The 69,085-nt window shown below is 38.1% G+C and overlaps 10 protein-coding genes across 11 annotated transcripts; 5 read left to right on the forward strand and 5 right to left on the reverse strand.

Annotated features, from left to right (window-relative positions):
- Positions 1 to 8,405: 8,405 nt before the first annotated feature.
- Positions 8,406 to 10,032, forward strand: LOC133710431 (protein VERNALIZATION 3-like). The gene is made up of 4 exons (XM_062136500.1): positions 8,406 to 8,933; positions 9,071 to 9,132; positions 9,466 to 9,506; positions 9,593 to 10,032. The coding sequence occupies exons 1-4, from the start codon at positions 8,715 to 8,717 to the stop codon at positions 9,814 to 9,816; spliced, it is 546 nt and encodes a 181-aa protein (XP_061992484.1). The 5' UTR covers positions 8,406 to 8,714; the 3' UTR covers positions 9,817 to 10,032.
- Positions 10,033 to 13,926: 3,894 nt separating this feature from the next.
- Positions 13,927 to 15,892, reverse strand: LOC133710142 (uncharacterized). The gene is made up of 6 exons (XM_062136150.1): positions 15,665 to 15,892; positions 15,489 to 15,518; positions 15,261 to 15,362; positions 14,797 to 14,904; positions 14,565 to 14,619; positions 13,927 to 14,189 (listed from the first exon to the last, which is right to left on the reverse strand). The coding sequence occupies exons 1-6, from the start codon at positions 15,754 to 15,756 to the stop codon at positions 14,121 to 14,123; spliced, it is 456 nt and encodes a 151-aa protein (XP_061992134.1). The 5' UTR covers positions 15,757 to 15,892; the 3' UTR covers positions 13,927 to 14,120.
- Positions 15,893 to 16,230: 338 nt separating this feature from the next.
- Positions 16,231 to 17,218, reverse strand: LOC133711090 (uncharacterized). Its single transcript, XM_062137261.1, has one exon. The coding sequence runs from the start codon at positions 17,216 to 17,218 to the stop codon at positions 16,580 to 16,582; it is 639 nt and encodes a 212-aa protein (XP_061993245.1). The 3' UTR covers positions 16,231 to 16,579.
- A 3,120-nt stretch (positions 17,219 to 20,338) lies between these two features.
- On the forward strand, positions 20,339 to 21,587 carry LOC133709753 (uncharacterized). Its single transcript, XM_062135602.1, has one exon. The coding sequence runs from the start codon at positions 20,391 to 20,393 to the stop codon at positions 21,426 to 21,428; it is 1,038 nt and encodes a 345-aa protein (XP_061991586.1). The 5' UTR covers positions 20,339 to 20,390; the 3' UTR covers positions 21,429 to 21,587.
- A 1,471-nt stretch (positions 21,588 to 23,058) lies between these two features.
- On the forward strand, positions 23,059 to 24,087 carry LOC133711091 (uncharacterized). The gene has a single exon (XM_062137262.1). The coding sequence runs from the start codon at positions 23,059 to 23,061 to the stop codon at positions 24,085 to 24,087; it is 1,029 nt and encodes a 342-aa protein (XP_061993246.1).
- A 926-nt stretch (positions 24,088 to 25,013) lies between these two features.
- LOC133708229 (probable protein S-acyltransferase 22) lies at positions 25,014 to 29,781 on the reverse strand. Its single transcript, XM_062133688.1, has 9 exons — positions 29,167 to 29,781; positions 28,952 to 29,065; positions 27,797 to 28,201; positions 27,408 to 27,476; positions 27,253 to 27,324; positions 27,012 to 27,140; positions 26,806 to 26,886; positions 26,515 to 26,703; positions 25,014 to 26,059 (listed from the first exon to the last, which is right to left on the reverse strand). Exons 1-9 carry the CDS (start codon positions 29,206 to 29,208, stop codon positions 25,277 to 25,279), a joined length of 1,884 nt encoding a protein of 627 aa, XP_061989672.1. The 5' UTR covers positions 29,209 to 29,781; the 3' UTR covers positions 25,014 to 25,276.
- Positions 29,782 to 40,927: 11,146 nt separating this feature from the next.
- On the forward strand, positions 40,928 to 44,227 carry LOC133708938 (uncharacterized). The gene is made up of 8 exons (XM_062134529.1): positions 40,928 to 41,250; positions 41,805 to 42,244; positions 42,336 to 42,422; positions 42,525 to 42,791; positions 42,881 to 43,182; positions 43,289 to 43,417; positions 43,518 to 43,835; positions 43,920 to 44,227. Exons 2-8 carry the CDS (start codon positions 41,962 to 41,964, stop codon positions 44,028 to 44,030), a joined length of 1,497 nt encoding a protein of 498 aa, XP_061990513.1. The 5' UTR covers positions 40,928 to 41,250; positions 41,805 to 41,961; the 3' UTR covers positions 44,031 to 44,227.
- Positions 44,228 to 44,512: 285 nt separating this feature from the next.
- On the reverse strand, positions 44,513 to 47,434 carry LOC133708936 (probable WRKY transcription factor 3). 2 transcript variants are annotated; one of them, XM_062134528.1, is made up of 5 exons: positions 46,881 to 47,434; positions 45,755 to 46,240; positions 45,564 to 45,673; positions 45,296 to 45,454; positions 44,513 to 45,067 (listed from the first exon to the last, which is right to left on the reverse strand). In XM_062134528.1, the coding sequence occupies exons 1-5, from the start codon at positions 47,301 to 47,303 to the stop codon at positions 44,785 to 44,787; spliced, it is 1,461 nt and encodes a 486-aa protein (XP_061990512.1). In that variant the 5' UTR covers positions 47,304 to 47,434; the 3' UTR covers positions 44,513 to 44,784. The 2 variants fall into 2 exon arrangements, with proteins under 2 accessions (XP_061990512.1, XP_061990511.1); XM_062134527.1 differs by having other exon boundaries at positions 45,564 to 46,240; positions 46,881 to 47,432.
- An 8,893-nt stretch (positions 47,435 to 56,327) lies between these two features.
- Positions 56,328 to 59,408, forward strand: LOC133709922 (isopentenyl phosphate kinase). Its single transcript, XM_062135880.1, has 12 exons — positions 56,328 to 56,667; positions 57,003 to 57,233; positions 57,358 to 57,455; positions 57,566 to 57,608; positions 57,711 to 57,772; positions 57,901 to 57,957; positions 58,072 to 58,107; positions 58,192 to 58,269; positions 58,397 to 58,463; positions 58,559 to 58,621; positions 58,844 to 58,947; positions 59,035 to 59,408. Exons 1-12 carry the CDS (start codon positions 56,586 to 56,588, stop codon positions 59,131 to 59,133), a joined length of 1,020 nt encoding a protein of 339 aa, XP_061991864.1. The 5' UTR covers positions 56,328 to 56,585; the 3' UTR covers positions 59,134 to 59,408.
- Positions 59,409 to 61,716: 2,308 nt separating this feature from the next.
- On the reverse strand, positions 61,717 to 62,295 carry LOC133711093 (uncharacterized). Its single transcript, XM_062137263.1, has one exon. The coding sequence runs from the start codon at positions 62,293 to 62,295 to the stop codon at positions 61,717 to 61,719; it is 579 nt and encodes a 192-aa protein (XP_061993247.1).
- Positions 62,296 to 69,085: the final 6,790 nt, after the last annotated feature.

Below are 69,085 nucleotides of genomic sequence, written 5' to 3' on the forward strand. Positions count from 1 at the left end.
TATCTGAGGGAGACTGCAATTCTTCTTTTTTCCATGCCATGTGTAGGCCACGTCGAAATCGCTCTTCTTTTACTGTACTCAAGAATGGTGATCAGGTATTGAATGACCTTTACTCTATTCAGACACACATTTTGGACTATTGTATGGATCTCTTTGCTAAGCATGCAGATTATCAGGATAATGGTTTGGTGTCTTCTGTGATTCCATCATTGGTTACAGAGGAAGAAAATTATGCTCTTACTTCAGTTCCTTTATCTGAGGAGATCTGGGCTGTGGTTAAATCTATGGATCTTGATAGCGCCCCAGGACCTGATGACTTTAGTGGTCAATTCTTTGTATCATGTTAGGAGATTGTTGGTGCGGATGTGATAAATGCGGTGCAACATTTCTTCACTACTGGTCAGTTATCGACATCCTACAACTTAGGGCTTATTATTTTAATTCCAAAAGTTGATTATGCGGACTCAATTAAACAATTTCGACCTATTGCTTTCACCAATTTTGTTTTCAAAATTATTCCAAAGATCCTTGTAGTTCGCTTGTCTTCAATTGCCTCCCGCATAATCTCTCCTCAACAACATGCTTTTGTTGCTGGAAGGAATATTTTAGATTGTATTTTGACGACTTCTGAGTGCTTTAATCTATTGGACTCGAAATGTTATGGAGGTAACGTGGCAATTAAGGCTGATATTACTAAAGCTTTCAATACACTGTCTTGGGATTTTCTATTGCATGTCCTACATGCCTTTGGTTTTCAACCAACCTTTGTTCAGTGGGTGCATGCTTTATTGTTGTCTGCAAAGCTTTCTCTCTTAATTAATGGAAGACCTGTGGATTATTTTTCTTGTGGAAGAGGTGTGCGTCAAGGAGACCCTCTTTCTCCCCTTTTTTGCTTGGCAGAAGAGGTCCTCAGTCGAGGTATTTCAAGGCCTATTTATTCAGGTGGGTTACAGCGTATTAGTTCTCCTCGAGGTACTCTAGCTCCGTCTCATGTATTATTTGCCGATGATGTAATTGTTTTTTGCCGAGGTGATCAGAGAAATTTAGCAAAAATTATGAAGTTTTTTTTCGGAGTATGGTGATGCTTGTGGGCAAATAATCAACAAAGAGAAGTCACAAGTCTTTATTGGTAACTATATGCAGCGACGCCGTCACTCTATTTCCAGCTTCTTGGGTATTCCTTTGGGCACTGCTCCTTTCATATACTTGGGTGCCCCTATTTTTCATGGCAAGCCTCGCGTATCATATTTTTAGCCGATTGTGGATAAAATAAGGCTACGATTGTCAAGTTGGATGGGTTCTTTTTTGTCAATGGCCGGGAGACTCCAACTCATTAAATCTGTCATTTACAGCATGTTTGTTTACACTTTTCAAGTGTATGAATGGCCTGTGTCTTTACTTAGACGAGTTGAGGTTTGATGTCGTAATTTTCTATGGTCGGGTTCTATTGATCGGCGTGGGATTCCTCTAGTTGCATGGCAGTCGTGCTGCACTCCGGTTGATGAGGGTGGTTTAGGGCTTAAGCAGCTTGTGCTTTTGAATAGTTCCTTATTATTAAAGCGCTGCTGGGAGGTTTTTTCTTCTCAATCTGAAGGTTGTTCATTCATTCGGAACCGGTTTGTTCGGCGTCGTTCTTATGCTTCTTCTTCTATCTGGCCTGGTGTTCGTCATTTTTGGGTTGTTGTTCAAGATAATGCTCGATGGTTAATTGGTTCAGGAGATAAGATTTCTTTTTGGAGAGATAACTTCTTGGGTAGACCCATTTGTGATTTCTTCGGTGTTCGTGTTGTATTACAAGACAATCTTCCAGATATGGTTTCGAGTTTTATTAGTAATGGTTCATGGCATTTGCGTCAGCTTCTACACTTCTGTTTTCCAGCCTTGTGTGATTGGATTAGTCAAGTTCCAATTGCCACAGATCCTTCAGCAGAAGACAAACTCATTTGGACCGCTTCTTCTTCTAGTGAGTTAACTGCAAAGCATGCTTACATATTTTTGCTGCAGCCTTCTCTTTCAGTAGCATGGGGCAAATCATTATGGTCTAAATTTATCTTGCCTCGAATGTCTTTGCTAGCTTGGAAGGTTCTAAGAGGTAAAGTAATTTCTGATGATTTTTTACAACGAAGGGGAGTAGCTTTGGTCTCTCGTTGTGATCTTTGTGGTATCAATTCTGAATCTCTTGATCACATTTTTCTTAATTGCACTTTTACGGCTGCAATATGGAGTCATTTTACTTCTCTCTTTGAGTTGGGTGGAATTCCTCCTTCAATTTTAGAGGGTTTACAAGTAGGTATGGCTGTAGGAAGAAGTTCCCAGCTCAAAGACTTATGGTTGATTTGTTTCACTTCAATATTGTGGTTTGTATAGAATGCTAGAAACAAAATGAGACATGATCGAGGGCAAGGTGTTTTCAGTTGCTACTATTTGTAGACTTATATCTGTCATATTCAAGCAGCTAGTCGTTTGGCAACAGGTACCATGCACAATTCCATCCAAGATCTTCGCATTTTGAAAGCCTTTGGGACCCAATGCGGATTGCGTCGTGCCCCTAGAGTGATAGAGGTGAATTGGCATCCCCCATTGATTGGTTGGGTTAAGATTAATTCTGATGGAGCTTGGAAACATGATGAGGGGGTTGGAGGTTATGGAGCTGTGTTTAGGGATCATATGAGACGTTTTCTTGGAGCTTTTGCTTCTAATCTTGAGATTCCTAGTTCCATTGCGGCAGAGGTGATGGCTGTGATTAAGGCAATTGAGCTGGCCTGGGTTCGTGATTGGAAGCACATATGGTTAAAAGTTGACTCTTCTCTTATTCTGGATTTTATTAAGACTCCTTTGTTGGTCCCCTGGCAATTTCGTATTAGCTCGCTCAATTGCTTGTACAAGATTTCTTAAATGACTTTTTGTGTATCACATATTTTTCGTGAATGTAATAAAGTAGCTGATGCTTTGGCGAATTATGGTACGACTTCTCCTAATATGGTGTGGTGGGATGCTCCACCATCTTTTATTTTATCGCATTGTCAGAGAAACACCAATTGGGTATTCCCCAATTTCGGTTACGATAGCTTGTTTCTTTTTCGTTGCTTTTGTAGGGAGGTTTGGTTTGGTACCCCTCCTAAGTTCCTTTTTTTGTTTTTACCTTTTTAATAAATTCAAGTAAGGGGACGACCCCTTATTTGCTTCAGCTTAAAAAAAAACAAAAAAAGAGTATGAGATTTCCAGCCTGCAAATTTTTCTGAACCTTAACAATAAGATCATTAAAGTTAAGAGAATCTTTCCAGCAAACAATGTTTTGCACTCCCAAATATTTACGAATATAAGATTTATGCTGAATACCAAGGCAACAAGTAATATCTCTTTTAATAGATGTAGGAATATTATTAGAGAAGTAAATTGTAGACTTATGGTAATTTACTTGCTGACCAGAAGCTTCAGAGTTTTCAAGATATTCTTTGTTGCAGAATGTGTAGCTTTTGCAAAAATAAGATAATCATCAGCAAACATTAGGTTGGATATCTTGAAACCATGAGTAGATGTTAAAAGACCAACATGTGATTTAGATTTAGTAGAAAGATCATTAAGTTTTATGATTAAAGGTTCCATAGCTAGTATAAACAAATAGGGGGGGGGGGGGGGATCTCCATGTCTAAGAGCATCTTTAGTAATGCAAGCCATTTTTAAGTTAAATTTTAGCCAAAGTAGCTAAAAAGTCATTTTAACTAGCCACTTTAGAAATACGTCTGTATCAGTGCTCTCTATTTTAGCTAATTTTGAATTTATATTACTTTTTAAATGAAGATTAAATAGTTTAAATGTATTTATAATTTATATAAAATAACTCAAAATGAATGTTTTAAATTATAGAGAGTCTCATGTCGTTCTCTATATTTAGGAGCGAAATAGCTAAAAGTTATAATAGAGAGCCACTTAGGAGTCTGGTGCAGCTGTTAAAATAGATAAAAAAACTAAACATACTCTCTAAAATAGCTAAGGAGCTAAAATAGAGAGTCTGCTAAAGATGCTCTAATACCTCTATTTGGTTTAAATGAACCTTGGGGGCAACCATTAAGCAGTATGGAAAAAGACACAGTTTATGAAAGTTATTTGTTACCAGCTCCTATAAGCAGCAATTTAATAGTGAAAATTTTAAAATAAATTACTTTATTTAATTTTATTGAACACCTTTTATTACTTCACTTATAAGTTAAGCAGTTTTTTACACAACATAAGTTAAGCCAAATTAGGCATTAGTTTCTTTCAAGTTTCAAGCACGGAGTTTTCTTTCTAGAAATTAAAATATGTCTTGAGTTTGTTTAGACAACTTATTGGTGATCACTCAATAGAAGTGGTTAATTGGAGACAATATCAATGTTTGATTAATTTGTACTATTAACGTATTGGTATGGTATTAGAATTAGGTGTTAGTTCAAGTACGTCATGTGATCATTTGTCATGGCCAAATTATTTACCAATCGTGTTACTTTAACTGAATCAGTTTTTTTTTTTTTGGGGGATATTCATTATACACCCAATTTTCATAAGAAATGGTAGGAAATACCCACCCATATTTTCTTTTCAATATACACCCAAAATATGCCAACTATCATTTTTTTCAATATTACCCAAGTTGCCACTAATAAGTCAAAATCATCTAGCAAGTGTTATGGAGCCTGATTGACGTCATTGTTGGTATTGCATTAACTTTAGGTTTTTATTAGTCCTTAATTTTAGGTGTTTACTTACAAAGTTGCGTATGATTTCAAACGACCTATTCATGAGGTAAATTTCACCATTTTCTTATGGGTTAGAGACTCTCTTTCACATAGGTACAAATATTATATTCGTAATTCAAATTACCTATTCATCATATTTATTTAGTATAATATCTTTGCTAATCTCTTGGTTTTGTGTAAAGCTTTAATTGAGTGGATTCTTAGCAATATGTCATACCTATGATTTAGACGTCTGTTTTGATAATTTTAAATTACTTGTGTGACTCTATATCATAGGTTGTTTCTTTCTATAACCTATAGTATTGACAATTAATATACATATAGTATTGATAAGTAATATACCTTGATGTTATAAAGAAACTTCTTAATGTTGTAAAGAGTCCATTTTCAATTGTAAAAACAATTAATGATAATAATGAATTTGCTAAATTATAGTGCAAAAACTCATCAACATTCAAAATTATTCAATCTGGCCAAAATTAAGGGATAATTATTTATTGAGCAAACACTACAGTTACACATAACTATTATGTGGTCCTGGATCACCACATAGAATACCAATATCTATGCGGAGGAAAATGTAGGGGCGAAAAAAAATCTTAAAGTAATGAAGTAATCAATCTACAAGTATATCAATCTACAACAAGTATATTTTATATGGACTAATTACATTAACTCGGACCACCACATATACAGTGGTGCGTAAATATATAATAAGTTTATAGATGTAAATTGGGTGTAGATTGAAAAGAAAATATATGTGGGTTTTTTCTAATACATTACTAGAGAATTGGGTTTATATCTTTTTTTTTTTTTTAGAAGTTTTATCATATCAGTTCTTCATGGCAGTCAGTATTAGGCCAACTGATGATAGCGTCCCATATCAACGTACATAAGAGCATCTGCAACCATTTAGTCATAAGCCGAAGCCATATGCAAAATTTGACTCCCCTAGTGTCATCACTATTCATTCAATTTTTCCATCTCCAACCATGTTTAGTCAAAAGCCAAAGTCATTTTAGAGAATTAATTAACCATGTTGGTATTTATAGAATTTGTTAAAGTTACTGTTCCAACAGGAAAAAAATATTTTTATGATTTTTTAGAAAATTTTCTTTTATTTTTTCAATTTTTTTTGGGTTTAAAACACATTTACTTTATTATTAACCGTTGATTTTAATCCATACAATTTTTTGAACCGTCAGATTAGATATTCAGTATATATATATTAACTTTTTTATGTTTAGAAAGATTTAATCTGGGCCTTTCATTTTAAATAGAATTAATGAAGTTAAATATGGGCCGTTCGATTTCTTACGATTGGAAGACTTCCGCCCGTTCTGCACAGCCGGGCCCCATGTGCCGGCTGCATCTCCAGCGCGTGTCTCGCGCGTCAGCCACTGCTGGGCCGTTATTTTGTCGTCATCAGCGAGTCCCTTCTGTCTTCTCCCTCAGGCGCGTCATCTTCTTCAGCTGCAATTGCAGCACATGCAGCCGGGGCCCACCATTTCTCTTCCCTCCCAGAAATGGCTTTCGTTATACAAAGTTGAGTCATTTTGACTCAGCTTTTGGCTCAATCGTCAAAATGGCTCCACATGCTCAATGGTTGGAGATGCTCCCCACAAAAGGCAAAGCCAAAATGGCTTATGACTCCACCCGTTGGAGATGCCCTAACACAAATGTGTCTTGGAATACCAAGTGATCAGTGTTTATATTTCTTATCAAATAAGTTGAGACCCGTGAAGGATCTAAGAAGCTATATCTTGTTCAAGTGATTTGTCCAAAAAACAAAGAGATATGTAGCCGGTAGTTTGTAGGTAAGTAACAAGTAGTAGTAAAAGTGAGGCATGCTATAAATAATTTTCAATGTAGCAGTTTTTAGCTCCAGAACTTCAGTACTCCGGAGCATAGTAGTAGTCAGGGGCAGATTCACATAGAGCCCAGATTAGGCACTTGTCTAGACTGAGTTTTTGAGTTTACACTGATTTGGTATAGGCAAGATATGTGAAAATGGCAGAAAATGGCAGAAATTGGGCAAAAACATGGCAAAATCAGGGCAAAATCTTCATAATTGCCTTCAAAATCTATAGCTTCCCTCTAATTTTCCTCTCTTCCCCTCCTGCCATTGTCTTGCCTTACTTGAAAAAAATTTCTGGCTCCGCCCCTGTAATAGTAGTAGTAGAAGTAGAAGGCGAAGAAGGGAAATATGAACTTACTATATAAATCTCATCGAATATTTCTGTCGGAGATGATGTAAATATGGATCGAGGAAGATTGATTCACCCGAAGTCCCAAAGTTGCATTGCAGTAGCAGAAGCAGCAACTGCATGTCTGTCACAGAAACAAGACGTTTTTACTTGTTTTGCTGCAATTGACACAGAGAGAAAACAAAGAAAAAACAAAAACAGAGAGTAGTAGTACTGTACTGCTCCCATAGTCCCATCAATCCATCCATCTATTCCCAGATTCCCCCACAACAAAGTCCATGTGAATTATTTCACTGTATTGTCAAGTAAGGGGGTCTCTCTAGTGACTGAAGGCCCAGGTGGGAATCATCAACTCAAAGACCAGACTTGAGTTGATGTGTCTGAGAGATTCTCTCATCTTGTACCATATACATACATACATATATATATTTATATATATGGTCCTTCTTCTATACCAGTGGCTAGGTCTCAAACTCTCGAAAAAGAAATATTGGCCGGGGATCATTGCTTTGCCCAGTTTCACCAGTTTCCTTTTAGTGATCCACTGGGCTTTGCCCACCTTGAGGTTAGACAGGCCAGAGCCCACTCATTGACTCTTGAGGCGTCTTTGAAAGCCCACGTACTATCTGTACTGCAAAGTTGGTAACATGCCAAGGGTATAAAGACCTCATATTCTTCACAATAATTTTTTTATTTTTATTTTTTTTAATCGAGATCACACGGTTCCTCAAAGGTTTCTTAGGTCCAGAGACTAATCCATGCCGGGGGATCATGTCAGAACGCTTCATCTCCTCTGGCCACAAGAATAGATTGAGATTTAACTCCAATCAGCGTCGGCGGGATTCAAACCCGAGTGTGGGGGTTCCATACCTGGAGGCTCTTACCAACTCGACCACCTGTGATGGTTTCACAATAACTTAAATTGTGAACAAGAAGAACACGTAACTAAGCATGACATCAAAGTAGGTAATTGATTGTATAAATAGATTCTATACGATCAATTGATTGTATAAATAGATTCTAGACAATCACTTATTGGTTTCTTCACCCCGATAATGATGGACAGCGAATAGTTGAAAACTCTAGAGTTAGAAATGCCCCAACCGATAAGGATGGATACCGATTAAACCAACCACGTAATATCCAATGTGTTCTTGAAAACAACTTATGAATCTGGAAAGACCCTAAATACAAATCCCACTCCTCAGAACAGGGACTTGTAGGTTCCCACCATTACTGACCGAAGCCTTTCCATATGGGGAAGGTTCTCTGGTGGCCAATCACCAATGGGGCTTTTATCTAAGTATCTGATCCTCGTCACAAACATTCAAAGGTGTGATGATAGTATGTTTCTGTCGTTGATTGACCAGCAAGCATATATCTATCTGTCAATGCGTACATATAGTCAAATACGTGGAGCCAAAGATGGTACATCGTTCACATGCATCACTTAATAATTTGGATCCTCGAAAAGTTCATGTACAATCTTCATTTCGTTTCTAGACTCGTGTTTATCTTTGAACAAAGATGAACCACAAAATGATCGATCAGCAGCATATAGAAGACACTGACACCAAGTACAATGGTCATCAGGTACCCAAAACAATTCGAGTGGGCGTCAATATTAGAAGGTATAGATATTGGTCCACCACCACTGGAAGCTAGCGTTACTTTTACAGTAATTAGCTATCCAGCTACTAGCTGAGCAATATATAACCATCATGCATGTATCAGCTCTTGGCTAGCTAGGTGGCCTGTGTAAAATTAGTTAATGCTTAAAACTATGCCTAGGGCTAGAGATCGGGAGCCACTTGTTGTCGGGAGAGTGATCGGAGATGTTCTAGACCCGTTTACGAAGTCTGTGTCTTTGAGGATGACTTACAGTAATAACAGGGAGGTTACCAGTGGTTGTGAGCTTAAACCTTCTCATGTTGTTAACCGACCTCGCGTTGAGATGGGGGGAGATGATCTTAGGACTTTCTACACTCTGGTAATTAATTACCTGTAATTTTGGTTACATATATCCATCTATATATTGCATGCATGTGTATATATCATGCTCTTTGTCTTCTTTGTTTAGAAATGCACGTGTAATCTACATGCACTTCCATTTATACTTGATTGCAGGTCATGGTAGATCCTGATGCACCCAGTCCAAGTGATCCCAACCTCAAGGAATATTTGCATTGGTACTATTGCTGAGGTTTCTTTCATTCTTTTTATTAATCAAACGAATAGGGGAGAGAGAAGAGATGAGCTATAAGCCCTCATACGTACTATTGGTCTATTGCTAAGCTTTTTGAGGTTTCAAATTCGATCTTCATGTGTTCTTCAAGCCAAGATGGCAAGAACTCTAGGGGAAGATCTAGAACAAGAAGGATATATGTAAAGGAGAAGAATATCCGTTCATTTTGATTGACTGGTTTTCTATTTAATTTCAGGATTAGATGTGTCTAGGCTAGGTAGATGATGATGAATAGTAGTACTTTTTCCAAGTATTCATCCTTTACATGTTTTTCCAGGTTGGTGACTGATATTCCAGCAACAACTGCAGCAAGCTTTGGTGAGTACTTTACAATTCTCCACTTTGTTGAATCGGGCTACTTCTAGTTCCAGCAAGCTAATATATAAACGCACTAACCCTTGCAGGCCGAGAGCTTGTGAGCTATGAAACTCCACGGCCAGCGATGGGGATCCATCGCTTTGTTTCAGTTTTGTTTCGCCAATTGGGTAGGCAAACAGTATATGCTCCAGAATGGCGCCAAAATTTTAACACCAGACAGTTTGCTGAGAACTATAATCTTGGATCACCGGTGGCCGCTGTCTATTATAACTGCCAAAGGGAGAGCGGCTCTGGTGGAAGGAGAGTATAGCGTTGTCTATATAACCAGCACTCGTACTCATATAGTGTCATAATGATAATAAGTTTCCCCATCTAGCTTGTGAGTTGTGGGTCTTTCTCAGATACTTGCCCGCCCTTTACAAACCGGGTTTGGTGTCAACTAAATTTATTGTGATGAATCGTCTATCTGTTTTAGATGCATGGATCACTAAAACATATCTGATTAATTTTCTTGGGTGGTTCCCAATTTGGTATTTGGATCTCTTTTATTTGTTAAATCTCTAATTTACTTTTTTAAATACTTAAAAAGCAAAGTACATCTCTTTAATTTTATCAAAACATCCATGAACAATTAAATATGTATCTTCAAAATATATATATATATATATATACAGCCCTTCTTTGCTGCAGACATCCGTTCCTAAGTTAATGAACGGATTTCCAGTTTTGACCCACTTTTCGATCACATTTTCACATCTTAACCGTTCAGTTTTTAGGTATATATGAGTAGATCACTTCTACAAATTTTCAGCCAAATTGATGATCGTTAAGGCATCCAAAACTGCAATTTACCATTATAAACACGAACGGTTCCGGTTCGACAGATTCGGTTCGTTCGTGTAAATTGCAGTTTTTGATACCTTAACGATCATCAATTTGGCTGAAAATTTTTAGAGATGATCTATACATTAGGACCTAAAAACTGAACGGTTAAGATGTGAAAATATGATCAAAAAGTGGGTCAAATATGGAAATCCGTACCTTTTGCTTAGGTACGGATATCCGCACCTGAGCAAAGTTATATATATATTAGCTTTATCAAAAAAAAAAAAAAAAAGCTTTATCAATTAAATAGAGTCTTGTTTGGTGTAACCAACTCGATCGTTAGAGCATATTGAATAGCTTCACGATTTCACTCATTTATTGTTTCATACATGTAATAGCTATACAATAGATTGATTAGCCATTATATTTTAAGTTTTTAACCCAAATACCGACTTCGTCTTTCTTTAATTATAGTCATATGGATCATATATAAATTTTCAGCTTTTAATTTTTGCATGAACAATCAATCCTTTGATTGGAAGCATTGACATTGAAAGGTTGAAAGATCTTGGATCATCCCTGTGGTAGGGGTGATTCACATTGTTTTTTTTTTCTTTTCTTTTTTTGTTGGAATAAACTATATTTTATTCATAGAGGAATTAAACCTCAGTAGATGGTACATAATTTAGCCAAGGTGGCTATTACACACCCAATCGTCAAAATCAGGAGACATGAGTGCATATTTAGCTACCAAATGTGCCGCTTGATTGCATCCACAGGGTGAGAAAACACACTTAATTACAGCAAAATAAGAAAATAGAGATTTAACTACAGTCAAAAGAGCTCTATCTGCAGCCCCAACTTTCATCTGTAGAATTGAGGAAGTTTACTACCTATTTGGCATCCAATACGTGAGAGTAACCTCCATTCTTTGCTAAATAGAGACCCAAAGATGCAACATATAGCTTTGTTGCCCTTGGAGAGAAATTTCCGGTTAAACCTTTGACAACAACCAGTAATACATAACCATCCCGATAACAAATCACAACCCCTAAACCCTTACGTACACTTAGTCTCCAAATTTATAGCACCATCAACATTGATTTTCACAAATGGGAAAACAAGCTTCACCCATTTAGGACATGTAGAGTGAGATGGATATAAATATCTTTGTTGTCCAACATGTTAGCACTAGCTAAGTCCTCCATCAACCTATAAGCCTTCTGTAAGACCAATAGAGCAGTAACCAATTTGTTACAATTACTATAATCATTCCGAGAGCACTCCAACTGATGTACACATAAAGAAGCATTAATGAGAATAAAACGCTGGTGGCCCTAGGCAAAAAAGTCATTGAAAGAACCTCTTTTCCAAGAAGAGCCCACCAAAGAAAAGAAATTATCTCATAACCACACATTTTTCGCTGATTTGCAATACCATAAAGTATGCAATTCTGATTCAAAGTATTGATTGCAGCAGCCACACACAGGAAAATAGATAACATGTATGTATAGAAAACAAATTACCGGCACAAGAAAGAATATCGCCATAAGAAATTTTTTTACATTATTCGGAATAGCCAGCTTCCATAAATTCTTCCAAATATTGTCCACCACAGATCCTACATCACCTACCATATGTGTTTTTGAATAGCCTGTGCAGCTCAGTAACCACTCTTAACAAAGTATTTGCCTGAAGGATGGAAGTGCCAAATTTGCTTATGTTCCACATTTCTAGTTGGTCATTATTAGATAGAATAAGTGCCACCTCAAAATTAGAAAAACATGCACTTGGATAGAAGTGCAATATTCCAAGTTTTATCCGAAGAAATTAAAGAAGAGACACAATTATCAGATGAGGACATGGGTAATGAACATATATATTAAGGATAAAAACCTGGTTGGCAGCCAATAGTTTGAGTAAATCTTTACAGAACATCCATTACAATCCTCCAACGTTATCCTGATGCTAGCAACTCCCTCCCCCATAATAATGATCTCCAAATGAAAGATGCGGACCGCCATTCTCCAGTAGTGAAAAAATTCCCAGTAGGAAAGTATCGAGCCTTATAAACTTGAGCAACCAAAGAGTTTGGAAATAAGCAAAAGACGCCAGAACTGTTTAGCCAGTAATGCTTGATTAAAGTGTTCAGAATTCTGAAAATCCAAGCTTCCAACTTTCTTATTTTTAAAAAGCACCAACCATTTTTTTCCAATCCACACTACGCTGCTCATATTTTTTACTCCACTAAAATTGAGCACAATGAGGAGCCAACTCATGACACAAACCGATAGGCATCCGAAACACACTCATATGATAATTTAGAATAGCCTGAACAACAGCTTTCAACAATACCATTTTCCCCGCCTTCGATAAAAGTTTTTATTTCCAACCATTAAGGCGAGCAAGCACCCGTTCCTTTACCGAACTGAAAGAAATCTTTTTATTCCGTCCCACCAGAGTGGGAAACCCAAATATTTTTCATGACATGGCATCACCAGCACTCCAATCGGTGTAGCAATTTGTGTAATTAAATTCTCCGGCGTATTAGGGCTGAAAGTAGGTGCAGACTTCTGATGATTAACCTCTTGACTTGTCACTTCACCATAAATTTCCAAAATTAAATTTAAAGCACCAATGGTATCTTAAGCAATCTCTAAAATAGCAAGCTATCATCAACACGACATAGAACAAATGAGTAAGAGAAGGAGCAAAAGGTGCCACCTGCACACCATTCAGCAGACCCTCCAATTCCGCTTGTCGAAGTAAACAAGGTAGGCCTCCAGTACAAAAAAAAGGAAGAGGTATGAAGAGAAGGGGCAGAGTTGCTGTAAGCCACGATGAGGAAAAATATGTCTAATAGGATTACCCTGCCATTATACCGACTAGTAAAGACAATCCATGACCCGAGTAATCCAAGCAGATGCAAAGCCTACATGTGACATCATAAGCTTTGGCCATTTCCAGCTTTAGAGCCATACGAATCGGATCAGTATCCCTCAATTTCTTCACATAATGCATGGTTTCAAAAAATGTTCAAGGATATGGCGCTGAGGAACAAAATCACTTTGGGTTGGACTTATAATCGATGGCGGCACCAACTTCAGCAGATTAGCCACCAACTTATAGATCACTATACACAAACTGATGGTTAGAAAGCCCTAGACAATAGAAGGATTTTAATTTTAGAAATCAAGGAGATTAAAGTATGATTAAATGGCTTAACACTAGTTATACCATTTAAAATCAGCAAGCATACAATACTAACATCATTCCCTGGACTCCTGGTCGGTGGCATCTTAGCAAGTGTAGCCTCTAACTCAGCATGAGTGAAAGGCTGTTTCTTTATAGGTGGTTTACCAGCTTTATCAATTAAATAGAGTGCATGTTTTTTTTTTCTTTCTTTTCTTTATCCTTATTTATCTGTTCATCTGAAAAATAGTGGAGGTAGAGGTTCAATTAGAACAGTAAACGACATTGTTATTCTCTCAAAAAAAAAAAAAAAAAAAATTGTGAGTTGTGAGATAAACGGTGTACTATTAATTTTGCAAGGCTACTTTGAACCCTGTAGGAACTTTTTGGAACTCTCTAGCCAAACACACAATTATACACCTCAAATGGCTTGTTTTCTGATTAAGGCATGAATGCATGATAGTTAGTTGCAACAACTTAATACGTTCCCAGCACAACTTGAAGATGTGAAACAGCTTATAAGGTTAAACATGAAATTGTAAACAGCTTTACTTCAGTGGCAAGTCACAATACAACCAAGTAAAGAAGTTATCGATGTCAAAAGTTGAGCTCTGGCACAGGTTTCTCTGCTGGAAGCTGGAGTAATTCCCGAATCCCTTCACATACCTGTAAGCAATTTTACAAGATAGCTTTTCTCATCACCTAGAAAGGTAAAGAGTAATATGTTTGTTTCACTGGATCAAGGCAACACAAAACTTCCCAGGAGCATATGCTAATTGTGTACACTAAAAAGAAATCCATATCCAAAAGTTCAGAAAGACAAAATTGAAGGCTGGATCCCCTTGATCACAACATATTGCCTTATCCAACATCTGTCTTTTACTTTCTATCTTGGATCCAGGATTTGCATTATTAGAAACACCTACTTATAAAAGACATTATCTCCTTCACAATCAGCACTATTCCAGTTCAATAAACATGTGAAAGAAAAAACTGTAATAATGAAATGAAAAGGCACCATTCAACTTGAAGTGAACTTACCATCTTTATGTGGGATTTAATCGAGGCAATGCGGTTGGTATAATCTTCAATTTCCCTACACAGAGTGCTTTGATACGTTAGATTGAGCATATTTACACAAAGGAAAAAAAGAAGAAGATTGAAGGTAGCAAAACAGAATAAATTTTACCAATTATCTACCCTCTGAAGAATGGTTAGTTTTCTTCGAAAGAAAAAGAAACAACTCCGAACACTTGAAAACAAAAGCTTGTACCTCTCTAACTTTTCTTCTCTTTGAGATATGTAATTCAAAGCTTCAGACCAGGTAAATTCCACATGGAATCCAAGTCCAACATCTACAAATATGTGTCGCGCATCTGGCCTGCAAACATGTAGACAACAGAAAGTAAACAAAACCTCATCAGCACCAAATACAAAGAAGATGCCCGAAACCACAGCTGTCAAGATGGAAACGGAACCACTAGTGATAACAACATCAACACTGACTGTTAACAAGAGATAGGAACATATCCTAATTAACTCAAAAATCCAATCTATGATTCGCTTAATAGAATATACGTACATGAGTATATGTAACAAAGAGAACAATGAAGAACTTTAAGTAAAGATGAAGGATTTAACAATGTGAAATGGGAAAGTACAGAAACATAAGAAGCAAGAATGATCATAAGCCATCAACAATAGGAGCGTCACCAGAGAACAAATTAGGAGACTTACACTTCAGCTTGCATATAAACTTCAGAACCAAGATTTACCATCGTCCTAAGACTGGTTACACTATTTTTCTCCAAGTTCTCAATGTTCTTTCGCAAATCCGAGCTTAAACCAAGTCAAGTAAACATCTTTAATCACCGAATGAGGCTGAAAACTTAAGATTACAGGACTATTTAGCAAATTTTAGATGTGGGTACTGATCAAAATTACAAATTACACTAAAAAGGATACAAAACTTTTTGCTTTTCAAACACCTTGTCCCTGCATAACAAGAACAAAACAAAGAGGCGTTAATAATTGAAACCAGCTTCTGTTGTTTCACCAGTTCATCAACGCAATTGGGAAAGAAACAAAGGGACCCCAAAATACATAAAAACTGAAGCTTATGCATATAATTAATTAATTACCGTTGAGCGATGGTTTGAACAAGGTCAGGTTTGAGGCGGCCATCGACGAACTCCTCCAATTTCTGTATCTTTTGTTGTCGGTAGCTCTCCATCAGCTCTGAGCTGACTGAATTTGAATTGGAACAAGCTCTTTGGGTGCGCAGGGTTTTGGAGGTGAACGACGACGACGCCGACGTCTTTCAGGTTCAGGATTCTTTATTTGGGTGGGCTTTCATCTCAGCAGCTATGCCCCAAGTGAATCTCAACCCAATACACAACAAGGCCCAACGTTTATTATCATGATAACATTTGGGTGTTTCTAAATGTACCCAGCAAACTTCTTAGTATACCCAGCAAATTTATTTGTTTTTGAATATATCTAATTAAACCAATTACTTTCCCAAACTGCCTTTATCTTGTACCCAACAAAAAAACACAACACAACGATGAAACTTCAAAGCGGAGGTACTGTGGCTGTGTCTGGTACAAGTACAACAGATTGGATTTGATTACAAATCTAATTCTGATCAAGCTGGAGTAGATTAGAGTGCGAGAGGAAGTTTAGACTTTTTTTTATTTTTTATAAAAAGGTAATCAACTCAGACAGATAGTGTACAAGAAATTAAACATACTTCGATTTCATTTTGGCTTAATAGTAAAAGGCTGCTCCTGCATTCTAATGTGAACCTCATGTCTAACACCTTTTTGGCTGAGTTTTCACCAAGCTATTCAAATCTAAGTAATCCTCATCCATTTCAGGAAATTAGAGAAACTGTTTCAAAAGCTTACTGCTCTCCAAAGAAAACATCGAGGTGTTTTTTCCTCAAAACAAGTGGCAATCTCTTGTCCGCTGGGTGCGCGTCAGCGACAAGGATGTACTAAAAATGTTTTCCACTAAAGAGTGCATCTCCTATCCTTGCTCCTCGAAATCAAGCATCATATATCAACACTGGGCACTCCCAATAAAAAGGAAGTTGGATCCTCGGAGCCAAGTAGAGGCATATACTCTGATCCTCTAACATGAACACTGAAGCAAGCATTCTCTATCTTCATTACACTTTGAAGCATTGTATCCATTTTCGTCTTCATGTCATTACTATCATCCATAAAGGGGACAACTAGGGTCAGTTCCCTGTAAATTTCACGCACAAACTTACACATGTCCTCAGCAAATTCAACTTCACCATCTGAAATTCGACCAATTGCCAACCGCATCAGCTCTCCAGTCAAATCTGCAAGCCCTAAGAGATAGTTAAGGGCATTGATCTGCAAAGGCTCAAGAGACGGATCACTGAGTGGTAGCAAAGTAGCATTCATCTCATCAAGATTCAAAAGAGTCCCGGTCCTACAGAATTTACAGAAGGTTGCAGCTTCAACGTACTCTTGTATCCCAGGCGAGTATGCTCGTCGTAGCTTCCAAAAATCAGTCCCTTGAAGCTCTTTAACCAGCCAGACCACGAACTGATCCGTCCCGGCAGTTTCCTGAGCTTTGGCAAAGCTTACCGCTGCCAGTTCTTTGAAGACAACCGGCCTATTCCAATTGCAGGAATTCTTCCCTTCTCTGTAAATTAGCATATATCCCACAAATTCAATCTATGCGGACATGAAATGAGACGTCCAAGAGTCATGATCGAAGGACAACACCTAACTCTGGGAAGTTTTCATCGCTGTGTTTCTTTTGCTGGGTGCAAGATAAGGTTAGTTTGAGAAATTTGGTGGTTTAGTTAGATATATTTTTAAACAAATAAATTTGCTGGGTGTACTAAGAAGTTTGCTGAGTACATTTAGAAACACCCTAACATTTTTATATATGCATTCATATTTTTTTGAGAGGTCAAATTAGCCAAGTTAGATCAGAAATATTTGTTTGGTATCACAACTGAGTTTTTTTTATTTCAAGTTATTGATCTAGATCATTCAAGAATCTTCATTGTAATTGTATTGTCTGCATTACGTACGAATATGAAACAAAACAAACTATATAACTTCAAATTTTCGAGAATACGAATGAGTAATCCATTTTAGAATCCTTGAATATTTATCGTACCATTCCAACAATATAACAATGGTATTAGAATCACTTCAGGAAAATTATTCTATACACCGGCGGTGTAAATAAACCAACAAATTCAGCAGATCTCAGTCGTTAATATTTATAGCCAATCTGTTTTTAATAGCAAAAAAATATATTTGATGCTTGTCCAACCGTACAATTCTATTAGTGTAAGTGCATGTCGATGAACTGAATAATACATTCTCTCACCTCAAAATATCATGTCCAAAGCTTCAGGCAACAAAAATTGTGCCAAAACTACAAAAGTCTGCAACTTCGCAATCTACCCCATTCGGATTTATAATTAATTAATAATCAGTCAAACTCAATTTAACTCATATTCAATTACTTATCACGCATCCAATCGATGTCCTTTTATTGCTCTCATGTTCTTCGTGAAAGGAATACTGTTGCAGACAGAATGGCGAACTTGTCGTTAGTATGGTATGAAGTTCCACCACCTGCTCTCTGTCTCTTTTTCTTTGAATGGATGACTTAGGTTTTTCTTACCAGCTTGATAGGTAATTCAACATTGCTGGTGTGCCTTCTGCTTTGGTCTTCTTTTATAATTATGGTGAAGGATGTTGGGAAAATTAATAGAATGGAAATAATAACTCCAACCACAAAAGGATAATATGCAAAGAAATAAAGGAGTAAAGGAAAGGGAACACCAGATATAACGTGGTTCGGCAAGGTGCCTACGTTCACGGGGCAGCAACAACAAGAACTTCCACAACTTCAAAAATACTACTTGAATGAAACTCTCTCTCACACATTTGTTTTGCTACCTAACAACTACAACACTCTCAACTCGGAGTGGACACTCTTCACTCTCTACTTGGATGAAGATGAGATTGGATTGGATCGGATGAGATAATCAGAATGGGAAAATGATCTCTCCTTATATAGACCAAGGAGGAACCCTCTAGATGACTTCATTAATGCTTCATTCAACCACCTTCAATTAATGCTCCTTCATGAATCTTCCACATTCATCTTCGTCCATGCACTTCAAACTCTAGAACCAAGAGATGTTTGACCCTCATAAATTCCTTGTGGGAAACTAGAATACATTATTCTAGAACCAATGGATCATTCATGAACAATTCTTTGAATTTGGTCTGGATATTTAACAATCTCCCCCTCCAGACCAATCCGGAGCAATGCGAAGTGAGACTTCTCCTTGAAGTCCTTCCCAGCGGACTTGCTGCAATACTCCAACTTCTGTTGTGGAACCACTTTAGTCAACATATCTGAAATATTTTTGTTGGTGTGAATTTTCCTCAATTGGATAATTGCTTTTGCTCCAGAATATGCCTATTAATTTATAGAGCTAAAATCATTTTATCACCTTGAACTTTATACCTAAAATCATTTGTGCCCCTAAACTTCTAATATGATCGCTTGTGCCCTTGTACTATTCAATGTAATTGATTATAGCCAATCCTTAACAAATCCATCAATTTTTTCATATAGTGTTGCTCACTCAAACTAGATTTTGGCCTTCAATCATGCAAGAAACACATCATTTACATGTCTATAGCTAAAAACTGACCCTAAGTGGACTCTCATCATCACCAGTTTATGAAGAAATTGATGAATTAGTTTACTAATGGCTTTGGTTGATCATATTGGAGAGTATAAGGACACATGTGATCAAATTAGAAGTTTGGGGACACAAATGATTTTAGGTTAAAGTTCAGGGTGGTATAATTATTTTAACTCTAATTTATATTACAAGCACCTGCCTGGCGGTTCCTGTATTGATGCTAATTATGGGTCTATTTCATCAAGCTAAAAGTTGGTGGACTTATGGTTCCTTTGAAGTAAGGATCTACTCTGGCACCAAATGTTTATGGTTATTGGTTAATGAACTTTATGCTCATCTACTATTTTTTATGGTTATGTTGTAACCTTTTTAGAGTAGCAGATGGAATTCAGTTTTTCATCTTCTTTTATTTTTCTGCATTATACATAGGGGTACATTTTTGTCCCATGTTTTTGTATTTTTAGCTTTTTCATTAATAAAATTTTCTGATAAAGGGACGGGCGGTGGGTTCCCAGAGTGTGGTAAACTCTTCTCCTTTGGGATTGAGGGTGGGACTTGTTCTCTACATCCTCTACCTCCAAAGAGCTAATATTGCCTAATCCCTTATTGATTTTTTTTTTTTAATGTAGAAAAATGGAAAATAGCCTTCTATGTCATCGACCTATTTAATATTTCTCTTTCTCAATTAAAGAAAAAGGAATTTAAGACCTAGAAAATAGAAAATAGCCTTCTATGTAACCTCAAAATATCATGTCTAAAACTTCAGAATCTTCCTCCGTGTTACAATGCTACAAAAATCGTCCCAAAAATACAAAAGTCCACAACTTCACAAATATATCTCATTCGGATATATAATTAATTAATAATCAGTCAAACTCAGTTCAAATTCAATGTAGAAAATAGCTTTATATGTCATCGGCCCTAAACTCTTTAATATTTCTCTTTCTTAATTAAAGAAAAAAAAAACAAAGAAAAAATAAATAAATTCAAGACCTAGAAGGCAAGAACAGGTTTCGTCGAAAAATAGCTTCGGTTGACTTGTGACCCAGTCCAACCCATTCATTTCATCACTAATAACCCAAACCCAGTTCACACTTGTATACAAAAACCCAAGCTCTTCCATCCAAAGTTAAAACTCGAACTTCATGGCAACTCCGTCAAGTTCTTCCATACCAAACCACGACGTTTATTCCGCCATGGCAACTCCGTCTCCACCCCTAAACTTCCGGACAATCCTCACCGAATCGAGGCGCATCATCAACGCCTACTCCCGCCACTTCTGGGCTCTCTCCATCGTCTTCCTCCTCCCCATCTCCGTCTCCTCCTTTGTCTACCCAACTCTCCAAAACCTCATCGCCGAATTGTTCAGGATTTCCAACTTTGACCAACCCTCTCTTCCCACCAAGACCCTACTCCTCGCTCTCGCTTTCGCCCTCTTCGTCTTCGTCTTCTCTCTCTTCGCTATCGGCTCAATCACGTACAGCGTCTTCCACGGCTTCTATGGCCGCCCGGTCAAGTTCATATCGGCTGTCCAATCCGTCAAGGTTTCGTTCTGGCCAGTATTGGGTACTGTTCTTGCTTCCCACATCGTGTTTTTATTGGTTGTTCTTGTTGCTGGGCTGTTCTTGTTCTTGGTGGTTGGAGGTTTTGAGATGGTTGGCCTCGAAATGGAGTTCTCTTCGCCTTATTTCGTTGGGCTCTGTGTTGTGGTTGCGATTCCTCTGTTGCTGGTTTTGTTGTATCTTCAAGTGAATTGGACTCTGGCTGGTGTAGTTGCTGTCCTCGAACCGCGTTGGGGGTTTAACGCATTGAGTCGGAGTGCGAATTTGATCAAGGGAATGCGAGGGGTGGCGTTGTCTTTGATGGTGTTTTTCGGGGCGTGGACTGGGATTTTGGGGTTCTACGTCTCGAAATCTGAGTTGGATTTGAATGGGGCTACTACTGATGGGTGGATGAATTGGATGAGTTTGGCATCTGTTTATCTGATTTTGTATTTTTCGATGGGTCATATGCTGGCACTGCTCTATCATGCTGCTGCGAATACGGTGTTGTATATGTATTGCAAGACTGTTCATGGAGAGCTTGCGTTGGAGATTGGTGAAAAGTTTGCGACCGAGTATGTGAGCCTGCCTTTCGATGATGGAAAAGTTCCTCATGTTGTTTCGGTTGCCAATGTTCCATGAGGATGAGGTTAATTAGTCACACACAGAATGGTTCGCAGTCCAGTTCTTGTTATTGTTTGTTAGTGTAATCAAATGGTGAATAATGCAAACGATATGATACTTGTATATGTAATGTTGTGGCAAGAATTGAATGATATCTGTGTTTATTTTTTCGGTCAATATGATCTTTGTGTTTATGATGGTGGGAAATGGATGTCTTTATTGTCTTTTTTTTTTTTTTTTTGTTGGGTCAAACCAGAACTTTCAGTAATAAAAGGCCAGTACAAAGAGGCTCAAGAGAAGTACCCATAAAAACTAACAACAAACAACATAGGCCCAAACAAAGGAAAAAAAAAAAATAACATAGGTTGGCCCAGACTTGAGCCACCACGCCGCTACCAGCAAGTCAGCAGCCACGCCGACGAGAAGAATATAGCCACCACTCCACCGCAAAGTAGGCAGCGACAAAATACTTCTAGGATCGAAAGAATATAGCCGTCACCCTTGCATCCTGTTAGTGAAGCACCAGATTTAGGTCGCCCTACATCACCTTCCTCCTCTCAAACAAAAATTTGAAGTTCACCTTCCTCCTCTCAAACAAAAATTTGAAGTTTTTGTTAAATGATGTGCTTGAGGGGAAGATTTTTTTTTTACTTTGTTAAGGGGAACCCAAAGGCTTCCTAGGCCCAACATAAATCCCTTCGGCGCATGTGAAATGCTCCAACTGTACATTGCAGCACAGTGCATGACCACTTTGACAGCTTCGGGGTTCGAACATAGGTTGGGGAGCACACCCAACTAGGCAAGAACCACTGAGCCACTTGCAGTGGTTTATGCTTGAGGGGAAGATGAATGTTACTGCTCCAATAAAGAAAGTGAAGTCCGAGCAAATTGTTTCACAGCCAAATCTCTAGGGTTAGTGGAAACACCAGGAGGGATGCTAGTGCATGCAAAGGGTATGATGCCTAAAGAGGGAGTCCAAGTTGGAAAAGCAGAGGTAAAGAAAAAGAGAGGCCGACCTCTTGGCTCTAAGAACAAGAACTCTCCCAAATCCAAGAAGGTCCTGCTGAAGAAATGTTGAGCATGCTTTATTCAGGAAAGCCTCCTAGCCTTCAAACCTCATAGCCCTAGTTTTAAACTTTAGCCTATTACTATGCCTACTCCATAGTGAAATTACTGGAATAGGCTTGCTTTTAATAAATGAGCAAATGAGTAAATTGTAGACCTATCCTATGTATCGCCGTGATTTTCATTACAACTTCTTGTCTGTCTATAGATGACAGCGAAAGAGTTATGTAATGATTATTTTAACCTGACCATCAATATCATCATGAAATTCAAAAAAAAAATGTAGAAAATAACCTTATATGTAGCCCTATTTAATATTTCTCTTTCTTAATTAAGAAAAAAAAAAAAAGGAATTCAAGACGTAGAACAGGTTTCTCCAAAATATAGCTTTTGGTTTGACCTGGTAGAGGCGCGCACTGACTATGACCCAGTCCAACAGTCCAACGGTCCAACCCATTCATCTCATTTCAGCTCCAACAAGCAAAACCCAAGTTGTCACTTCCATCCAAAACTGAAACTTCACCATCCTTCTTCCTCCTTTGGCTTCCTTCACCCGCAGCCAAACGACGACGTTTCTTCCGCCATGGCAACTCCGTCTCCACCCCTAAACCTCTGGACCTTCCTCACCGAATCGAAGCGCATCCTCACCGAATCGAAGCGCATCATCAACGCCCACTCCCGCCACTTCTTGGCCCTCTCCGTCGTCTTCCTCCTCCCCATCTCCTTCTCCTCCGTCGTCTACCCAACTCTCCACAACCTCATCGCCGATCGTATACCGCACAATTCCCAAAAATTCTTCTTAAGTATTGACCAACCCTCCTCCCTCCCCACCACCAAGACCCTACTCGTCGCTCTCGCTTTCGCCCTCTTCGTCTTCGTCCTCTCTCTCTTCGCTCTCGGCTCAATCACCTACAGCGTCTTCCACGGCTTCTATGGCCGCCCGGTCAAGTTCATATCCGCTGTCCGATCCGTCAAGGTTTCGTTCTGGCCAGTTTTGGGTACTGTTCTTGCTTCCCACATCGTGTTTTTGTTGGTTGTTCTTGTTGCTGGGCTGTTCTTGTTCTTGGTGGTTGGAGTCTTTGAGATGGTTGGGCTCGAAATGGAGTTCGCTTCGCCTTATTTCGTTGGGCTCTGTTTTGTGGTTGCCATCTCTGTGTTGCTGGTTTTGTTGTATCTTCAAGTGAATTGGACTCTAGCCGGTGTAGTCGCTGTGGTCGAACCGCGTTGGGGGTTTAACGCATTGAGTCGGAGTGCGAATCTGATCCAGGGAATGCGAGGGGTGGCGTTGTCGTTGGTGCTGTTTTTCGGGGCGTTGTCTGGGATTCTAGGATTCTGCAGCACGGTTTCGGAGTTGGGTTTGGATGGGGCTACTGATGGCTGGAGGAATTGGAAGAGTCTGGCATTTGTGTTGCAGATTGTGGTGTTTTCGACGGCTCATATGCTGGTACTGCTCTATCATGCTGCTGCGAATACGGTGCTGTATATGTATTGCAAGGCTGTGCATGGAGAGCTTGCATTGGAAATTGCTCAAGAGTTTGCGAGCGAGTATGTGAGCCTGCCTTTCGATGATGGAAAAGTTCCTCATCTTGTTTCGGTTGCCTATGTTCGATGAGGATGAGGATGAGGTTAGTCACCCACCCTCCGACAATGGTTGTTCTTGTTAGTGTAATCAAATGGTGAATAATGCAAACGATATGATACTTGTAAATATATTGTTGCGATATGAATTGTATGATATGATTGATATCTGTGTTTTAATTTGTTATTTTGGGGCAACATGATCTGTGTTTATAATGGTGGGAAATGGATATTGTCCGCAAATCGTCTTGGAGTTTAATGTAGCTCCATAAGGAGATTAACAAAGTACCACTGTTGTGTGTAAATCATTTGCATTAGTGTATCTGCAATACTATTATCTGTTGGACAGTAAAGGAATGAAATCCTTCTTATGCAAATGATCCAAGCCTCAAAGTACTCTGTCCTTCAATTCGCAACTAAATGCTTAGTTGCAGCAGTTACAAACATTGTGATCCAACTCTTGACCAGCGTTTTGGTCCTCTTTCCTCAAGTCTCATTTCTTCTCCTCTTCCTCAACTTAGAGCAGGTGAAGTTATCAAAGAACAAATGACCAGGACATCTTGAAGAACATCAATGGAATTGCTACCGACTTTTTCTAGGTAGAAATTTGGTTGGTTGGTTAGTCTTACTCCCATAATTTGTGCCATCTTGTAGCATAACCTACTAAAACTCTTTTTAGTGATCATCAAGTTTGATTTGGGTGATTGAATTTTGTTGTAAAGTTTGAATGGTTCAAAGGAGTGAAAAAGGAAGCAGACCGGGCATTCAGGTCCACCTTTTATCGTCCAGTATGATCAGGAATAATTCTACTCGCATTTTCGGAATCTTTGGCCATAACATCCAGCATACCCAATATTCATTTACAAAAGTTCATTCAATAACTGCAATAAGAGATCTAGCGAAGCTATCCATCAACCATTGCTTTTAAGAAAAGACGACTACACAGGGCAAAATTCGGAGTATTGTGACAGCAAACTTGCCATTCAGGCAGTCGGTGAAATCCACCAGAATCTGCAATTAAGTTTTTCAGACAAGATACAAAGTGTGCATTTCAGTTAAAACCACAATCATACAGTTTTCTATACAGAGCATGCCATGCCTTGCCATGAAGCCTCGAAACTAAGATCTCAAGGCCAATTACAGCCCACAAATGAAAGAATATTGAACTGCCCCTCTCGACGAAACCAATCAAAATGACCTAAGTTTCATTACGACACAATTGATCAGAGCTTTCTACTGTTAGCCAGGCTAGAAGATGCTGCTTTCTGTTTGACAACCCTCTCATCCTGTTCAGAGCCAAAGAGAAGGCTACTCCAGTTTGCTGTTGATCTTTCAACATTTCTGGGAGGAACCCTGTCACTATCTTCTCCACCAGATGCGTCATATCCACCATCACTAGTTGACCTTGACAGTGGGATTCCCTTCTGAGCAGCTGCAATAGCGGCAGGCAGACCTGTTAGCCGCCTTGCCTCTTCTGCTCCTGATGAGGATACCCGGAAGGGATGGATATCAGGTGAGTCTAAACTGCTCTCAGGAGAAGAAGCTGCTATCCCTATGGAGCTTGACATAGCTCGGCTTGTTTGGAAAGCACTCCGAGCTTCAAGCTGAAGAGGGGCCAAACTAGTCGATGTCTCAGTAAAACCTTTATCAACAGCTTTAGCTGTGCCCTTTGTTAAAGCCTCCACAGGAAGGTCAGCTGGGAGGCGCACCCGCTTGGTAGTTCGTCTTCTGTTATTGTCAGGCTTTGGAACCATCCGGCGGCCACTGCTGCCAAAGCTATTGTCTCTTTCCAGTCGAAAAGGAGCATCACGTCTCACAGGCTGCAGGATCTTAGACTTCTTTCTGGCCTCTGCAGCAGCTTTTGATACCTCTTCTGCATTTAATCTTGCCAGAGTCCACGGACTGATCTTTACCGTTCCAGTATTCTTCTTCTTAGTTGGTTCCTCTCCCACCATCTTTTTTCCGTATGAGCTAACAGATCCAGTCTCAGGGGGTACAACATCAAACTGGAAGGAAAACAAAGCAGAAAAACCAATCAGAACATTTGTTTTAGATTCATCTTTAACCTGAATGCTACTGCCATGTTTAGTCTACTCCTATTTACAAGAGTAAAAACTAGGTCATTTATAAGAATCTCCACCCTACATCCAGAAAGGTCATGATAGTTAAAGTAGAACATAGCACCCTGACTTATAGATTTCTCATTAAAACTTATAGAAATGCATTGCAACGATCCCAACTAATAGGCTCTCAGCACAAATTTCAGGCCAAACTGTTTATTGTCTTTTCACTGCTGCTGCTTAGACAGATACCAGCTCCAGCCAAGGGGGAGAAATTTGCACAAAAGGTCCATCAATTGGGAATCCATCACCCTTGGAAAGGCAATGAATTTTGAAAGAAGCAGTGTAAACACAAATGAGAATCAATAAAAGATCTATGGTCTGGCAAGCTGCCAAATTACCTGATCTTCAAGGAACAGTCGCGGAGGTGTACACCATGCATTTCGGTGAAAGGTAGTAAAGGAGCTTGCACTGCTTAATCCAGTAAGTGAGCTTGCAGGAGACATTTGGGGACTGTGCTGACCCCCAACTCCTTGTTGCTCTTGCTCCTGCTCCCTTAAAGCAATGATGTAATCATATGTGCTGATTCCCTGCATTGGATTCATTTAAAGATAATCAGCTCATTAACCATATTATGATATTCACCTAAAAGAAATGTCAAAATGATAATAGGACGCATTTGCAATGCTTACCTTCTTTATAAGGAGGATGTGGAAAAAGAAAAGTTGAGCAAGTGGCAGGGTTGCAATCATAGCCAAAAGGGTGCACACTGCCTGCAATATAATCCAAGGAATTGTTTCTCCTCATAAGTGAAAATAGAGAAAGGCTTGAATTTATAGATGGTATATCAGGACTTGAAGCTTAATCCAAAACAAGAGATATACTAGCAGAGACTAACCACGACAATGACGAAAGGCACCAAAGAAAAGCTGCTTCCCAACTTTGTAGATATATCCACAGAGATGTGCTTCCTCTCAATAATACAGCAGATAAGCACAAAGATTCCAGTTGACCATTGTAAGATTAGCTGCAAATTGATAAATTATGGAATCATTGGAAAATCCAGTTTATGTTGGTGATTGTAGGTCTGAACATATGAAATATCCTGACAAAGGCACATAGCGGAGACTTATGCTTACCAAGAGGAGAGAAGTAACCATAAGGGTGAAAAATTGTCGATAATTCTTTTTTCCAATACAGTTGTTGAGCCACTACAACGTGAACATGTAATTGCCATTACAGGAACTATGTAAGCACAATAAAAGAATATACAACAAATCAAAATCCTTCATACCCTGCAGTGATGATCAAAACTGTCAACACATTTGTCACAAACCCTGCAGTGCTTGCTGTACTTGAAAACCTGTATCAAGGAAACACCATGTGAGCATGAGGAGATATTAACAGTACAATCATTCTAGACACATCACTTTTTATTCGAGCTTCTATATTTCTTTGTTCTTAGTCTTGAAGAAGAAGAAAAAGCGAATCAATCATTTTCAATTTATAATATCTCCTAGGTGAAACGCCAAGGCAGCATGCCAAATATCTACATGGAATGTCATCGAACTGATACCTCAATGAGTCCTTAACTCTAGTTGTTATAGATTGAAAAACACAACTGAATACTTATGTGGAAATCATGGAAATCATGAATCTAGGCATTTAAGAGCGTTTACACACCTCAACTTCACACAAACTGCAATAGAACATGCCTTCTTCACTCATGTGGTGCAATGAAGATTCTTCACTTGATCCGGAGCAATCACAGATATAAGCACATGGAGAGAAAAGCAACATTAAGCAAGACGAATTTTCTGAGGAAGCACCCTTCACTTCAATATCACTGTTGGACGCTTTTGAAGTACCAAGTTTGCCAAGTGCATCCTTATCCAGAGGTCTTCCTCCAACTGTCACATCATTAGCTTCATGCATCGATGATGTTGATTCCCCACAAAGTTTAGAATCTTTGCTTCTAGGATGCTTTTCATTGGCTGGAATATTGAGATATTTCTTTGACCTAAAAACTCCTGGATCTGCGGGATCAGCAGCTGCACACCATATATATAGGCTGAAGACACATGTAATCTGGAAAGAAAAGAAATATTACTTGATAGGACATTTGTAATAATACCGGATTTAAAGGATGCAAATTTATGACAAATTACATATCTTTTGTTAACTGGCATTCAGATAAAGCACTTGGAGCCTCCAGATTTCATATCTCTAAACCTCAATCTTTAGTCAGCTAAGTATACTTTTTTCTATTTTACTAAATACTTTTTGGAATCACAATTCACCAGATATGTTGATTATGTGTGGGTCTGAATTATCACTTAAAACAAATGTGTTGGTTCTAAATCTCAAAGCCATGAAAATAAAGGGCATTAAGTGTGATGGATTGACTCCTTGAAGTTCAAATTAACTAAAAAAAAAAATCAGCACACAAGTAGTTCGATATTAAAGCAATGGCGCACAGATACTCCGCATGAGCTAGTTTGTTCATCTACAGGGTTTTGTAACAATGACTCTACCTCACACAAGCTAATAATGCGCTTCTGTCCACACATCAAGTTTGAAACATGCATAAAAGACCAGCAGGAGTTCTTACAAGACCAAAAGACCAGCACCCATTTTCCTTATCAGACAATACATATTTCAAATAATAAAATTTACCAATATAAATTGAACTACCCTGAAGTTCAAGAACCCAGATTGGAGAAAGCAAACACATAATTCACATGCCAGGCAGAGAAATCACGGATCTCAGTTCTTAAACCCACCAAAAATGAGCAAAAAGTTAATAAACCAAAACGAATTTAAGAGAGGAATGCTTACAAGAGGAGTGTAGAGGCCGATCACAATATACTGGAAAATCTTCTTCCCGACAAAAGGAGCAAAGAAGACATAAAAAGCAAAGGCCAAAGCCAGAAACACAGCTACAGCCACCACCTTCAGATATAAACAACACCAAAATTCAACCTTTTATCTTCTGAGCTATATGTTACAAAACAATGCCAAGATTTCTGAAAACCAATAAAAAAAAAAAATACCTGAAGAGGATGATAAGGGAGCTGCCATCCATGCTTCCTCATTTTCTGGTTTGAATTCTGAAGACCAACACAAGCAGGAAGACAATGAGCGACAGAGATAATGACTTGGGTATCCCTTTAGCTTCTTTGTCTGTATTTATTTAATCAACCTCCACTTTCCCTCATTTTCAGGGAAAATTAAAGCTAATGGCTTCACTATGGAACCAGCCCAGAAGAGCTTTCATGGACATTGGAGGGTTTCTAATCAGAAGATATGACAGGTAGGAGGTAGTGGGTTTTGAATGGGTCTCAATGAGAAGGCTTTGTCTGCTTCACTACTCAATCATCAAAAAAGAAGAGAGCTTTGCTGGTTTTGGGTGTTCTCTTGTTTCTTCTTCTTGCAGGTGCCCTTTTACTTGGAGCAAAGCAAAGATCTAACACTGAATTGACTATACTGTATACAAAGGAAATGAGAGAGAGAAAGAGGGTCTCACTGGTTTTTCCCCTTTGCTTTTCTGGCATATAATTAACCCTCAACCCCCACCCCTTTTACTTTTTTCTTGTTTCTAGCGTTACCCTTTTCTCTGGGGAAATCATGTGTCACAGCACAGGCCAGTGTTGCCACTCACAGTTGTCATTTTTTTTTTTTGCTTCTTCTTCTTCTTTTTGTAAATAAAGTTTTGCTTTTTTTTGGTATTTTCTTTGCTCTGTGTATAAATGGTGATGGTGTTTTTCTGCTGTGGAATTGGATAAATCTTACTTCTTGTAACTCTTTGTGGTCTCGGACAAACACCTCCTTGTATTGAATTTTGTTCATCATGTTGTTTAAATTAATAAGGGGGGGTGGTTGGCTTTGATGCGCCCTGGTAGAGAAGGACCAAGCTTTGATCCAGTGGCCAATAGGAAAATATATGTGCCTACTACTATTTGCAACAAGAAAAGATCCCATGTTGATGATGATGATGATGATGATGATGATGATGATGACGACGACCCTACCTCTCTCTTGTCAGTGTTGCTTTGATGAATGATGCTTCATCTTCAAGTTTGCTGCATTGCAAAGCCATTACTTTCATTTTGTTTCACCAAGGAGAAAAATTAATAGCCAAGTTAATGATCCTGTGACTGTTAAGTATAGAAAATGCATCATTTAAATCTTAATAATAATAACGGGCGTAGGGCTGAGCCTCCCAGTTAGGCTGGGTTCCAAACCCCTTTTCAAAAAAAAAAAAAAAAAAAGTATAGAAAATGCTGCAACATGAAGACAATTTAGGTAAGGCGATCTTGTCGTGTGATAGGTCCGCCCACTCAATTAATTTTCTTTTTTTACAAATTTTATGTTTATAATGCTCCTACTATTAATTCGTGTACATTAAAAATGTTCGTAGTACTTAAAAATTTACATACGCAGCGAGCTATCATTGGTGGTCGAACAAAACCAATGAATAGACTATCGTAATATATAATATTCCTGGTACATGATTGTAACTATAGTTTTGCTCCTTTATCATTTTGGTTTTGACCCAAAGACTCCAACCTATTAACCTAACCACTATTTGGGATCAAATCAGAAATGACCTAATTGTGAGACTTTTGGATTCAAGTGGTTATTTGGTAAACAACTAGAGAATTTTGTTGCCAAAAGAAACCAGTTTATTGAATTCGGTGAAACTTTTATAATTGCAAGTAGCCAAATTTGAATGTGCCATGTGCCTGGCGCAAGCCTACAAGTCAATTAGAGCTTCACGGGTCATAGGATGTGGACTTGTACAAAGCAGTTGATCCAGAATTTGGATAAAAGAGAAGTCACTTTTCTCACCCCTCTTCATTTTCATTCTCGGATATTCTACGGCACTCTAAAGTGTGACATAAACCGAATTTTCTACCCTAAACTCTGGTGCTAACAAAAATTTGACGTTACAAGAATCCGAAACATGTCATATTCCGAAATACAATTAGACGTCTCGAACGAAAGCCATGCCAAATTACCATTAACCATAAGTAAACAGGAAGAGAATGATAAACAGTTTTTTACTGCAGTGGGGGTTGATTCGGACAGTTATCAAACTGCAGAGGCCAGCAGGGAAGAGAGTGACATAACAGTGAGGAAAGGATGGTCCAGACTGCGAGGTGTTTGTTACATTTATGATTTATATATGCATGGGACTGCTCCTCCTCTTGGGTTTTCAAAAACCTTTTGTCAATTTCCCTTTGGCATTTTCTTGTCAGATTTGGAACAAACAAAATAACAAATGAAAAAAAAAAAAAAAAACAAATTACTTCAACCAATTTCTTGCCCAACTTTAATTGGTAAACAAGCAATTGTAAATTGTACTGTACCCAATCTGTGGAGCTAGAATACACCTGCCACAGTTCTTCTCGAGTTCCACCGTAAATCAAATGGTGGGTGTCAAACCAGTCCGCTCTTTGGCTACGATTTGAAATTTTGATATCGATGGAAATTTCGGTACCCTTATTTTATGAATTGACATAATAACGGTGTGAAATTACAGAAATTTCGACGAAAGCTTGTTTTAAAAAAGTATTGCCCTGAGCCCCTGACAGAGACTTGTTGGACATTAAGTCGTTTTGATCTCTATCTGTCTTGGTCTGTAAAGGAGGCCTCAAACGATTCCTTATCGGCTTATCCTAATATAGTGTTGAACCGAGATATGCTTTGGACCGTCGACTATAGCGACTCTTGCATTTTGTTGTGATAGATGACCGGATCAACGCTCTAGAAAAAAAGAAAAACCTCGGCCTTAAATTGCGGGAGCATTACCAGATAATCAATGCTCTTCTAGCTCTGGGACCATTTGGTAAATTAATATTTCAATAATTATTTTGATTATTATGAATGAGCCTTTACTATATAGTAAAATTAAAAAATAATAATAATAAATAAATAAAAAGAAGCAAGAACTATATAGGAAACCTTTTATATACAAGGAGTGAGCTAATTTACTATTGTCCGGATTTGGTATAGGAAGCTACTCTGTTATGGACTCATGGTAAAAGAAAAAGTTTGAGAATGTGGAGTGTTTTTCTTCATGTTAAAAATAGAACATACATCTCGAATCTAGAATGACCTTTATAAGGTTTGAACTTGTCTGCGTAGTGTCAATTAGTTTTCTAACAAAATTAGTGTCTTACTTAACAATTTAATCATCATATTATTGACAATATATAGCGCTAAACTCTTAATTTAGTCCACTGTTTAAGTGCAAGTTGTCCGAGTTTAAAATACAAAGAGGAAAAATGCAGATCCTACAGATTAAGGAAAATGAGCTAAGCTCATGTACCAATTATATGTTCATTTCGATCTACAAACGCGATTGTATTGTATTATATAATGCAGTTTACTCAATAAACCATATTTGAAGTTGCAAACTAGCATTTAGTTACTAGACAATACATTCTCTCTAACAAAGTGTTAGTACATCATAAATTTAAATCATTTCTCTCTTTAACAGCAAAATTTAAAATTAATCAATAGTTGTCCTTATTAATCTTTTATTGAATAACAAAAAACAAACAGACCCATGAGTTTGTTCTTATTTTAATGGAATAGAAGTCAAAATCCAGCCTAACTGATACCAAGAAATTGATGCTTACTTAATTCTTGGTTAGTTACATCTTAACCATAAGATAAGAATGCAGAATACCAATGTGGTCTAATAGAACAAGGATAGAAAAACAAAGAGAATGATACAAAAATCCGAGTTGATATAATATACTGGCATGTTCTTTAACATTTTTTATGTCCAAGATGAAGGCCAAAGGATTTAACCCGTGACCAATCTCACTTTTCTAGTTCTACTTTAGGGAAATGTGATTGTATTATATCCGTGACACATTAGCTAGCTTCCCTAGTGTGTTGGACTTAGGAACCCTAATGGTCCCTTCACTTAATAGAGTATTTCTCAATCAAAACTATATTAGTTCTTAATAGACTTAAGAATGACCCCAACATGCACTTTTTTTCCTCCGATTTAATTAGGTGGCACAAAACACCAACTCACTAAGTTTAAGCAGGAATGCCATGCATTTTCTTTTCTTTTCGAGTAAATGCGACACGATCCTTTCCTTGTAGTTATCAGTCTAACAGTAGTCTTAATACTCTCACTTGAAAATTTCACCGTTAATTGGTATTGTCGGAACATAATACTCAAATTTGATATATGGAGGAGGTGACCTTTTATCTTGTTTGTGGAGCAAGTACGAAGCTGACTCTCATGAGTAAGAAGTAATGAGTAGACGAGTAGTTGCAGGAGTGCAGGACCATGAGAAAGGGGTAAAAGCTCGGGGACTTGGGAGAGGGTCATTCATTATTCACTCTTTACTCGATGGGAAATTAAAGGTATATAGACTTACAGTTAGTGCAGGTGGATGAGACATGAGACTGGGAGATGAGCTTTTGCCTTGTCTAATAACTTACCATCATTACTCTCTTAGGTCTTGATACAAACATGTGGTGTGCATTCAATCATGGCCAAGAAGGAAAGCCTATGTCCGGATGTCCCCATCTTTTTGACATGTATAGGGATATATCAATTTTGACACAATTGGATAACAAGGCTGGAAATTTGCATGCTGAATATGTACGATTGAAACAAAAAATAATTACGGGTCAAGTTATCATAAACTGGTACATCTTAGGTTAACCTGCCAACTCCTAAATGGCCAACCCGTTAAGTTTAGTAAACAGATTTTGTCGAGTAATCAGCGTATTCAACACTCAAGTGTTTATAGGGTTATATGTTTTTTCTTTTGCTTCTAGTGTATGTTATATGTGAAAATTTATGGTAATGATTATTGTAAGTCATATGTCATACATTCTTGTTGCCTAAAATGGGACCAAGTGGATCGTCCTAGTTACTTTATTTAAGTGGAATGGGTCGACTTGAATTCAATGTTATACGACTTGTTTAGTTCAAAGGTTAAGCAGGTTGGATCGGTTAACTGTGTTTTATAAATTGGTTGGGTTTAAATTTCAATTTTCAGACACTTTATTAGTTGAGCCGGTTTTAAGTTTGCATATTATGATATTTTCTACAAAATAGTTTGGTCCAGCCCACTTGAACGCCTACTAATAGGGCCCATGATCCATATAATTTGGGCCGAGCCCATAAAAGTCCAAGAGCTTATTTTTTTCTGGGTTGGACTTGTGTTAGTCTCCCAATGATCCATAGTTTACCATTCCCTGTTGTGTTGTTTGTTTTACAGTGTTGAGAACAGTTCTAATCAATTTTGTTTTAGTTTTTGCAACACATAGTTTTGATTTGAAAATGATTCTCTCCCATATTTCCATGTGCTAAGATACAGTTTACAAGAAAGCTATAAATTTAGAACATGGGGATTTTAATGCTTTGAGGCCATCAATGAAGTTTAGCTAGCTATCTGTTGGGTCCTTAAATTTTACATATCCCCAGTCCCAGCCTTAAATCTTTGTCCCCAAAACACAGGGCAAACTCAATGAAGCATCCACCTCTGCATGAATTTCATGAGAAGACAGAAACCAAATGTGACCCATATATGGATTATTGAACTTGGTCCATCTTTCTTGTGTAAACTTGAGCATTGAAAATAATATGTTCATGGATTGAGATCACTAATCAAATAACAGAATTTGTTAATTCTGCTGCTAAAACTGGTTAAGGTGTGGAGGTTGTCGTAGTGGGTGTGGGTTTAGGCTGAAGGGAACAAACAACAAAACAAGAAGAAGCAGTATTGCTAGTGTTCATTGTAGCTGTCTACCACAACACAATAATCATAGTGTAGTTCACTGAGGATTTGCACAAAATAATATCTTGTTTTGTTTTCTTTTGTTGGCTACTTGGCTTTGCTAATATATTATCACAAGTATATTAGTTTTATCTCTCTCCTTTTCTTTTTCTTTTTCATTTTTTTTATCTATTTTTTTTATGGGTTAACAGTCCTTAGATGACCATGCACTCCTTTCTTTGATTAAACAAAAATGAAAGACTAGAAAATTGTCAAAAATCTTGAAAGCAAGACAAAGAATTATTCTTGATCAGGTTGTCCTTTGTGATCTTAAAGTAGTTAGATATTCTCTGTCCCTTCTTATTGAGTGTTACTGCACCAAACTAGGATATGATTTGCTTGAGAGATTCTTTGTATGATGCTCTTTTTTGTCTTGGCTAAAGCTTCATTGAATAACTACAGAGACTTGTAGCTATCTAGGGTAATGTGGTGAAGGGTAAGAGCAAGTTCACCCGTGGGTCACTATGTCACCTACTATTCACTGCTTTTTATGTGTATTTTCACCTTCTGGGTCACGAGCACAATGTATTTTGTGCCCTAGGTCACGGGTACAACGTATTTCGTGACCCAGAGAGTGGAAATAAACACACAAAAGTAGTGAATAGTAGGTGACCCGGCGACCCAACGGGTGAACTTGCTCTAATGCTAAATTGAAATTGTCTTAAGGTTGTTTCAATCTGATTTGTATTATGCACAGGAATTCAAGAAAGCCTTCAAAACCTAAAATTTTCATGGTGATGAAAATTGTGCAATCTTTCCTTTTCCTTTTGACTAGACTATAACATCCGAAATTGGTTAGAACAATACATAATGATGAATATCAGTCAAAAAAGTTTTTAAATATTGTTTATTATTGCTTCTATTATAATCTTAATATTTATGTTAAAGAGTTTGACTCTCGTCTTTTTCTTTGTTAATTATTGTATATAATTTTTTTTTCAAGAAAGTTACCAGTACTTCGGATTCAAGATTATAATATAATATACAAAGTTGTTAGCATAGCAACAAGTATCAATTATTCTCTTAATTACCTAACTTTGTTCTTATGGGACATCAAGTCTATTTTTTCCTCAAAGTTTCTTCATCTGGTGGTTGGTAATGGGTTCATGAAAGCAACCCTCTTTACAGACCAACCACTTAAACACGGCAGAAGGAGAGCTAGTCCACTTTAACTACATATAGTAATATAGATTAGTCTTATATCCCTAATCACAGACAAAACCAGCTAATTATTATTGTTTGGTTAGGCATCCCATTGTGATATGCTTCACATAAATCCTTCCAACTCTGAACACATTGTTTAATTATGTCAATAACTGCCTAAGTTTGGCAATGCTATTCATGCATTGAAATATCCGAAGGACTTAAATATACAAGTACCTGAAGCTGGTGGTTTAATTTGCATTTGAAAATTGAAAGAAGAGGGATAGGTTGGTGGTGCATGTGTCTAAGTTTTATTTAGCAAAGAGAGCAAAATAGTCGTGATCAGCTCTGGTCACTTGTCACTTGTCAGCAGCTAGCTAGCATTTGCCTACTGATTGATTCTTCTGGACATGAAAATGGACGTGCACAGAAATTAAATTAACGAGAGAGAGAGAGAGAGTCTGGCTTGCCACTCTGCCATTGATGCTGACCTTCTTCTTCTCATTTTTCTTTTGTTGGGTTAGTGGCGACCTTCGCCACTTGTACTACCAAACCACTTTGATCACCTACAAAGCCTACAATTTAATTTGGCAATCGAGTGAAAGCAAACTTATAGAATATGTACGTGAACTGTATCTTGACTAAATATAAAATTGGGAAAATTACTGGTCCCCCCTTTAACTTTTGGTGTTTCGACACTTCAGTTCATGTTATTCCAATTTTAACAGATAACTCCCCAAACATTCAAATTTCACACAATTTGATCCAAAATTACCATTTTACCCCTCACTTATTTTTTTTTGTTTTTTGTTTTATTCTTCTCTCTCTCTCTCTCTTTTATACATATGTATATATATGTGTGTGTGTGTATGTATATATATTTTTTATTCTTCTCTCTCTCTTTATATATATATATGTATGTATGTGTGTGTGTGTGTGTGAGTATATATGTATGTATGTATGTATATGTGTGTGTATATTTTTATTCTTCTCTCTCTCTTTTTACTAGTCTTCTTCATACATGCTCTGCATGTGTAATAGTTTTTTCTTTTAAAAAAAAAATAAATGAAATAAAACAGTTATTGCAGATAGAAAATAGTGGGAGAGAAAAGTGGGGGTTGTGGGTTAATTTCTTTTTAATTTTATTAACAAAATCTATTTTATAATTGTCATATTTACCCTTGTGATTTAATTTATTCTCAAAGTTTTTTAATGGATTAAATACTTGTTACTCCCTGTACTTTGCTGCTAAAAACAGTTCAGTCCTTCACCTTTTAAATTAAACAGGTTAGTCCTTATTCTCTCTAATTCTCATACAATAGGTCCACAACATATCCAAAATGACTATCATACCCTTATTTCATCTTTTTTTATTATTTTTCTTTCTTTTTTTAATCTCTCTCTCTCTTTTTTTGTTTTTGCTTCTCTCTCTCTAAACCGAAAGAACCTTAAAGCTTTTCACACTCTTCTCTCAGAAAATTCAAAACTTCAAAAATCAAATTTCGGTTACAAAATGAAATTCTGATCAATCCGAACGATGCAAAGACTCGAAACGGTGCCGCCTCACTAGAAGACTAAGAAGCTCCGGTCGAAACTATCTCGCCGACGGCGAACCAGATCTCTCCGATTCTTTACTCATTTCAGAAACCTAATGCTCACAGTGAGGCCTCGATTGAGTTATGGAGGAAAGATGGTGAAGAAAGCGGTTGCCGGAGTGGGGCGAAGTTAACGCTTCTGAGTCGGTAAAACAAATAGTCAAACACTGAACTAAAATCATCCAAACCCAGAAGATGCAAATGCAAACAAGACCTTGTGATTGATGTGCACAGCTATCAGCTTCTTCCTTCTTGAACACAACCTTGCCATTATCAACAGCGAAAACAGAGAAACTTTTGGGCAATTTCCAGGCACAGTACTTGGCAACAGAAACGGATGATCGAATTCTATGGTGGGTTTTGGAAGTCCCAACAATTAGAGTATCAGCATGAAATGCCTTCGCTTCCCTTACTAAAACTTTTCTGATCGGATTGTCTCTACACACCTTTAGCTTCATATCAACCTGCCTACAATTCACACGCTCTCAAATCTTAATCCCCAAAGACCCAAAATTGAAACTAATTGACTACTCACATACTTGTTTAACCATCCAATTGACCAATTCACAATATACAAAGACACAAAATTGAAGTCACTGACCTGCTTCAAGCTACAGAAACCTTCATAGGCAAAGAGCACAGAATCGAATGTCTTGACCATTGAGAGCAAACACGAAGTCTCCTCTGCAAAAACCCAAAACTCTAACAAAAAGCCCAAAACTTTCCCATCAATCACAAAAACAACGAGGAAAAATTGAGAGAGAGAGAGAGAGGAGACCAGAGATGGAGTCGGTAATAGAGCACCAGAATTTGAATTTCACGGAGCGTCGAGCAACTACTTCCGTAATAGGGTATCGGAATTTGGACTCGGATTAGTCTACTGATAATGTTCTTCAGCTTTTCTGGGCTCTGAAGCCGACATAGCTTCATGGGTCTTAGTGTTTGGGGTGGTGGTGTCGTCAGGGTGGCGGATCCATTTTGGGGATTGAGTGGGGCGTTAGATGCGGATCCGGTTTGGGTGTTAGGATTTCTGGTTGGGATTCAGTGGAGCAGAAGAGGCAGAGGAGGGTGAGAGATTGGGGGTTTGAGTGGTGGGTTAGGAGTAGAGATCAGTGGAGGCAGGTTGGTTGGAAATGGGATCGAAGCTGGCTGGTCGGAGCTGGAATTGGGGTTGGGGAACTAGAGCGGGGAGCTGCAGATTCACCGAAGCATTTGTGGTCCTGTGATGGAGGCCATGGCCGAGAAGTCCCAATCCCGAGAGAGAGAGAGAGCTGAGAGAGAGAAGCAGAAAAAAATATATATACAGAAAAATAAAAAAATAAAAAGAGAGAAAATAAAAAAATAATAAAAAAAAGGAAGTGAGGGGCATAATAGTCATTTTGGACCTATTGTGTGAGAATTAGAGAGAATAAGGACTAAGCTGTTTAATTTAAAAGGTGAGGGACTGAATTGTTTTTAGCAGCAAAGTACAGGGAGTAACAAGTATTTAATTCTTTTTTAATATTTCAGGGTTAAATCTGTCAAAATTTTGAGTTTTGGCTAACAAAGCCTCTTCTCTTAATAATAATATAGATATATATTTATATGTATATATGTGTGTGTGTACATATACATATGCAGATATATACATACACATATATATATATATATATATATATATATATATATATATATGTATGTATACATATATATCTAATGTGTTTATGTATTTGGTAAGTCTATATACTATGTTTATGTTTCATATTATAAAAAAAATTCACAACTTTTATATATCTAATGTGTGTGTGTATATGTATATATATATATATATATGTATGTATATGTATATGTATATGTAGATATATAAATATATGTATAATTTTATACATATGTGTGTGTATATATATAATGTATATGTGTGTGTGTGTGTCTATATATATATATATATATATATATATATATATATATATATGTATATATGTGTGTGTGTGTGTGAAAAAAGTAAGTGAGGGGTAAAATGGTAATTTTGGATCAAATTGTGTGAAATTTGAATGTTTGGGGAGTTATCTGTTAAAATTGGAATAACAAGGACTGAACTGTCGACGCACCAAAAGTTAAAGGGGGGACCAGTAATTTCCCCTATAAAATTTGAAGTTTGATCGAATCAAGGAGTTTATCAGCTTAAAAGATATGCTCTAAGAGATTGAAAATCTTTACATTACCTCGACTTGTTTATCTAGCTAAGCAATTTGTTGAATCATTTCTTACTAAATTGTGTTTTTCGTTTTGTATTGTATTGTTTCAAAGTCTGAAGTTTATGATTTTTAAGAGATCATATATTAAAATCACGATAAAAATTAATCACTCTAGCGATAAGATGTCATCAATAGCTACACACGATCATTTTTTCTAATGTGCCAATTCATATATATATATATATATCTTTTTTTTATAATAAAATTAATCTTATTAAAACACATGAACTGAAATGAAATATTACTTTTAAACTATAATAATGCTAGATGAACCATCATTTTTGATAACTAAAACAACTATCAAATCAAAAGGAAAGAAGTTAACAAATATAAAAAAGAATGATCGTCAACTTCAGATATGCATAACTATTGACCTAAGTGTTCACTCACGACCCATAAAACAACGAATTAACCAATGGAAAAGTTGATATCAACTATATGAAAGCTCTTACTATAGGGTTTCATGCCTTCCATGAATTAGTTCTCGTGATCGGTGCAAAATTGGAGAGTTTTGATGTTTTTACGTTTTAAATCTCTTACTATAGTGTCCTTTTTTTTTTTTTTGAGAAATCTGTCCTATTTTGTTATCTATGTTTTCCGAAGATTTCTTTATCTTGGCGTTCAAGTTTTCTAATCTTCTTGTTGTTTATTTTTACTTTAAATTTTAGGACAGTAACTCTGTATAAGGTACCACTTCTTACTTTTTGAGTTTGAAATTAAGAACTCATAAATCTAAAACTAAAAATTAGAGGTCATCTCTTGTTTTTCGGATCGATGTCGTGCTGTTTAGACATATTCATAGTCTATATCTCCTTTGAATCCGTACGTACAGGCGTACAGCCCTTGCTGGTTTCTCTTAGTAAACTTGTGTTGTCGTTGTTTCTCCAGGTAAGTTTTCTTGTACTAGGTAATTAAGTCGATGGTAATCCAAACCGGAAACTTAATAAAAAATGGAACAAAATAGATGGCACGTCGGACACGGGAAGAAATTAAAAGAAAGAAAAAGCGTAGGAAGCGGGAGTGTATGATAAGCTGCTCCAACAAATCCAGAGGCACATCCCCAAAATAGGATCCGACTTCAACGCAAAACTGCTGTCTTTGTATTTGGGATGCTCAAATTTTTTTACCTGCTGTCCTGATTAGTTAATCCTCCTTTGCATCATCGTATAATTACCCTTCACCGGAATCCGTTTTCATCTAACACGAAGCAAAGAGAAACAGATAGAGCACAGAAACTAAAGTTCCGTTTCAGGGAGAGAAGGAGGCCTAGTTCCTCACCGGGAACGACGGTTTTCCTTTCTTTTCTTTTTTTTTTTCTCGCCGGAGTCCGAATTCTTGCCCCGCACCAGGTCGCTTTCTCTTCCCATTTGCATGCATTAACTTTATGCAAAATAGATACGTCGTCCTCGTTCATGATGATGATCGACACTGGTTTCATTTACAATTTTCATAGGTTTACTCGATCGTATCTACTATATGGTTCTGTTTCCTGTCTTTTTTAACTTTTTGCTGTTTAACTTTCTTGATGAACTGTATTGATTCATTTTGAATGATTGAAAGTTTGGATGTGATTATGCATTTACTGTGTCTTTAATGTTTCCATAACACCTCGCAACTACTCTCTGCTTGTAACTGTACCACACCATATTACTTTATCTTCATTTCTTTTGACATACATATATTAGTTTCTGGTTCTCAACCTATCGATCAGCTAGCTTATCATTTTGTCCCTATTTGATAAAGACTCGTTCAGGCCTCAATTTTTTCTTCTAATTTATTTTCCCAGTACCTCAATCGTGTCAAGTTCTTATGTTTAACGCATTCTCATCAGGGTTTTTAGTTTTATTGGTAATTACTAGACCTTTTTTACTAAACGAATTGGGATTGTGGGGGGTTTCCTCAGGTTTTGTTCAAAGGTGTGGTATCAAGTATGGCAATGTGATACGGCCTCTTTTACAATTTCCACGGCGCCTTCTGTTTTTGCAAAGTTGGCACAGCAATTATTCGAAGAGAGGAGGAGTTGTGGTTTTGTAGAAGAAGTCTGAAATAGAAGCTAAGTGATGGGTCTATGTGTCTCAAAGCCAAGTGAAACTATCAGAGCTCAAAAGAAAAAAGTCGACAGAGTCGGCAAAGGGCGGCGCCGGGGGAGGAAGAGCAAGAAGGTAGCCACCGCCGTTATAAACTCAGAGATTCCTGCTCCGACGAGACAGTCTGTTAGTGAGTTTGTGCGTCTTGACTTTGAGAAAGGTGCTGCAACCACTTGCAGAAGATCTGAGGTTTCCAATGGCACATTTCATCTAACTCAACTTCAATGGAACCACAGTCAGATTGATGGGAATGGTGGTGAGAATACTTCGATCATATCTAAGCAACTTAGTTTCTTGTTAGTTAAGTAATCGATCTCTGACCTTAAAATTTTAACTTGGTAATACAGGGAAATGCCAAGGACCTGAAACCTGGTTTGACTCCCAAAGTATAATGGAATCTGATTCAGATGATGACTTTGCTAGTGTACATGGAGGTGATATACTCGAATCTCAATTTTCCTATACTCTGTGGGTTTATTTGTGAGTGTTAGCTCGTGATCTTGACACTGCTAGTCTTTGTTTTTTTGGTATGTCAGATGAGTTTCCTCCTATGGTAGTAGGTAATGGAATTGGAAACATCCCAAATGGTCAATTAGTCCAGTATGAAAGTGCAGCATGCATTGTAGATAATGGATGCAAGTATGAAGGGTTTTATGAAAGTTATCTGAAAATCGATGGGGCAGGTGCACGTCATTCCCTAGAGAAAACCCAAGTCAGTTACAATGACAAAAATCAGCCCAAGCAATCAGTTATCATGCTTTCCTACAAGAGAAAATCCATCGACAACCCCGAAAGGATTTCATGTATGTACTCAAGTTAGCATGGTCTTTTGTTATTTTGAACTCACTCATTTATCATTGATAGAGTAACCAACATTGCTCAAAATGTGCAGGTGCTTCTGATCAGAAGTACTTATTCCGTCCTAAATCAGGACAACGGATTCCTTGTTCACCGGTAGAGAAGCCAACTCCAGGATCCTGGTCTGAAATCTCGCCTTCAATCTTTAAGCTCCGTGGGGAGAACTATTTCAAAGACAAACAGAAGTACCCTGCTCCAAACTGCAGCTCATATGTACCAATTGGTATTGATATGTTTATCTGCCCAAGGAAGAGAGATCACATTGCTCAGTATCTTGAGCTTCCTTCTATAAAACCACACGATAAAGTTCCTTCCCTCCTCATTGTTAATATACAGGTACATATCTGCAGGCTCATGCTTGATGACACGAGTCTTTCTAGTGCACTGTTTTCGAATTTGTTTATCAAGCTAACAAAGACTTCTGGTATTATTGTTGTTGCAGTTGCCTACATATCCAACTACAATGTTCCTTGGTGAAAGTGATGGTGAAGGCATGAGTCTTGTATTATACTTTAAAGTTAGTGAAAATTTTGACACAGACATATCTCCTCAGTTTCAAGAATTTATCAAGGTATTTGAATATCTTCGCTGATCTTTCACTATTCACATTTTCTATTTTTGGTGGTGCATAGAGTGTAATTTTTGTGTTCATTCTTTGTTTAATGTCACAGAGATTTGTTGAGGATGATACCGAAATGGTTAAGGGTTTCACAAAGGAGTCATTGGTTCCTTTCAGGGAAAGGCTAAAAATTTTGGCTGGATTGGTGAATCCAGACGAGCTCCAACTGAGTTCTGCTGAGAAGAAGCTGATAAGTGCTTATAATGATAAACCAGTGCTTTCGCGCCCTCAACACAATTTCTTCAGGGGGCCTAATTACTTTGAAATTGATCTAGACATACACAGGTTCAGCTACATCTCCAGGAAAGGGCTTGAATCATTCAGAGACAGATTGAAGAATGGGGTACTTCATGTGGGATTAACAATCCAGGTACATTAATTCGCTATTTTAGTACAATGTTACATCTACACTAGTTTAACAATCAAAACTAAATGTGTTTAAACAACATTTCAGGCACAAAAACAAGAAGAACTACCGGAGCAAGTCTTGTGTTGTATGCGCTTGAATAAGATTGATTTTGTAAACCATGGTCAAATACCTACTCTTGTTACCATGAATGACTGAGTTAGACAAGCACCAGTGGCGTCCTAGAGGGTTTGCAATAGTTTATTAGTCCGGCGGAGAAATTGATCAGAAGATGTATTTTTTGTTCTTTTTTTCTTTTTCTTTTTTGGTAAACATTAGATCGTTAATACCTATTCAATGGTGCAAAGGAGGGAATAAAGAAAAATGAGAAGCAAATGGATTATTATTTTACAAAATGGCATCAAAATTTTGTACATATTTTACCCGTTATGCTTTGTTACAACTCATTTGCCAACTTTCCTCTGTTATCATCCTTGAGCTATACTTAATCGTAATCATGGTGACAAACCTCAGAAGAATGAAGTTATAAGGTCATAACTGAGTTTATGATGTTTATTTAAGGTTCTCAGAACAGAATAGATACCAAGTCAGAACAGAATGTATACTGTATAGCAGGAATCGCCAAGCCAAATGTAGAAACATTTTCCTGATATTCAAACATCAATACAATAACAACCATATAAAACAACATTACTGCATTTCCATATACAAAAGAATGCACATAAGACCATAAGTTATGAATCTCAATACAGTATGCTTGTAAGCTAGTTTACATTTGAACCAGACTTCTTCCTTTCTTTTGTATTACCCCTTCTCTTTATACATCAGCATTGGGGTACTTAGCCTTGATCAAAACTACGGCCACAAGTGAAAAACAGATTCAGACAAAATCACTTGAGAGATTTCACTTGATCGTGGAAATATCAAATTTGGTTGACTGAAACACACAGAACTATGTTATTTGTTCTTCTTTTAAACGTAGACGCGCTACAGGCTGTTGGTCATTGTTTCGAGGATCCATCTTGCTAACTGAGGCATGCTTTTCAGTTCCCGGGTTGCCTGATCTTAGATTTGATGCATTGTTGTTGGCTGCGTAGTGGCTGCCAGATTTAGAAGCAGGTACATCATGATTATGTTTGCCCTCATATGTTGTTATGACGGCTTTAGGATCTGTTGCTGCTCTCTCTACGTGCTTACGTACATTGCATCCCTGGAATGTGCATTTATAATAGCTCCTGCAGATGAGTAAGACGGCTCAGAAAATTCCATACCGAACATGCTAAAATCTATGAAATCTTCACATAAATGGAAAAGGCAAATAGAAACTAGAAAGTTCAGCTATCACATAAGATGTCAAGATTTTATGCTTGCGCTGGGCACAAATTTTGATGAGCTGATTAATGGTATGTCACGTAAGAAAATCTAACTCCAACAGGTTTAAAAGTTAGGACAAGTAGTGTTACCTTGGATAAGGATTGCCTTTGACAACTTTCTGCCCATACTTTCGCCACCGGTAGCCATCATCTAACAGATCAACTTCACTGGTTGTCTGCACTATGATTCTAGGCTCTGTCACAGTCCGATGAGAAGAAGCTGGCTCTGAATGCCTGACCTCCATATTTCTGCAGAGTAGATAATAAGTTGTTAAGAACACAAGACAAACAAGTAACATCAACTGGCACACAACTTTATGTGTGCCCATCAGTAGATAGAAAATAGAAAGATCTGTACCGTCTCTTGGCAGCAGGTTCATCTTCATCTTTTTCTTCTACTTTTGTTTCAGCATCTCCAACTTCCTCACTGTCACTTGTCCCAGATATTGCTTGGCTAGATTCCTGACCCTGCTTAGACATTGAATAAGTCCCTTCTTTTGATTTGTTCAAGTTCTCACCATGAACTTGGGAAGCTAAGTCATGATTCACCTGAACATTTCCATTTTGATTTCCAGAATCCTTTGGGCGCTTAGATTGAGGACGCTGATGGTTATGCTCACCCTTGTAAATGATTTCAGTTATCTGGCCATCAACCGAGCGTTCAACCTTTTTCTTGACTGGACAACTGGGATGCGTGCATTTGTAATAACTTCTAGGAAACTCACTCCCCTTCACCTGCTTCTGCCCATATTTCCGCCAATTGTAACCGTCATCATTAGGCTTGTCGACAGTCAATGAAGATGGTTGGGATCTCTGTTCCGAATGTGAGATATCAGACGATTCTTTCAGAGTGACCCCAGAATCGGGTATTTCAGATGGCATCTCCTGGGGTGGTGTTGTACTGGAAGTAAAGATCGGAAGCTGTGTCATAGACGTAGAGTGTTCATTTGGGATATGAAAAGTGTAGGATTGGGATTGTGAAGCCTGAGCTGTCACTTGAGCTAGTGCCTGCTGGTGCGTCATTCCAAAGGCTCCCTACATTATTCACAGATCACAACAATGAGAAACCAATACAATTAGGGTACTGACTGTACTGGACCATTTACATAGAAGTGGAAGAAGTAAAAAGGCCACAAAGCCTCAAGCTTTTTATGAATGTACTACACCAGGGTTAGTCATTTAAGTCTCTACAAGCACCTTGGAATCTGATTCTAAACATACAGTGGACCGCAAATTTTGATTCTAGACACCTTAAATTCATTCGTAGAATAAGAATCAGGAATCAATAGAATTCAGCAGCCTCGTTCAAGTGTGTGAAAATGTCAAAAATAAACGCCCCTAACTTTGCAAATGTTCATGTGTAGGTTTTGGAAACCATGTGATAGCCAACTCAAAGTCTCAAAGCCAAATTTAGGGAGTGTCAATCTCATAATCTCATTCCATAAAGGATTCTGGCAGCCATTTTAAAACTGTCTCAGATTATAAAACATGACTTAAAGTCCCTTCTTTCCTTTCTCCTAAATTTAAGCAGCAAAACTGAAAACAAGAAAATGTACTTTGCCAAAAGATACAAAACAGAAAAAGGAAAGGAAGAAAAAGTAAGTGTCAAACTTTCTAAATAAAGCAAATACAAATACAAATACTGAGAGAGAGAGAGAGAGAGACTCGTATATACCTGTCCGGGTGAGAATAGTCCTCCCGGCGAGTCGAGGAAACCAGCCGGAAACATCGGCGACGGCGGTCCAATCGACATCCCCGCCGGTCCATTCTGGAACCGGAAATCACTGCTGTCATCCCCGGAATTCCTGTCTTCAAGCGGCGGAAACCCCGCCCTGTCCGCCGGAGACAGCATGGCTCCAGCCAGCAGCTGAGAAAACGACTTGCAGTCTTCCCCATCAGAGAAGAAGCTCGAAACCAGAGTCATCGGCCCCGGACTGAACCCCAAGCCCGCCCCAGTATTCCCGCCGGTTCCGGAGTTGTTGTTAAACATCGTCTCAAAACAAGTCCGCGGCGGCAGAGTAATCGTGGGACGCGAAGGATGCGGAGGACGAGGCGACGGCGGCGGCGGCTGCCGGTGTTCTTCTTCGTTTCCAGCCATTTTGATCAACAACCAACTCTCCCTCTCCCTTTTTGTTTTTTGGGGTTTGGGTGGATCTGAAATTCAAGCCAAAAAGTCCACGCCGCAGAGATAGATACGAAAAAGCTCTCTCTGATTTTTTGCTCTGCTTTCTCTTTTTGTCCTTATTATTATTTTTTTTAATTATCTAATTTACTTAACTTTCTGAAGCTTCTGATATTGACGTGCTGTGCTGCCGTGTTGGTGTTGGTGGCTAACTACCTCCATCTCAATCCACGAAATGTCGATGCTGCCCCCGGCGACTTTCTGGAACTACCCACCTTCCCTAGTGTAAAAACTAAAAAAGGAAACCAACACACACGTAGCTAGAGTCGTTAAACCTGGCCCTATTATTATGGTGCAGACGTGCACCGCCGGAGATGCCGTTACCCAGTCATAATCTAAACATTATTCTCCTTCGTCCACTTAGTCGTCGATTACGCGAAAATTATGTAATAATTAAGTATTTAAGTCTTAAGAGATTATTATGAGTTGCATTACTAATAAGTGGTAAATCTTGAGGATAGTGGCACATGCATGGTCAGAGGGCTCGATCAGGTCATCATCGTATGTATACCAAAATAAGTTAAATAACTATCGTAATATGCGAAAAATGGAGTCACAGTCACAATCAGAAACTAACTTGATACAATGTAAACAACATGACTAACAAGTTGAGTTTAGAAAATGATTATATGTCTGTGTTTCTGGCAAACTAACTAGCTAGTTTTGAAAACGATAACGAGTACTCCAAATTTCAACACAGGCATAGTGGAGCTTTGGGATAAAATTTAATAAATGTGTAACTATATATATATATATATATATATATATATATATATATAATTTTGATAGTTTCCATAAATACAAACGTGGGATATATGAAGGGTAATGCAGCCAAGAATGGAGTTCGTGGAGACACATAATGTTGCAGGCTGGCAGGGAATCCTGGACTCTCTTACATTTTCAAGATCAGATCATGTAGACGCCATGCCCTTTGTGGTACTCCATGAGTCCATTCTCTTCTTCTTTTGGATACAAGTGAATCCTTTAATATCAATATTTATTTATGAATTGCGATATAAGAGGCCTACAAGTATATTGGATATAGGTTGGATTAACCTTAATTGGATTCAAATTTATAATGAATCAGATTATCGATGATAAATTTATCTTCAATCGATTAGATTAATTATCAAATAAGAATTTTGAAATAAATGAGAAATATAGTAGGATGACCGACCATAAAATTTTCTATTATATTGAATCAAATCAAACTCAAATCCATATGTGTATACTAAGTACTAACAAGCGAATAAGATAATGAGACACTAAAATACTAAATGCGGTCATTTTGCTGTGTTTATGCTTAATTGAAGAGCTGGCTAATATGATTGATTGAAATGAACCTTTTGTTTCCAGATTTTTTATTTTGTTTTTGTTTTTTTGTTTTTTTTTGTTACTGGGATTTTACTTTGCTTCTTAATGTCATACTAAATGGTCAATTTAGTACTAAGCTCTTAAAATCTGATTTGAGTATCTCCTACACTACAGTTCATATAAAAATCAAAAAGAGAAAAAAAGCTAATATGTAACTTATACTCTTTAATTATTATTTTGTCTCAGGGAGCGTAAACTTCACCAAGAGTGCTGCAACATAGAACGCCAAATTTGAGGTAATCCCTTTTTCTCCATTATCCAATTCATTATTCCAACTAAAGTACTACTCTTTAATTTTGCTCTATGTTTTGTTATCTTCAACTTTCGCTGGTTAGGTACCTGCTAATTAAGTATCTTTTCTGTGAACTTTGGACTCTATTTTTTACAAGAAGAAAACATATTAAAGTTACATATCACTGTTAAAATAAGAGGAATTGGAGAACTACATGTGGGATCAGTTAAAAAGTTTCTAAAACGCAATCAACCATCAAAATGATTAGACGTTGGTTGTCTTATTTACACTTTTGTTCAATATTAGGCTTTTTTTTTTTTTTTTTATAACTTTTGTTTAATATCAATGTCCAAAGCAAGTACCAGAGATGGCCCGAACAAACAGAGTGCACTAAGTATACCTTGAGACTGATGAACTCAAGGTATTTCTCATTTCTTTTACTTGGGATACTTTCTTCAATTTGCACATGATAATTTTTTTTTTCTATACTTTCTACAGTTCTCATATCCAATTCAATTTCGATGAGTATGATTGAGAACTACTTTTTAAAGTTTTTTGGAGTCTATAAAACAAAAATAAGATGTGATCCATACTTTATTTAATGACCTTGCACGTTGTATATTTTAAAAAGCAATTCAATGATCAGGGTTATGTCAAACTAATAAATGAAAATCTTTTTGTCATGGTTACCGCCCCACTTTACTCTTTGCAGAAACTTCTATCACCACATCCTTAGCATTTCCTTAAAGCTCGGGTAATCCAGATAAGTTACTAACACATTAAATTGTGCAATCTTAATCTGCAGTGGGGTTTTGGGCGGTGGGAGACCGCCAAGAGCATATTAGAGGTATAGGCCATGCTAGAGATGTGTGTCTCAATTTATATTAGATCTTCTGTAATGTCAAGAAAGTGTTGTGCAGGGTTTGTTAATTGAATTGTATAAGAATAAGGATTCTATCCTTGGGTTACTTAAAAATAAATTTTCTTCATCTTCTAAACTTATTCATTTCAAACAGTTCCTATTGTTATTAAGAGTGAGTAGATTAATAAATTGTTATTTATCTACATGAGCATGTTACTAACCGCACCTCACAATGTAGATAAATATTTTCGTTACAATAATTTTTCATCAATAACAACTTTGCTAGAATGTATTACTATAATTAGATCAATTGACAATAAAACCCCGCGGCATCGCGCGGGCACTCTTTCTAGTGAGACACTAAATGATCAATTTCTGCGTTGATAAAATAAAAATATAACATTATTTATTTGATTTTAGTATATTTATTTGATATTATTTATTCGACACATTCTTTGTTTCATTCTTTTAAGTAGATTAATGATGAAAGTTTACATTTAAAAATTGATGTTAACGGATTTTGGTTAAATGGCATTATTTGATATGATCCTCAAAGTCCAAATTGTAATGGAAACTTCTATATCTATAGTGCATATCAGAATGTCATACCTACATTTACAGATATGACAATAAAGTCCAAAATCATACGGGAAAGTTCTATAGTAGTATAATACATACCAGTATGTCATACCCACATTTACAAATACGACAACAAATTTGTTGTTATTGTGGTGACGTGAGTCATATTTTGTGTAATCTTAGTTCTATTAATAGTAATTACACCACTTACGACATTGTTACAAATTTTTGAAAAAACTTATTGTCAATATTATAATTTTGATTTAATTATATGTAAATAGTGTAAACGAATGGGGTAACTTTGTTATGAATGTTTGTAATTTTGATTCATATAAATTGTAATTTTTATTTAGGTAGATGTAAAATTAGTATATGGTAGACGTACATCACAGTATCATAGGTGTTGGAGAGGAAAGATCCCACATTGGAAAAGTGACAAATAAAATATAACTTATAAGTGGGTGGCTCTTATCCAATTGTACCGAGGCCTTTTGTGATTAAAACCCAACACCTAACGGGTGGTTAAGTTGGGACAGTATCGGTACAATGGTGGGCCACTGGCCACACTTGTCGCTGTTTAACATGGTATCAGAGCGGGTCCCTCTCCAATTGCGTCTCCACGTAGGCACGTATCATGAGCCCAAATTGGGGTTCCTTGTATTGCCATTGAAATGAAATTACCAAGTGTCCAATGTGGGCCTTGGATTGTATTGACCAAGTCTCCAATATGAGACTTGTGTCCCAATTTCCAATATGGGAATTGGATGAATGAATTTCACGTGCTAACCTAGAGCTAGGTTGCACGTGAGGGGGCGTGTTGGAGAGGAAAGATCCCACATTGAAAAAGTGACAAATAAAATATAACTTATAAGTGGGTGGCTCTTACCCAATTGTACTGAGGCCTTTTGTGATTAAAACCCAACACCTAACGGGTGGTTAAATTGGGACAGTATCGGTACAATGGTGGGCCACTGGCCACGCTTGTCGCTGTTTAACATGTAGAATCGCTGTAAATCTGTATGTAATTAGGATTTTATTTAATTAGGATATTCTGTAATTATGGAAAGATTGTTTCCTATTAGAGTTAGACTACTCCTTTGTACTTGTATATATACCCTCATTGTGGGATGAATAGAATTATCAAATTAACCCTGAATTGAAGTATTCTTTTCTACTTGGTATCAAAGCAGGTTCAATCCTTTGAACTTGCGCTGCATCCTTTGAATCCTGAATCCTGAAGAACACCACAAACCGCTGCGTACCACCACCATTGAAATCAAACCATCCTGAATTTCAAACCACCATCACCCTACCTTTTTTCGAAAAAAAAAAAGAAAAAAAAAAAATTTCTTTTCCAAAACATTCATATCCATCTTGAAACCCTTGAAAATCCAAACCTGCGAAAATCATGAATTCCTCAATGATGCAATCAGAGAAACAGGTTATTGGGCATTCGGTGACTACCAAATTTTCTGTTATGGCTCAACGCAAACAGGGTCCTCCTCCAGGCTTCTCAGGACCTTCTCCACGCCGTCTTCTGGGTAAACCAAATCCATATGCAAACAAAAGGTGCATTATCTGTGGGGAATTAGGTCATAGCAAGGAGCGGTGCTATGAAGTGATTGGTTACCCTGATTGGTGGGACTTCACCAAGAAACCGCGAAAGAATCTGGGCAAGGCCACTGTTGCTACTACAGAGGAAGTTTACCTAGACAATGCCTCCGCTAATGTAGTGCAGTCAGGTATGAAGGGTAAGGTTACTTTTAATAGTACATGGATAATTGATACAGGTGCATCTGACCATATGACCAATGACCCAAGTCTTGTGAAAAACCTTAGACGTTCCCCTCAAGACGTTGTCTCTACTGCTGATGGTACTCCAACTCCGGTCACCGGAGAAGGTTCTATTACTTTATCTGATACCTTAACCCTTGAATCTGTCCTAGTTGTTCCATCACTAGCCTATAATCTCCTGTCTGTTGGTCAAATTATTTTAGCTCTTGCATGTATTGTGACCTTCTATCCGTCTTTCTGTGTGTTTCAGGACATTCTGACTCGACGGATTCTTGGTTATGGTGTTAGAAGGGGGAAATTATACTATCTGGATCTGACAGAGACTGGAAAGAAACAGAAGCATCTTTTGGGACAAGCTAATCAGATCAACGGGGTAGAGAATGCGAAGGAAGCTGTATGGTTATGGCATCGCCGTTTAGGTCATCTATCCTTTCGTTATCTTAAGAAGCTGCAACCTCAATTGTTTTCAGTTGTTAGTGATTTGGATTTCCACTGTGACATTTGTGAACTGGCCAAGAGTCACCGTATTTCATATTCACCAAGTCTTAATAAAAGTCCTGTTCCTTTTATGAAGATTCACTCTGATGTCTGGGGTCCTGCGAAAATTCCTTCTCTTTCTGGAGCTCGGTATTTTGTAACGTTTATTGATGATTGCACTCGCATGACATGGGTGTCATTACTGAAGAATAAGAGTGATGTATTTGGAATGTTTACCGAATTTCACAAAATGGTGGCAACTCAGTATCAACAATCCATCAGAGTGTTTCAGTCTGACAATGGTGGAGAGTTTGTGAATGGCCCTATGATTGAGTTTTGCCGGTCACATGGAATTCGTCATCAAACCTCCAATTCTTATACTCCTCAACAGAATGGTTTAGCAGAACGGAAGAACAGGCAGTTGATGGAAGTTGTTCGTGCTTCCTTGTTTGGAATGAATGTACCTCGGTCCTATTGGGGAGAAGCAGTGAAATCAGCAGCATATCTTATCAACCGTACTCCTTCACGGGTGATTGAGTTTCAAAATCCTCATCAGAAGCTTCATACACTTTTGACCATCCCTTCTATGCCTAATTTGGAGCCCCAGGTGTTTGGGTGCACAGCTTACGTTCATATTCCCAAGCCTCAACGCAGCAAGCTTGATCCCCGTGCCCGTAAGTGTATATTTGTTGGTTATGCTGACTTCCAGAAGGGTTATCGATGTTATGATCCTCTTACTGGCACTTTACATGTCTCTCTTGATGTTGCTTTTCGTGAATCCGAGCCTTATTACTCAGGGGGAGCTTCTCAGTCTTCCCTTCAGGGGGAGAGAGGTTGTGAAGGGAATCCTCGTTCTATTATTGATTTTGATGTCTTTGAAGACTTGGAAAATTTGGAGGATACATTTGAGGGTAGAAATTTGGAAACAGAAAATGCAGTTGCCGAACAGAGCATTATGAATTCCGAAATAGACAATGCGACTGCCGAAAGAAGTGTTGCGAATTCCGAAACAGAAAATGCGACTGCCGAACAGAGTGTTGTGAATTCCGAAACAGAAAATGTAACTGCCGAACAGAGTGTTGTGAATTCCGAGACAGAAGAGACGACTTTTCTGGATAGTTTGAATCAAAATCAAGACGTATCTGAAGCTCGCACACAAGATATTCCCCCTTCTGCATCACCAACTGAAGATCCCGGTCAGAATGATCCTCCTCAGGTACCCCTAAACTTTAATGAATCTTCTGGGTTAGAAAGTGTCGAACCTAGGAAATCACAAAGGGTTACCAAGGGAATTCCTAAGAAACAATATGAACCAGATATCAAAGCCAAAGCTAAATACCCTATAGCTAATTTTATGTCTAACCATAGGATTTCTGGGTCACATGCACTTGTTGTTGATCAATTATCTACTGTATCTATTCCTAGTAACGTGCAGGATGCATTGACTGATTCAAAATGGACAAAGGCGATGAATGAAGAATTGGAAGCTCTTCAAAAGAATGCAACATGGGAACTAGTACCTATGCCGGTTGGAAAGAAGACTGTAGGGTGTCGTTGGGTATTTACTGTGAAGCTTAATGCAGATGGAACTATTAATAGATACAAGGCGAGGTTGGTTGCCAAAGGATATACACAACGCTATGGGATTGATTATGAGGAGACTTTTGCACCTGTGGCAAAAATTAATACTGTCCGGATTCTAATCTCACTTGCAGTAAACAAAGATTGGCCCTTGCACCAGTTTGATGTGAAGAATGCGTTTCTTAATGGGAATTTGGAGGAAGAAGTGTACATGGATGTGCCCCCAGGTGTTAAGAATTACCCAAGTGACGTTGGCAAGGTGTGTAAATTGAAGAAGTCTTTGTATGGCCTGAAGTAGTCTCCAAGAGCTTGGTTTGGAAGATTTTCAAAATCCATGAAAGCCTTTGGGTACAGACAGAGCAATTCTGACCATACCTTGTTTATCAAACGCAAGAATGGTAAGATTACAGCTCTTATTGTGTATGTTGATGACATGATTGTTACAGGGGATGATCCGAAAGAGAGGAATGAATTGCAAAAGTATCTGTCAAAGGAGTTTGAAATGAAGGATCTGGGACAACTGAAGTATTTTCTAGGTATTGAAGTTGCAAGGTCTAAGAAGGGGATTTTGCTTTCACAAAGGAAGTATGTCCTTGATTTACTTGCTGAAATAGGGATGCTGGACTGCAGACCAATGGAGACAGCCATTGAGATGAATCACAGACTTGCTATTTATCCTGACCAAGTTCCAACTGACAAAGGGAGGTATCAACGTCTTGTAGGAAGGTTGATTTATCTTTCACATACTAGACCTGATATTGCTTATGCTGTGAGTGTTGTTAGTCAATTTATGCATTGTCCTAGTGAAGAGCATATGGATGCAGTCTTTCGTATTTTGAAGTACTTGAAGATGGCGCCAGGTAAAGGGTTACTGTTTCAAAAAAAAGATGAATTGGAAGTTGTTGGGTACACAGATGCAGATTGGGCTGGTGATAAAACTGACAGACGTTCTACATCTGGGTACTTCACTTTTGTTGGAGGGAACCTTGTCACTTGGCGTAGCAAAAAGCAGAAAGTTGTTGCCAGATCAAGTGCAGAAGCTGAGTTCCGAGGTATGGCACACGGAGTCTGTGAAATGTTGTGGATTCGTAATGTCTTGAAAGACTTGGGTTACAAGCTTAAAAAGCCTATGGATTTGCATTGTGATAATACAGCTGCCATTGAGATTGCACATAATCCAGTTCAGCATGATAGAACAAAGCATGTGGAGGTTGACCGTCATTTTATTAAAGAAAATCTTGACAGAAATGTTATTCGCTTTCCATTTGTAAACTCAGAGGAGCAATTAGCTGATGTTCTTACTAAAGGAGTGTCCAGGAAGGTATTTGACAGCTCAGTTGACAAGTTGGGCATGATAGATATCTATGCACCAACTTGAGGGAGAGTGTAGAATCGCTGTAAATCTGTATGTAATTAGGATTTTATTTAATTAGGATATCCTGTAATTATGGAAAGATTGTTTCCTATTAGAGTTAGACTACTCCTTTGTACTTGTATATATACCCTCATTGTGGGATGAATAAAATTATCAAATTAACCCTGAATTGAAGTATTCTTTTCTACTATAGGTTATCTCGTAAGTGGCTTCTTAGATTGTAATATTGGAGAGGAAGAAGATGATAAAACAATTTGGAATTATATGTGCAAAATTGCAAGTGTTAGGGCAACTCCAACCCTAGTGTCAAAAGTCATCTTGGCTTTCCCAATTCAAATGCAGCATCTCCAACCTATTAGAAACTGTAGTCAAAATGACCCCCGAGTCATTTGCTTAGTCAAAATGGCTAAGTTTTGTAGAACGAAAGCCAAAAAAATGACTTTGGTGGGAGAGGAGGTGGACCCCAGTGTTCATTGAGATAATTCTGAAATAACTATGACTTTTGACTAAAGAGGGTTGAAGATGCAAAATCTGAATGAATAATAATGACACTAGGAGTATCAAATTCATGAAATGGCTTTGGCTTTAAATTAAAGGTTGAAGATGGCCTTAAACAGGATAATGTGTTCTGGCCAAAAAATAGAAAAGAAGGTTTCCCAGGAGCCATGTTGGCTAGTTTTTTCTGTCTTTTGTTTTTGTTTGGCCTCGCTTTTTAGGACAGCAACATCGTTATTTATACCCTCCCGCGAGTACCTTTTTTCTGCAAAAAAAGTAAAACAGAAAATGAGAAAAAAAAATAAAAATAAATAGTTCATGAGTTCTGGGTACTGACTAGATCACTCGCTTTATTGGACTTGTGAATTCTTTGTCAAACAGCAACTCAAACTGTGTTGACTGATCAGATTTGAGTCGTAGAACCCAACAATGGAGGAGAAGAGTGACAAAACTCTGCAACAAAGCGGTTCTGTTCATCTCACAAAATCGATTCGTTGCATCGTCAAACTCGGTCAGTTACCTTCTACCTTTTTCATTCATTTGGTACTATATATACATATATATATATATATGTGCTATCGTTCAGAGCTTTATAGAATAAGGTTAGAAGCTCGTTTGGTTAATCGTGGATTGGTAAAGTTCAAGTCTTTATTCAAATCAATCACTGCTTGGATAAATGAATTGATGGAATCAGTATAAGTTGAGCAAAGACAGCTCCTTTTCAACTTGGATAAATCTAATGCTGTGCCACTTATAACTAAGGAAGCTGATTTGGATGAATTGTTGCACAAAATTTGTTGGTGTGTCTCATGGATTGTTAAAATGTGATTTTTACTCCTTGTCTAGGAGGTGCAGCAATTACTTGCAAGAATGAATTAGAGACCATAAATGAAGAGAATCTCAAGATGGTTTCCTCGCAGCTGAGGCAATCGATGATTGCTGGTTCGTCTTCTGGAAAGGTTCTTGGGATGGATTGGAGCAAGAAATCTGGAGAACCAGAAATTTCATTCACTGTGGATGATTTCGAAGATCAACCAGTTGCGGAGTCGAGCCCTTTTGTAGTTGTTCATGGAGCAGGTTAGTTACTCAGAATCTTAGGTGGATAATGCATCTTGGCCATATGTACTAGAATTGAAAGAGTAGTATAAGTTCATTGTGTTGTAGATAAGGGCAGTGGTCTGATATATAGTTTACAATTCAGGCTCTTTTGGGCACTTTCAAGCTAGTAAATCTGGGGTGCATAAAGGAGGATGGAATCGACCCCTGGTCAAGGCTGGTTTTGTTGCCACCCGCATATCTGTAGGATATAATGCCCTGTTGCTTTTGTCTGTTGGAGACTCTATCTATATGTAGGCCTTACAGAATTTCCTCAAATTCCATGTTTATCATGTCCGTTTCAACTATTTCAGGTTACGAATCTCAATCTTGAAATTGTTAGAGCCCTAGCCAGAGGTACTCATCTACCTAGTAAAGTACAAACTTTAGAGCAGGGTTTTGTCTCTGGGAACTCTATCACCTCACTTTTCTGAGTTCTTTTATGTCATTTCTTTTCAGAGGGGATTCCTTCCATAGGAATGTCTCCATTTGCATGTGGATGGTCAACTAGCGAAAGGAATGTTAGTATTTTGATGATGCTATATGCTGCAATTCTGAAGTTATTTTATAGTTCCTTTCCTTTTTATTATATGTTTTGAGCTTGTTACCTAATCTTCTTTTTTCTGACTCAAGTTTCCTGTTTCTGCAGATAGCCTCAGCTGATTTGTCTGTAGTGACCAAGGCTATTGAATCTGGTTTAGTACCTGTAAGTTTGCAATCCTTAAGTGACAAATGATACTTTTAACCCTTGGCGTTAACTATAGTTTGTTTTTTTTTTTTTTTTCTCTGTCACTAGTGTTGATTGTTATCTGTTTCCTAGGTTCTGCATGGAGATGCTGTGCTCGATGACTTACTGGTATGGTCTCTCTTATAGAAATTGATATCTTATTGTTTATGGCTAACTGGTATTAATGCCTTTTTAGTTGATTTTCGTGACCAGGACTGCACCATATTGAGTGGGGATGTTATCATCAGTCATCTAGCAGCACACTTGAAGCCTGACTACGTTGTTTTTCTTGTATCCACCATTCGAAATGAGAAACTTTCGTGCATTATTTTGGAATTTGACATACAGAATGCATATCTTGATAGTTGATACATTACCAATATTGGATGCTTGTTTTCTTCTTAATTGTGAATTTAAGACGGATGTTCTCGGGGTATATGATCGTCCACCATCAGAACCCAATGCAATACTCTTGAGAGAAATTGGTAAGGTCAACTGATGATCCTGTATATTAATTGAAATGAAATTTAATTAGTAGTGATCTTAAATTGTGTCAGCTTATAAAAAAGTTCAATTACAGCTGTGGCTGAAGATGGGAGCTGGTCCGTTGTGAGGCCAACACTTCAGGACATGAATACTCGAGGTGAGTTTGAGGTACTCCAGTTTCACCCTAATATCATGAAGAATTGAAGTGATCGTGTCAACCTTCCAGTCGCACAACAGTAAAATTGAGTCCTTTGCAGCAGCATTTGTCTCACGTATCACTTGCCATTTTAGGACTATTGGTGAAGTTTTACTTATTTAGTAGTAATTTATCTTATTTATTAGTATATACATTAACTTGGAGAGAATTGTGATGTAACAGTTAAAACTAGTGTAGCAGCCCATGATACAACTGGTGGAATGATGACCAAGATAGGAGAAGCTGCAATGATTGCAAAGCTAGGGATCAATGTCTATATTGTGAAGGTAAAGTATTAATCCCTCACCTTCCCTTCGTTCTTTCTTCCACTTTAATGCTCATAATTTCACATAGTTTGCTGCTGCTTGCAACAGGCAGCCACAAGCCATGCGTTGAGGGCCTTGAGCGGTGAATTGCAAGGCGAAATTCCTGATGATTGGCTTGGAACATTAATCCGGTTTTCAAGTAAATGACCATCTGATGCTAGAGTCGCTGAACAGTCAACACTTGAAAAAAGACAAACTTCTGGTACTGATTCCAATGAATCTTACTACATGAATTGTTTGAATGCAACACTAGAAAACTGATTGTAATATACTGAAAATCTTTAGTTTTGTTGATATCTGAGTTGGCATCAAAATGATAATGAGTTGAGATTCACATAATCCATTAGTTCAGGGTTGAGAATTTGGAATGCCAGCCTCTATTCTGTTTGATATAGTTGACAGTGACTAGGTTTCTGTGTTCATCTATTTCCCTTGAGTTTCCGTATTGGAGCTGAAGCATTCGTAATTCATTATTGCAGTTGTAGAGTGATGTATGAACTAGTACAGTTTAATATACGAATATGGCTACAGAATATGCTTAACTAATAAAAGGAGGCAGTTATTATAATTGACAAGATGAAGAACCCCAAAATTCCAACATGTGAAACATAAAACAAAGATTTACTATCCTCCTGTAAATTTAAGACCGCCGAACATAAATTAAATGGATAGGTAAGCAGAAGAGTAGCCATTGGCTATAAAAATGGTGTAATCTAAAAGATCACCTGGAATGCCTATTGTAAAGTAAGCTAGCAGAGTCCATTGTATGATGGCATAATCCAAAGTGTTTCTGGCGTGTGCCTCTGCATCGTATTTAGAGGGTAAGGTTGTGTGATGGTTCCATCTTCTAAATTGAACTTGAAAGTACTCGTACCATTTGGACCCTTTAGGGAAGAATTTGTAGTGTAGTATATGGAATTTCGCTGGCACTTGGGGAAGTTTGATGCCGAAACAGAGACTGCATTATAGTCATCCACAAATAGAGCTTCATCTCCAATGCTGCTTGTTTCAACTTGCTGCTTAACAACAACGGAACCATCTCCGTCACTGAGCACCACCTTATAAGTACCAGGAGGCAGTTCTGGAAACTCAACATTGTAGTAGATTTTTCCTTCGGAAACGCTGCACAATGTTGTTTGCTTTCCGTTAACGTATCAAAAGCATATATGGGAGGAGGAAGTATCCTTGTTACGCCGGCAGGTGTGTTGGTTTGCCTGGTTGTAGTCTTTCTTTCGCAAGAGAATAATAGTGTTTGCAAATGGCTGCAAAACGAACATGGTCAGCAGGTTCTAACAATTTATCAAGAATCAGAAACACAACCGTTAGAGGGAGACTATCCCATTTCTGGGTTTAATAAGTAGCACCTACCGCCCGAGGCACTCGTCATCTTTTGGTATTTCCTTATGAACAAACGGGCATATTGATTTACTCATTTGCTCATTACAAAGTTGCCATCAGCCAATGATTTACTGTTCTGCCTCTCATGCCTGTTTTACCATTTTGCCTCCCCTTCAATTAAATTACCCACAAAATCCAAGCATATAATTTAGACCTTAATTAAATTAAAATTGGGAGTGAGATAAAGAAAGATTTTGATCCTATAAACTCACACCATTCATATGATGTGTTGGCAATTTCTAGTTAACATGAAAGCGTGAAAAACAACTGTATAATTGCTCAAAAGAGAAAATGTGCCCTATAATGTAAGGGAAAATAAAGAGAATCCTATAAGAATAAGGCTCTTTTTTTTGGTAATAAATTAATAATAAGAAAAATCTTATTGTAGGAGATTAAAATTTAATTATGTGACAGTTTTATATGGATCGGACTTGTTTTTCTTCCCCTTTTCCTTTTTTTTTTCTTCTTTTTTTCCCATTAATAGATAAACACAGTATTTCTAAAGAGGTCCTTGAGACGTTTCTAATTTCTTACTTGTACTACAATTGTGTGATTGGCAAGTAAGGACTAGTTGAATGATTTTTTTGATCCCTTAACTTGCTTAAATGCGAGCGTCTCTTATACTTGAATGTGTTGGATTTATTTAGGTAGGTTTTTCTAGATTTTCTGGTCGGAATTGTTGTTGGAGCAGTACTCTAGCTTTTAGCCATTGATTTTTAATGATATCAATTTTTTTTATCATTTTTTTTAATATAATGATATCAATAGGGACAAAAAATATGCAAAGAAGTGAAGAACAGGGCTACCTGATTATAATGTGAGACAAACAGCAGCCTCCTATAAAAATAAGGAAATCCTATGAGATGCAGAATCTGATACCAAGAATGAAAAGAAGAGATATGAATTACTATTAGGAAATCCTAGGCAATACTAAGCCACTGTTCAATGAAGTAAGGACATCCTAGGCAACCTATTCGATGTTGCCGGACAGAAATAAGGAAAGCTTTTAGTTCATTTTCACTGTTCGTCTACATTTACTCATTTTTCTTTGGAAAGCTATCCTGACTTGACTAGGAAACGAAAGCTTTTTACTATAGCCAGTCGGTAGATCTGCTTGCTTTTGGAAGAAAGATTTTAAGTTAAAATGTAAATCTTAATCTGATACGTGGGAAACTAATATGTGATGATTGAGATCTCAACTTTCCATGGCAGTAACATATGGTCGATCAAGAATAGATCTGATATGTACTGATGATAATAGCCAAAAAGCTCAATAACTAACTAACTCTAAATCATGAAAACTTCAAAAAGCTCGAAAAAGCAAGTCGTTAATCAATCCGGTCCATAGCGTATGCACTGTTCCACCAACTTCCTGACCGTGTTTAACCCAAGTGACGCAGGCCAACCAGAATCAGTAGCCACAGCAGTGACAGTGTGTGCTCCAAGATAAAGATGACAGTCGGTAGCAAATTCAAGTGCCTCCAAGTAGTGCTTCTTCAGACGTTCACGGCGTTCGGAAAATCGCTTCTTGTCGATCCCATATTCCCAAGCAAATCCATCTTCTTGTAACCCTATCTTGATGAGATCGTATGCAATCACGTCGTTGAGAGCGAGTTCTATCGCCAGAGATGGGGGCACAGTAGTCGTTGCCAAAAGTTCAAGAAGATGAGAAGCCCTGTAATCTTGGCAATGAAATCTTGTTATTGAAGCTTTCAAGACAGACTCGGTCAGATTCAGTGACAATGAAGAAACACCGCACTTCTTGAAAGCCGGTAGCAGCTCCGGCCAAGCTACTTGCAACTCCGATGCGCGGCTTTCGGGTAAGAAAGCGGAATAGTAGTAAGTGAATCCCACTTCCTCTTTGCTGTCCATTGTCGCTTTTGGGTTGTTTGCTTCGATTACAGCAGCCATTGATTCCTAGGGTAGAGCTTCTGAATTGGAAAGTTTAGAGCAGAAAATTGATGGAGAAGAAACGGTTATGTAATACTGAGAGAGAGAGAGAGAGAGAGAGAGAGAGAGAGGGAATGCTTTTGATACTAGTTGATGTCAGTGAAGCATGAAAGAACTAAAGAAGTGGCCTAATATTTATAGTTTAACGGGATCCTCTACGAATGAGGAAATCGAATCCCTCTGGAATAAGGAAATCATAATTAATCCCACATCCGTAAGGAAATTAAATATGGTTCTTGATGAGCCAAATGAAAACATATGATTTACCCGAATAAGAAAAAAAAAAAAAACATATGAATGTCGGTTTTTGTATTGTCATTCTCATTTGTGTTTAGTTTGTGACAACATATCTTATTTTTCGACTACGATTTTGTAAAAATAAATTGGACTGACATTTTCGAGTTTTATTAGTTTAGGAAAGTATTTAAAAATCATGTTTTAGGAATTAGAAATTTGTGACAGAAAATAAGAACATAACAATTTAGACATATATTCGTGTACCAATAAATTTTGATGAAAAATATCAATTTTGAAATTTTGTTCCAAGTTTTTTTGTCCGACAACAAATGTTGATTTTATGATCCGCAAGCTGCAACGCCTCCGGCCATTCTTTCTTCTCCACCGTAACCGATAACATCTAGAGAATTAGCTCGGGACAAAGAGTGATTGATGGCGATCCTTGATCACAAAGAAGCTGTGGACCAGCGCAGGAAGTCTTTGTCAACGAAGGGAAATCCCTACTCTTCTTTGAGTTAGTGATCGATCTCCACCTCGGATGTAAACCCTATCGTGGTGAACCAGGTTAACAAAGTCACGATCAAACAAAAATGGTAATTCACTAGATTGTGTCTTATGGGGATACATGTTCAAATTCTTAACCAGATAAACTCTTCGCAGCAGAAGGATGAATTTGCTTAGGTAAAGGTCATCGGGCACAGCAACAGCACATGTTCTCTCCCTTAGACCATCTCCAATGGAGTAGTCTTTAGACAACTGAACGACTACTTTTACTCCAATCCATGTGCCATTTCTGATGTGGTATGATGTGGCAAAAGACAGATTGGGGAGGTTGTCAAATTTGACAGCCCAAAGGCGAACTGTCTTTTATTTTTGGACAAAATACTGTTTACTCTCTATACTTATAGGGTATCGACGTTTCAGTCCCTGACGTTTCAATTTCACCTGGATAGTCCATAAACTCTCTAATTTCACACAAAAGGTCCCTGCCGTCAATTTTCCGTCCAAAATTCCGTTTTCTTGCTGACGTGACACTTTTTTCACAATGAAATTACTATTATACCCTCACATTCTCTTTTATTATTATTTATTTATTTGTTCTCTCTTTTTTTGTTTTTTCTTTTCACCTCTTCTTCTTCAGCTCTCTTTCCTCATTCTCTCTCTCTCCCCTCTCCTTCTGCCTCTAAAGAAGAAGCAGCCGCAGCAGCAGCCCAAGAGGCGGAGCTGCAAACCCCAACTGAGCCCGCCGCAATTGTTAAAGAACCAAGCCCGCCGCAATTTCCAAAACGCCATCGCCGCTCGCCAAGCAGCCTTTCTCACCTTCTGCTTCCCGATCCCGGCCCGAAAAAGCACCTTGCTCTGTTCTCTAGAGTGGTGCTCTGTTCTTATTCTGGGATAGAACATTAGAGGGGCGGAGGCTGGAGCAAACCCGAGCAAGAATAGGTCGAGCGCCATCGTATTGAAAAGGCCATTCGAAACTGTCGGGGTCCAATGCATCGGCGCCTTCGTACCCAAAATCGCCCAACAGTGAGCACAGTGTGGCTCCGCTCATTCCCGATCAGAATCTCTCTTCTTCAGATCTTGATGGTTTTCAAATTTCAAATTGGAAGGTGGAAGGTGAACTGATTTGGTGGAAGTGGTGGTGAATTGATTTGGTTTGGGTGCTCCGATTTGAGGAAGAAAGGGTGGTGGTGAATTGATTTAGTTTGGGTGCTCCGATTTGAGGAAGGAAAGGCGGTGGAAGGTGAATTGATTTGGTTTGGGTGTGCTCCGATTTGGTTTGGAGCCGCCATATGGAGAGGGGTGATTGGGAGGGGTGGTGGTGCTTGCCGGCGTGACGGGGATGATGGATGGATGGATGGTGGGATGGCTAGCATTTTCTCGGAGCGGCGGGTACGCAGGCGGTGGTGGGACGGCGAGGTTTTGGCTTGCGAGACGGTGGTAGGTTTTGATCTTATTTCTAAAGCCTGAATGGTTGGGGTTTGCAGCTCCGCCTCTTGGGCTGCTGCTGCAGCTGCTTCTTCTTTGGAGGCTAAAGAGAGCTGAAGAGGAAGAGGTGAAAAGAAAAAACAAAAAAAGATTTTAAATAATAATAGGACTAAATACTGTTTAGTCCTTGAGCTTTTGATCATAAAACACTTTAGTCCCTGACCTTCTAATTTCACACGTTTAGTCTCTGTACTTCAAAATTTCAGACCAATAGGTCCTTGCCGTTTAAAAGTCGCGGCGAAATGTCTATTATGTCCTCAGTTCTTTTTTTTTAATTAATTAAATTTTTTTTTTTTTTGAAAATGATTTTTTTTTCCCTTTCTTTCTTTCTGTTTATTTTTTTCTGTTTTTTTTCCTTTCTTTCTTTCTGTTTGAAAAAAAAGAATAAATAAATAAAAAGAAAAATGAATAAATTTATTATAAAAAAAAAAGAACTGAGGGCATAATAGACATTTCACCGCGACTTTTAGACGGCAAGGACCTATTGGTCTGAAATTTTGAAGTACAAGGACTAAACGTGTGAAATTAGAAGGTCAGGGACTGAAGTGTTTTATGGTCAAAAGCTCAAGGACTAAACAGTATTTAGTCCATAATAATAAAAGAGAAGGTAAGTGTATAATAGTCATTTCAGTGTGAAAAAAGTGCCACGTTAGCAAGAAAACGGAATTTTGGACGGAAAATTGACGGCAGAGACCTTTTGTGTGAAATTAGAGAGTTTATGGACTATCCAGGTGAAATTGAAACGTCAGGGACTGAAACGTCGATACCCTAAGTATAGAGAGTAAACAGTATTTTGTCCAAAAATAAAAGACAGTTCGCCTTTGGGCTGTCAAATTTGACAACCTCCCCAATCTGTCTTTTGCCACATCATACCACATCAGAAATGGCACATGGATTGGAGTAAAAGTAGTAGGGCTGGGCTCGGGTCGGGCCGGGCCCGAAAATTGGTGAGACCGAGACCGAACCCGAAAATATCGGTTCGGGCCGGTTCGGGCTTTTTGTAGACTGAAAACCGACAGAAACCGAACCCATTCGGTCCGGTTCGGTTTTCGGGCTTTTTCGGGCCCAAAATGACAGTTTTGTCTGTTTTGCCTGTTTTGCCAGTTTTGGTACCTAGAATGCATATCAAATTATATAATGCTGTGAAATAAACTCATTAACATAACTATAATCAATTTGCAATAATCAAGTTTAGCCAGAGTTTACACTTTACAACACAAACTCAAGAGTCCAGAGTCCAGAATACATTGTCCAACAGAAATTAAACAATCCAAATGAATAAACACAATTTGCAGTTTTGCACAAAGTCAAACTGTCCACAAGTGCACAAACGCCTTATTGCTGCCTTGCTCGGCCTGCTGCCTTGCTCCACAAGTCCAAACCTCCATGACAACTCGACAAGTGCACAAATCTGCAAGATACCAAATCACAAAGATACCAACACAGCAACACAACATTAAAGCAGTAACCATTAACCAATAATCCAATATCTTGAAAGCAACAAGTCAATAACCAATAAAATGCAGAAATTAACATCATTAAGGCCAAATGCAGAAATGCAGAACATTAACTAAATAAATGCAGATTGCTAACTAATGCAGAAACGCACAGTTTTAAACAATATATCCCACTTATCATTAAGGCCAAATGCAGAAATGCAGAACATTAACTAAATAAATGCAGATTGCTAACTAATGCAGAAACGCACAGTTTTAAACAATATATCCCACTTATCATTAAGGCCAAATGCAGAAATGCAGAACATTAACTAAATAAATGCAGATTGCTAACTAAATGCAGAAACGCACAGTTTTAAACAAAAACTGAGGCAGTACCTTATTTTGTTGCTTTACTTTTGCCTGCATCACGTACCCTTGAATTCTTTGAAGCTTTAGATGATTTAGACGTAGATGGCTTTGCAGGCTGATCAATTGTACTTCCACCTTCCTCCCTTGCATGTTCTGCAAAGCAACAAAAGTGCAAAAGTTTAAACAAAAACTGTCCAGATTTTGGTACACATTACTACATTGTATTATAAACTTGAAATAAATTAACAAGGCAGCCATTCCAAAAATAAAAATCATACCATCCTCCACACTTTCATAAAATTCAATGTCCTCGATACTAGGAACATATTGAACGTTGTTGATGCTTTCAGATCTGATCCAATTTTGGTAGCATATCAATGCTTCCACCGTTTTGGGAGTTAGAGAACTCCTAAAGGGATCGATGACCCTTCTGCCTGTGCTAAAGCAAGACTCACTTGCCACTGTGCTCACTTGTATTGCCAAAACATCCTTGGCAAGGGCAGCAAGATTAGGATACTTGGCACCATTCAACTTCCACCACTCCAATATATCCCACTTATGAGGAATTGCAGGCTTCTCAATCGGGTCCAATAAGTATCTATCCACTTCATGTGCAACAACAGCTTCGTCGGAGTCTTCCAATTCTTTCTCCCAATCTTGTTCCATGTCGGCTATTTTTCCAGTAGGCTCAACTGTCCTTTTGGAGCTGGATTTGCTGCCTTGGCTAATTGAGCTCTCTCCACTTCTAGCTTTTCCATTTCCAGCCTTTGAAGACATCATTGAGGAGCTGTACAGATCACAAAGGGCCACTAGAAGCTCTTTAACCTCAGCAGACTTCTTCTTAATGTCATCAGACTTCATTTTGAGCCACTTATTGCAGATACTTTCAAAGTTTCTGATCTTGAACCTTGGGTTTAACACCAAGGCAATGAATAAAAGCTGATTGTAGTCTTCCAAGCTTCCAAAATACTTATCAAACTTCCCTCTCATCTTCACAGCCATATCGAACAAGATCATTTCAGTCTCTGAACCACTGAAATCATACGGTTTATTGAGCAATTCATCAATCTCCGATTTGATGGCCACTATATCATGAAAAGCTTTCCATGATGTTGGGTGATTTGAGGCACTAATCCTCATTGTCACATCATAGAAGACCTTTAAAAACCTCACAAAAACTGCTGCCTTTTCCCAGTCCTCATTACCCGGTGGCCCCACCCTTTTTATCTTCTGTTTCTTCCTTGAATCAGACCCTCCAACTTGCAGCTCATCAAGTTCATCATCGATGTCTTCATCCTCATCAAAGTACCGCGTGTACTTGCTGTCCTCCTCATCGGCCATTCTATCGAAGGCTTTTCGCAGCTGTAATGCAGTGTCTAGCATTAAAAAGGTAGAGTTCCACCTTGTTGGCACATCAAGGATGCATACTTTCTTCGACTCAACCTTCTCATTCTCTGCACACTGTTTAAAAACATCGAGCCTTTGTCCACTGCTCCGAACATAGCGTATCGCATTCCTAATTGAAGCAACTGATTTCTCCATCATTTTTAGGCCTGATCTGACAATGAGGTTCAGAATATGTGCAAGGCACCTAACATGCAGGTACTTGCCTCCAAGAATAGGCTGTTTCTCCCAGCCTAACATCTTCTTCCTAACGTACTCAATTGCAACCTTATTTGCACTTGCATTGTCAACGGAAATTGTCAACACTCTCTCAACTTCCCAATCAAGCAAACATGCCTCCAACAACTTCCCTATGCTATTGCCTTGATGATCAGGAATCACCCGAAAATTCAGTATTCTTTTGTGCAATGTCCAACCAGCATCAATAAAATGGGCAGTCACCACCATGTAGTTGATATTTTGCACTGATGTCCATGTATCGGTGGTCAAGCAAAGGCAATGATTCCTCAACTCTTTCTTCAGCTCTAATCTGGCTGCTTTATACATGGACAGAAACAGTTTCACAATAACCCTCCTAGAAGGCACATCCCACCTAGGTACAGCCACACTACAAAAGTATCTAAACCCCGGCCTTTCGATGAAACTGAAAGGCAGTTCATCCATTACTATCATCTTGCAGGCTGCTTCCTTGCAAGCTTCCTGACTCCATTTCACCATCACCAACTCCTTAGTGCCACCGGTACTTAATACCTGCTGCCCACTTTCTAAATCAACCCTACCCGGATATTTTTTGCACACGTCTTGTATATGTCTCCTAAGTGAACTAGTTCCATTTCCATAAGTATCACATGCAAGATCAGTTCCACAGTAATTGCACTTAGCTCTCTGTTTAACACAAGTTTGAACTTTCTTACCATCCTTAATCTCGAACTGAGGCTTCTCAATCTTCTTGAAGTGCAACCACACCCAAGATCTTCCAGCAGGTTTTTCTTCTTTTGCTTCTTCATTTTCATCATCTCCAGCATTGCTCGGTCCAGCAGCAGCAGCAGCTGCAGCTTCACCATGTTTTCTCTTCACACCAGCCCTCCTCTTTGAGCTTTTGAATGTTTTGGGAATCGGCTGAACCCTTGAAGCATCAGTTGGTGTTGGAAGAGCAATGGCTTTTGAATTGGAATTGGAATCAGAACTTGCGGATGAATTGGAATCGGAACTGTGGGATGAATTCTGAGTAGAAGCCATGAAATGCTATGCCTGATTAGCAGAGGAGTTCAACAGCCTCACTCCAACATGAAGAATGTTTGCATGTGCAAACA

Source organism: Rosa rugosa, chromosome 5 (genome assembly GCF_958449725.1).
Source record: "Rosa rugosa chromosome 5, drRosRugo1.1, whole genome shotgun sequence".
Lineage (NCBI taxonomy): Eukaryota > Viridiplantae > Streptophyta > Magnoliopsida > Rosales > Rosaceae > Rosa > Rosa rugosa.

Excerpts from the sequence above, each read along its gene's own strand:
- LOC133710431 (XM_062136500.1), top strand. The coding sequence starts at position 8,715 with ATGCTTAAAACTATGCCTAGGGCTAGAGATCGGGAGCCACTTGTTGTC. Across the intron at positions 8,934-9,070 it reads TTAGGACTTTCTACACTCTG|GTCATGGTAGATCCTGATGC; the intron begins GTAATTAATTAC and ends ACTTGATTGCAG. Across the intron at positions 9,507-9,592 it reads AACAACTGCAGCAAGCTTTG|GCCGAGAGCTTGTGAGCTAT; the intron begins GTGAGTACTTTA and ends TAACCCTTGCAG.
- LOC133710142 (XM_062136150.1), bottom strand. The coding sequence starts at position 15,756 with ATGGAGAGCTACCGACAACAAAAGATACAGAAATTGGAGGAGTTCGTC. Across the intron at positions 14,905-15,260 it reads GTTTATATGCAAGCTGAAGT|GCCAGATGCGCGACACATAT; the intron begins GTAAGTCTCCTA and ends ACATGTTTGCAG. Across the intron at positions 14,620-14,796 it reads AGAGAAGAAAAGTTAGAGAG|GGAAATTGAAGATTATACCA; the intron begins GTACAAGCTTTT and ends CACTCTGTGTAG.
- LOC133711090 (XM_062137261.1), bottom strand. The coding sequence starts at position 17,218 with ATGCTAATTTACAGAGAAGGGAAGAATTCCTGCAATTGGAATAGGCCG.
- LOC133709753 (XM_062135602.1), top strand. The coding sequence starts at position 20,391 with ATGGCAACTCCGTCAAGTTCTTCCATACCAAACCACGACGTTTATTCC.
- LOC133711091 (XM_062137262.1), top strand. The coding sequence starts at position 23,059 with ATGGCAACTCCGTCTCCACCCCTAAACCTCTGGACCTTCCTCACCGAA.
- LOC133708229 (XM_062133688.1), bottom strand. The coding sequence starts at position 29,208 with ATGAGGAAGCATGGATGGCAGCTCCCTTATCATCCTCTTCAG. Across the intron at positions 29,066-29,166 it reads TCCCTTATCATCCTCTTCAG|GTGGTGGCTGTAGCTGTGTT; the intron begins GTATTTTTTTTT and ends TTATATCTGAAG. Across the intron at positions 26,060-26,514 it reads GACTGTTCCTTGAAGATCAG|TTTGATGTTGTACCCCCTGA; the intron begins GTAATTTGGCAG and ends TTTTCCTTCCAG.
- LOC133708938 (XM_062134529.1), top strand. The coding sequence starts at position 41,962 with ATGGGTCTATGTGTCTCAAAGCCAAGTGAAACTATCAGAGCTCAAAAG. Across the intron at positions 42,245-42,335 it reads TCAGATTGATGGGAATGGTG|GGAAATGCCAAGGACCTGAA; the intron begins GTGAGAATACTT and ends TTGGTAATACAG. Across the intron at positions 42,792-42,880 it reads CAACCCCGAAAGGATTTCAT|GTGCTTCTGATCAGAAGTAC; the intron begins GTATGTACTCAA and ends CAAAATGTGCAG.
- LOC133708936 (XM_062134527.1), bottom strand. The coding sequence starts at position 47,303 with ATGGCTGGAAACGAAGAAGAACACCGGCAGCCGCCGCCGCCGTCGCCT. Across the intron at positions 46,241-46,880 it reads GACTATTCTCACCCGGACAG|GGAGCCTTTGGAATGACGCA; the intron begins GTATATACGAGT and ends TGAATAATGTAG. Across the intron at positions 45,068-45,295 it reads AAAGGCAATCCTTATCCAAG|GAGCTATTATAAATGCACAT; the intron begins GTAACACTACTT and ends ACTCATCTGCAG.
- LOC133709922 (XM_062135880.1), top strand. The coding sequence starts at position 56,586 with ATGGAGGAGAAGAGTGACAAAACTCTGCAACAAAGCGGTTCTGTTCAT. Across the intron at positions 57,609-57,710 it reads TGTTAGAGCCCTAGCCAGAG|AGGGGATTCCTTCCATAGGA; the intron begins GTACTCATCTAC and ends ATTTCTTTTCAG. Across the intron at positions 58,622-58,843 it reads TCAGGACATGAATACTCGAG|TTAAAACTAGTGTAGCAGCC; the intron begins GTGAGTTTGAGG and ends GTGATGTAACAG.
- LOC133711093 (XM_062137263.1), bottom strand. The coding sequence starts at position 62,295 with ATGGCTGCTGTAATCGAAGCAAACAACCCAAAAGCGACAATGGACAGC.